Source organism: Peromyscus californicus, unplaced genomic scaffold, assembly GCF_007827085.1.
Source record: "Peromyscus californicus insignis strain IS unplaced genomic scaffold, ASM782708v3 Scaffold_10__1_contigs__length_136768540, whole genome shotgun sequence".
Taxonomy (NCBI): domain Eukaryota; kingdom Metazoa; phylum Chordata; class Mammalia; order Rodentia; family Cricetidae; genus Peromyscus; species Peromyscus californicus.
The window spans coordinates 13,940,574-14,012,662 of NW_026294391.1; the positions used below are offsets into that span (position 1 = coordinate 13,940,574).

Here is a 72,089-nt window from a genome sequence, read left to right on the forward strand (position 1 = left end):
GCCAAGTCACTTTTCCTCTCTAACCTTTAGCTTTCCGGTCTGTACAATGCAGCAAGTATTTAGAGTCCCTGCCTTTGCAAGCCATTGCTTCTGAGAAGTTTTGTTTCTTTGGGTACAGCATACCAGCATATTCCCAGTACTCCGCTGCTCTGTTGGGTCAGTTTTATCCCACTCACACTAACCTTATTCAATTAAACTGTAAGGTCTCCTGGCTCTGAGACTCTGAGTTTCCTCTTATTCCCAGAGTCTGGAACATGGTACTCATGGTGCCTGTGAAGTGCTTATGATATTAATGATTGTCTCAGCTAATACCAGTCCAAAAAAAAAGCCCCAAATGAACAGTACGAAACAACATTGTAACTTTACTGGAGATCTGCTTTCTACAAAATCAGAAAGCTGAAACACCATAAGGACATCATGATCTTGGATTAAGTTTTTCTTTATTCAGGAGAATATTTTAATAAATTGTGGTTTTATTTTCTCAGAATTTCCCTTTCTAATAGATTTTCCTAACTTCTTAGCTTCATAACATATATTATGTGATTTTTTCATTAGGTGCAAAATTGGCCCCACTGAGCTACATAAGATAATGCAGTGAAGGCTTCCCAGATACAAACGACTGAAGGACATGGTATTTACTAAATACCCTCAGCATTTAGTCAGCATAACAACTTCTGTGTAGAAGTATGCTAGTTATATTAGTTTAGTTTATAATAAGTGACATAGTAATCAGAATATGTAGTAACAAGCTCCCACATACAAAGCCAAGGCCTGACTGATTGGATGCAGGAACCACTTTTAGATGTAATCAGTTCAGGACTTATTAACACTACAAAGTTGGTTCTTGTCTTACATATCCTGAGATCCAAAGAACAATGGGATGATGGTTGTAATAGAAATTGTGGGATAGTTGGTTGCAGAGAAGCCACAGCAGAGTGGTTTTACATTGTGTAGCTCTGAGGTCCCACCAGAAACTTAGCTGAGAAACCAGTTCATGACAGTCTTCCAGGGGAGTCACTTACAGCTTTCCATTTTCTATCCTGGGATGGTCACTAGAAGTCTGAGACTCAGATTAGTTGCAGTGACAAAGATAGGTCACCTGTTGAGGCCGCCTTGAAGATACAGAAGGAATTCCAATACAAAATTTGCTTCCAATAAAAAGGCTGATGTCACATCCAGATCAACCAGGCATTTAAAGGTTCATTACTTACACAAAGAGGCCTTTTTTTGGTGGTGAGGGATGGAGTGGGGGTGGGTTGGGTGGGGGTACTCAGAAACCTTTAAAGCTGGCTGGAAATTTCTAGAGAAGGGAAGGAGACTCTTGGAGTTTGTATTGGGCTTGTGGTGTAAGACTAGAATAAGGGTTCCAGTTCCCAGCTGGCAGTTTGCATTGTGTGGAACTCTGTTGGCCATCAAAGGAAAGAGCGCTCTGTTTTTTTTTTTTTTTCTTAACTTGTAAGCATGAAGCAGAGAAGACATGGTTTAAATGCTGCCAGCAGTCAAGCATGTAAAAGATTTTATTATAATTTATCCTTGATCTTGGTAAGTAAAATATTTGAACAGTATCATGCTTCCTTAATTAAACTTGGGATTAGAGATCTGTTAGGATAGTGAAAGTTTCACCAGGTGATTTGTATGGCTGAGGGTTGCAGTTCAGAGGAAGAGTGCATTCAATTATCATCATTACAAAAATTAAAGTCTTCTTCTAGAGCTCTGTATTGTATATTCAGACAAAGGAAAAGGAATTCCTTGACTTCAGCAATGCCTGAAACTCTGAAAACAAAAAGGAGTGTCTTGATTCAGCCGTGATTTATAATTAGGACATGCACTGCATTAGCTACAGTATAAGATGTAACTGTTCTGATCCTTAGGTTAGTCTTTATTTTTCAGGGACATCCTGTTTCAGTGATGACAAGTTCTTGTGGGAGCGTGTGTGTGTGTGTGTGTGTGTGTGTGTGTGTGTGTGTGTGTGTGTGTGTTCATAATATGCCCCAACTCCTATTTTCCTTCATTCAGTTGAACCTGAAGGGGTCTCTAGGTAGACAGTGAGTTTGGGAAATAGGTGACTTCATCCAGCACAGAATCTGACAAAGAACTGAGTTTTTTGTCTTAGGCAGAAGACAGTAGACAACAAATGGCCATCAGGGACCAAGGCAGCTCTCAGTTTACCAAATGATTAAGAAACTTAAGGCACTGTGTTACATGTGCAGCAAGGGCCCTCCTTTTCTTATGACCTATCTTTCTGAGTACTTGTATAGTCTGTCGCTCATATCTGTAGGTGTTGTTTCCATGGTTTTTGCAACAGTGGATCAGAAGTATTTTTAAAAACTGCACCTGTACCAAACATGTACAAGGATTTTTTTCTTGTCATGATTCTCTAAATGGCACACATAACAACTATTTTACATGGCATTTAGAGATGATTTAAAATTAAGATGATGTATATAGATTATATGCAGATAGCATATGATTTTATATAAGGGATTTGACCATGTGAGAATTGTGATACCTCAAGGGAAGAGACAGATATCCTGGAACCAATCCACCATTGAGGGGTGAATGTATGTCCCAAGTATTTTTTTACGGGATCAGTTAAAAGGAGGGTGCCATTGACGTGATGTTAGGCCTGTGCTCCTGGAGAAAATCAGATACAATTAGGCTTTGCCTACAAAGGTTGATTAAGATAGAAAGGTTGGTGATCTACTATCTGGGTACCTCCCTTTGGAAAAAAAGAAAAAATGTGGACAAAAGGTTGTTGATGTAGGCATTCAACAGCATGCAATGACCAAATTTGTATTAACTGACAATTGGATTGATCCATTAATTAACATACTATAATATTACTCCCAGGGTTATTAATGGGTGAGACCATGGCATTAAGACTGTTATAACCAAGAAGACTCATTCATTCATTCATTCATTCATTCCAAGTTTAAGAGCTAGCTGAATTGGGCAGTTGAATGGAAAAACAGCTGAAACAATCACTTCCTTGCCTAAATAGGTCTTGTATAATGGTTTCAATCCTTAAAGGTCCTATTTTAATATAAACCAGGGTATATTAATTATATAATTGTGAAGGAAGTTACGTATGGACTCCTATTTCTTAAAGCCATTGTATAAGTGTGAAATATTTAATCTAATTTTGATTGATTGTTCAGTGAATCACAACATCAAAAGGGGGTGTTGTCACGTTTCTCACCAGCTTGTCTAGGTATGAGCAGATGAAGAAGGGAGAGAGGTGAGGCTTAAAGCAGAGATGGTTGTGGTTGCATATACCTGTTATCACAGTACTAGGGTGACTCAGGCAGGAGGATGGTGAGGCTACATAGCAATAGTCTGTCTCAAGAAATACAAACGAACGAAACAGCAGCTACACCAACAAATACCTGGGAGCAGTCAAAACTAATAAAAGAATGGTCAAATTCTTAGCCTCCCCATCAGATACCTCAATTTAATTTAATTGTACTGCTGGGGGCTTATACCACATCTGTTCTGTTTGCTTAGGTAAGACAAGAATGACTTCTATTAAGGTAACTGAATCCATGTGGATGATAGACCTTAGCTACAGAGTGGAAGGGGGAGTGTTAGTCATTTTTGCAAAGGCTGTTTTCTCCTGACCATTTAGAGTTGCTTTCTTTCCACAGCCACATAACTGATAGGCATATAGAAGCACTCTATCATTTCTGAGGCTTCTAATTTGACTAGCTCATTATGTCCATTGATGTTTGTCCTTAAAGGATCCTTTTTTTTCATGGGTGTTCCTAAGGGTCAGAAACAGAGATTGTGGATCCTGCACAATTTCATGTAGTGTTTATCTTCCAAGAGGCTGAGGCTTCATCAGAAGTGTTCATTTAACACCACTACCACATTTCTTGCTTGATTGAGGGTCAAACTCTGTAGCCCAAGATGGCCTGGAATTCTGTTTGCAGCCCAGGCTGCTCTACAGCAATCCTCCTGCCTCAGCCTCCTAAATGCTGGATTTACAGTCATGAGCCAATATGCCTGGCAAAACCACTGTTAACTGTGGTGCTGGAGCAGTATCTGAGAGCTTACATTTGATCCACAAGCAAGAGGCAGAGAGAGAGAGAGAGAGAGAGAGAGAGAGAGAGAGAGAGAGAGAGAGAGAGAGAGATGAGAGTGGGTCTGGAATGGGATTTTTGAAACCTCAAAGATGACTCCCAGTGACACGCCTCCTCCAACAAAGCCCCACTTCCTAATCCTTCCCAAACAGTTCCAACAGCTGGGGACTAATTATTCAAACACATGAGCCTATGGAGGCCATTCTCATTCAAACCACCACAGTCATTGTATATTTTCTGGCCTCACCTTGACACCTGATATGTGAAGGATACAAATAATAAGAAAGCACAGACAAGGCCCAGAAAAGCCAGCAAACATAAAATAAGCTGCTTTTAAATAGGGATGGTGCACTATTTACACACATGGACAGTGTATTAGGATTCTCTAGAGTAACAGAACTTATAGAATGAATCTCTCTCTATATAAAGGGGATTTATTGGAATGATTACAGGCTGTAATCCAGTTAATTCAACATAGGCTGGCTGTGAACAGAAAGTCCAAGAATCCAGTAGCTGCTTAGTCCACAAGGCTGGAAGTCTCAGATGGTCTTCAGTATAAGCTCGCATCCCGAAGAAGTATGCTCTAATACCAGAGAAGGAATGGATATGTTAGCAAGGGGAGAGCAAGTGGTCAACGAGCAAAAGTTTCCTTCTTCTACGTCCTTATATAGACTTCTAGCAGAAGGTGTGGCAAGGTGTATATCTACCTGCCTCAAGATCCAGATCACAGGTGTGTGTCTTCCTACTTCAAAGCTCCAGACTGGAAGTGGATTCACCTACTTCAAACTAAAAAAAAAAATCTCTCACGGGTGTGCCCTCCATTCCTAGATTGTAGTTCATTCCAGATGTAGTCATTAACATGGAGATGATACCTTTTTATGCTTTTTTTTAAAAAAAAAATAAGAGTTTCTCTGGGTAGCCCTAGCTGTCCTGGAACTCAAGTTGACAACCAAGAATAGTCATCACAGAAAAGAAAATGACTATTTTAGCCAAAGTTGTTAGCTCCCTGTGGTCTTTATCACACACACCAAAAAAGATGACACCAAGGCAAAGGGACCAGGAGATGACAACACAAGTGGTGGGGTAGTTTGTTGCTGAAAAGTCAAGTGTAGATACCAGCTCTGTGATTTTAAAACTTCACAGCTTTTTTCTCAGATGCCAAAAACTGAAAGTCTCCTTCTAAATCAGGAAAGAGATCACAAAACTCTTTGATGACAGCCTTCCAGGAGCGATTAGGGTAGGTCTCACATTATCTTATGCTTAGATCACACAGCCTTCTTCTAAGACTCTGTTTAGCTGTGATTCAGGCCTATGCCTATGTGGGAGCATACACAGGTATGGCGATACAATCAAAGAACCATTCCCCTCTGGGTAAAAATCTAAAATGCCAAGCCAGGGGCATGGCTCAGTTGGTAAAGTGCTCATGTTAGAAGCATGAGGATCTGAGCTTAATCCCCAGAACCCATGCCTGAGGTAGTGACACATACTTGTATTCACAGCGCTAGGGACACTAGGACAGGAAAATCCCTGGGGCTCACTGGCCAGCCAGTCTAGCTGAATTGAAAAGAAGTTGATGGCATGCCTGAGGATGATACCTGAGGTGTTAGTACTCCAAGCTTCACAGGTACGTACACACATGTACAGAGGTACGTACACACATGTACACAGGTTCATACACACATGTACCTGCACCAACAGGTGTAAACTATTTACAGTTTTCCATTTATAATGGGATGTGTTTCCTTTTTTATTTGACTACTCATTCTCAATGTATTTTGCTGCCTCCTTTCTCTTTTGACACTTCATTCTGTATCAAATTTAGCACATACAGTTCTTCGTTGTGCCTTTCTGTTAGCGATTTCTTCCTCACTAGATTGTGAGATCATCCAATGGAAAGACTTCGTTTCATTTTTTTTTTTCAAATAGAGTTGCCATTATACTGAATGAAATATGGTAGACTTATCTGTCAAATTAAAATTAATATTTGCATTGACACTGACATGAAAGGTCATTCTTCAAACCGAGTTATTATACGTTTATTTTTCTCTGTGTCTTGTGACATTAGTGTATCAAATGAAAATTCTATTAAGCAACTGTGAAGTATCTGACGACTAGAAATTGAACTCATTTTTCTTTGTCTAGTCTCTCAGTAACTATGGCAGTTCTCAGTGTACACTTGAATAATGCAATCATCCTTATGGCATTTGCTTTGTCTATATGTGACCTATAGTTAATATTTTTAAAATTAAATCAATGTAGCTCTAAAATCAAATTCCTTGGAAGTTGAATAATATTATTAAATAAATATAAAATTAAAATGTTAATATTTCTGTAGCTATCCCCAGGCCCAGAACCCTTTCATAGAAAATATCCCCAACTCTATGGACATTTCAAGGACTCACACACAAGTTCTACGGGTTGGCATTCCAAATCATAGGACCTCACTTAGGGATAAAATGCTCCTGATCTGGGGCTATCAATAGTCCAACTAGAACTTGTTCCTGAACAGCGAAGTACTTTGCATTTCTGCTACCTCAGTCAGGACGATGAAAGGCATGAAAGAAAAAGAAATGAGCTAATTTTGGTTTGATTTGATTAACTTTGCCTCCTTGACAGCAAAGACATTCAGCTTCTTTGGTGTGAGGGTCTAGAGGGAATCAGCCCCAGTTCTTTATATGGAAAGACACAGCTCTGTGTCATGATAACCCTGAAGAAAACCTGCTGAATTCCCAACTCCCTCTCTTCAGGCACACCTTCCACAGAGAAACTTCTCAACTGGGCACTCACACACAATGCTCATAACAAAAGAATATATATCAGAAGAGAGGTGCAGGATTCATCTCAAGGTCTTAAGGCAAAATGGTCCCTAGGAACAGAAGACTTATGACAGAATAAAATTTAGAGACTGAGCATGATTCACATGATGAAGACTATTTATTTATTTGGCTTTTAAAATATCAAATTGAGGCTTTAATTGTTTCAAAAGGCAGAAGCCTCTGTGAACACAGTACATGTACTGGGCCACATGAAGACACACTTCACACATTCAAATACCAACAGTGAGCTCTCGGACAGCTCGAATATTTCTGATAAATACACTTCGTAGTCTGGTTGTGTAAATGAAGTCCACTTTATTACTTCCCAACAGCGCTCTATCATACAGAAACCCTGATCCAATCCAAGTAAACCTCCTCATATCCTTAAAGCCACAGGCTTTCAATCCCATACTCAATTCTTTCTCAATTTACCTTCCCGTTATCTTCGCTTTTTCATACTAATTATAAACATATACTTTATACATTTCACGTTTTTGTTCATTTATTTTCTTCACAGAATGAAAGGCTGATAATTTCAATAGAGAAGAGTGTGTGCATTTCTGTTAATTATGATATTCTTATCACTTAGCTCATAAACATTATTGATAAGTGATTGTTAAGAAATAATAGGGCTGCCCGAAGAGTTGTGGACATACATTGCAGACAACACATTTGTTCTGTATGAACTCAAGAGAACATGAACAAGGGTCAAAACAAGCTAGACTCCAAAGCCCAGAATCTAGAAAGATCAGTAGGACCAATTTCTGGCAAAATTGAGATGTTATGCTGAAAAGATGTATGTAAGAAAATAGATTCAGGATTCCTTTCTAGGCCCTAAAATGGTCTCTAAGACTCGGCATTATCCAGAGGCAGAACAGAGGACTTGGGAAAGGGAAGGACACTTAGAGGTAGAACATCATTTAGACAATAAAATACATATAGATACATAACACTGAGGATATGAGATTGTGGACATTTTTCAGAAACTTCCTGAATCTTGGGTTTGACTTCTGCAATATGTATCTTGCAATAGAAAAGTACAGTGAGGTGGTGAGCTGGTGAGAGCCCCGATTCTGCTCTCTACACTGGCAAGTGTCAATGGAACCCAGTATAGGGCTGACGTCCTACCCACATTTGGTAAACAGGCACAATAAGGTGGTTTGAGACACTGCTAGTTGGTACTCCATTTCTACTACCCGCCCCTCAATTGTGATGTCAGCAAGCCCCAATATGAAGTAGAATTTCTTCCTCCTTCTGACCACTGTTAGAAGGGGGCAGTCCTAGTGTACATGAGTGCCACTCCCTTTCCCTTCTGTCAGGAGTAATCATTAACAGTGTGATTTCTACCTGTACTCAGTGGCAGTGCAGAAGAGTAAGAAAATGTGAGACATGTGTATGAATGTTTGCAGAGCTGAGCAGAAAACAACGTAAACCCAGCAACAAGGATAAAGAACATGACCGTGCAAAGCAGTGCTAGTTCATGCTCTGCCCTCTTCCCATCTTGTCTTGTATTATAAGAGGTTTCAAAAGAGTATGAAGCCGAAAAAGAATCTGAATAAGTCATGAATTGAAAAAGTCCAACCATATCAAAAGGCACAGACACATGCAATGCAGATTGAGAGAACTAACAGGATATAAACATCAAGAAATCAGCACTGACGCCCCTCTCGTAAGGTTTCAGAAAGCTAAAGTGCTGTGAGCATGCTATGCCAGAAACGTAGACAAATACGTTTGTGTCTTTCTACAATGTCCCGATTTAATGATAACAACAAATTCACAAAGTTTAGCAGTTTCAATGACAACAATTTGTCATATAATCTACCTACCTCAGTAGTGTGAACAAGGTGAAATGCAGGTTCTTTATTTCAATTTTAATTCTAATAGAAACCCTCATATTACACATCACACAGCAATATATTATATATATTTTATATATAAACATATTATATACATATATATGCCTCCATATGGGTTACAGAATGTATACAAGTTAAAGAGGCTGCCGCAGAGTTCAAGGGGTTTCAGAAGTGGGCTGAAGAAGTGTCTGCATTGATAAGATAATGAACTAGAAAGGTGCTGGGAGAGAGCAGCTGAAAGCCAGTCTCAAAGCAAAACTGCAGGCTTCAGCTTCAAGGTCAAACATGGTCTGAAGCAGGAAACTGATCAAGAGAAGAAAATGGTGGGGCAGGTTCAAACAGGTGAACAGGTAGGTGGACAGGTGGACAGGCAAGCAGTCCAGGAGGCAGTGTCAACAGCAGGGGACAAAGCCAAGAAGAAGCTCCAGGAAAAGTCAGGAAGTCCTCAGTCCTTGAGAGCATCACCAGGTATCAGATGATAGGCTGGTGTGTAGCCATAGCATTGCAGTTCTGGGTATCCATCACTTTAGGAGGTCCACATGAGGAAATTACATTTCTATGTCTTATATGTTCTTGGTCCTGAGTTCCCTGATATAACAACCATAATTCTGCACAATAAACTTTTAGGATGGCTCCCTTTATACTCTCAGGCACAAGTCATTTTTTAGTCTGTTTTGGATGGATGGTTGCCTGACCAGTGATTCAGTTTATGGGTCCACCCAGGGGCTGCAGTTATACTTCTCTAACAAAAGGGAGTCAAAAGTTACTTGTAAAATAGAGTCTCCTAGGGCAGGGCACAGCCTGAAAAACCACTGTAGAGTAACTTAGAGTAGGGCATAGCCTGATCTCAATAATGAAGATACTGAAATACTGAAATACCATACTATACACTGCATTTTTATATGTACATCTACGACGTGTTAACATTTTAGGGGTTCTGTCTGGCTATAGCTTAGTGGTGAAACCCTTGCCAAGCATGCACAAGGCCTTAGGTTCCATAACTAGCCCCACAGAATATTACTTCAAATGTATAAAGACACAGAAATGCTACCTATTCCAATTTGATCATTACATAATCCATGGATTAAATTATCATGCTGAGTCCTACAAATATGCACAATCAAAACAATAAACCCCCAAAATGATAAAGTGGAAGAACCAGTCTTACCAAATGCTGTTACTTGGTTTAGCATGCCAGAAACATATCACACATTGAATGTCTTAAGGAACAGATACTTATATTCTCACATTTTGGAGGATATGAATCAAAGATGAGGCTTCCTTCAGTCAGTTTCTGGAAAAGCCTGTCTTCCTACTTTATAGACAGTCACCTTCTTGCTGTGGCCTCTCACACCACTCCGTCTGTATGGGAATAGGAAATAATAGTGATCTCATATTGTCTTCTCATTAAGACTCTAATCCTATCATATTGAGGCCTAACCTTAGATCTCAATTCAATATTTATTACTTTCCTCTAAGTAACATTATACTGAGTCAACATTTCAACATATCAACTTCAGTACACAACACATTATTTCTTGAAATATAAATGTTACAGACAGATCAATAAAAAGAGCCATCAGAACCGATTTTAAAGTGACCACATTATGTGCTCTTTATGAGACACACATTTGATATATAATGAATAAGGTACAGAGAAACTAATAGTGTAAAAACACATACCATGAATGCATTAACCAAAAGAAACCAAGTGGCTGGGCTTGGTAAAAAGCTCATTGTAAAAATTACTAGAGGTAAGGAAGGAACAGCCCATTGATGAGGTATAATGACCCTATGCATATACGCACAAAGGACAAAACTTTAAAACACAAGAAGAAAAAACATTGATAGAACTGAAAGGAGTAATAAACAATTCAAAAACACAGTCGGGAAACTTCAGTATCATTCTCAACAACTAGAAAGACAACAGTGTTACAGAGCAAGTTAACACTATTGAAATTTATAGGATACTTCATCCAGAAAATAAGAATGCACATCACTTTTCAAAAGTTCGTGGACTATTCACCAAGATAAATTATATTCTGGGTCATAAAATTTCTACACCTTAGATAATTCAAATCGTATTATCCTCCCCTCCACAATACCTTACTGCAGTATCAGCATAAAAGCACTGAATAGGGCCAGCAGAATGGCTTGACAGGTAAAGGCCTGAATTTATCCTCGGGAACTCAAACGTTAGAAGACAACAACCAATTCCCACAAGTTGTAAATTGTTCTCAGACCTCCACTCTCATGCCAGGGCATGTGACTGTACACACACACACACACACACACACACACACACACACACACACACGCATGTGAATGCACTCCCACTGTGAATAAATTTAAATGTAATTTAAAATGTGAAGTATTGAGTTACAACTGAGAGGACTGACTACAGGACACATTTTTTTTGGTTCATAAAAAATTGTTTGTTTATTTATTTCACATCCTGCCCACAGTTTCCCCTCCTCTCCTTCCATCCCCTCCCCTATCCCTCCCCCACCACCATCCACTCCTCCTCTGTTTCTGATCAGAAAGGGGCAGGCCTCCCATGGATATCAACAAAACATGGCATATCAAGTTACAGTGAGACTAAGCACCTCCCCTTGTATTAAGGCTGGACAAGGCGACCCAGTATGAGAAATAGGGTCCCAAAAGCCAGTAAAAGAGTCAGAAACAGCCCCTACTCCCACTGTTAGGAGTACAGGACAAATTTTATTATAAACATTATCATGATACACTAAAGAGGAAGGAACAAGCAGTTATACCAGGGGAAGCCTTTTCCACTACTGCCTAGAAAAAAAAATACTGAATCTAATGAAGTCTTAGCTAAATGCAAATAAAATTCACACTAAAAGAGTAATTATCACAGTTATGACTATGCAATATATTATATTTGCCTTACGGACATAATCACAGACACACACATACACGTAAACACATGTGCACACACAAAACATACTAAAAAGAAAGAAAACCCACAATATGAACAGACAATGAAAGCATTAAAACCACTCTCCAATATGACACAAATCATGGAATTGGACAGAGAATTTAAAATAACTACAATTCCTGATTCCTGAGATCAAGGGGTTTTTTTATGCACAACTTAAAAATGGGACTAGGATCTAGTTCTCTTTTGTTCTTAATTTATTTCACATAACATGATCTGCAGTCCCATCCAAGTTACCAGAAATAACAGGCTTTCATATATTGTGCATTTAAAAGCCAATTAGTACTCCACTGTGAATATTTTCTGTATGTATTCACTGATAGATAAATGCAGATTGTTTCCATTTCTTGTCTAAAGTAGCAGAGGTTGTGGAAAGTAGGAGCGCTGAGTGGTGCTTTCTCCCCCACAACAAGATGCTATCATGGACTTTGCCTCCAGGCCCCATGGACTTTCTCTGCCTCTCTCTTGCCTGTATCTCATTCATTTACTTTTCCATGTTTATCCTAAGTACTTGTTGACACCATAAAACACGATCTGTTAGTTTTTCAATTTTCCGTTTTATGGTAATGGGTGCTGCATTAATAGGATCTAACTGATTTTAACTCTATCACATGTAGTCTGTTATGGTTGCCATTACAGTAGTGTGGTGGTTTGAATGAGAATGTCCCCATAGGCTTGGGTATTTGAATAATTGGTCCCTAGTTGGTGGTGCTATTTGGGGAGGTTTAGGCGTTCAGCCATGCTGGAGGAAGTACATCATTGGGGTGGTATTTGAGATTCTACAGCCTCATCCTACCCTTAGTTCACTCTCTCTGCATCATGCTTACCCTTGAGGCTGTGAATTATCAGCTTCCTGCTCAGGCTGCCACTTGCAGCCATGCTTCCCTGTCACACTGGGCTCTTATCAACCTGGAACCACAAACCAAAATAAACTCCATTTTATCTAAGTTGCCTAAGTCATGGAATTTTCATCTTAGCAACAGAAGAGTAAAGTAACTAATACAAAGAGTTTTCTTTCTCCTTAGTGGTATGAAGGATTTGGCTTGTAAGAGTTGCTATTAAATATTGAACATTCCCAAATAAAATTAGAGGAACTATTCAAACTAAAAGATACATAATTCTTGACAAAGAAGGCAAGAAATAAGAAAACAAGGCAAATGTGATTCCTCAAAAGACCATAAATCAACTACTGACTCCAAAAAATACTTAAATAGGTAAATGCCAGGTGAATATCTCATGTGTAAAAATGAAAATTACCTAAAAAAATCACACAAATAAGCGAATGATTTGCCCAGAACATAGAGAAGAAAATAGAAACAAAGAGGAAAAAGTTAGCAAAGTGTATGAGAAAAAGTCAGCAACATGGAAGAAAAATTCAAGAAGGAAATTGAGATTTGGTGGGGAAAATGGAACTGTTGGAAATGTCTATCTTAATACACTGAATATAAAACAGTGGGATGCATCAGTCTATCAAGTAAACTATCAAGCAGAGGAAAGAATATTGGGGATGGAGGACAAGGTCAAGGAAATAGTACATTCAAATATTAATACAGAAAACAAGTAAGTGTTTTAAGTCTAATAAAAGATGAACAGCAACAGTGAGTTCAGAAAGTAGTCTGAGATAAGTCTCTTCAATGAGCTTTATAAGAATGAAAGGGCCTTAGTGTCATAAAGATGGTTAGAAAGTTATAAGGAATGATATTATTTTATATTTACCTAATAGTACATATAATACATGTAAGTATATAGTTGCAGTGGACTTACACCACTTGGGGTGATTATGTTCCCTGGAGCCAAAGAATATCTAACACAAACCCCAGGACCAGGCATGAGAAACCTCCTTTTGTATTTTAGTCAGGGAAGTCCAAGGGATTCCCAAAACAATATAAGCCATTGCCGTTGCCCTTGGTGGCCTCCCAGAGCTGAAGTCCCTATTTCTGAAGATATCACACATTTTGGACAGAAGACTTAGATGAATGCAGCTGGACCTGACCCAAAGTCTCCTTCCTGAGGACTAGCTCTCATAGTATTTGAAGTGGCTATTTATGTTGCAAACAGAGGAAAGCATTAAATAGTCCTCAGCTGTAATGCCTATGAACCACAATAATGATCAGCATGGCAAGATAGTCCTAAAGGTCAAGTAGTGGCACTTACATCTTAGCATTAAGCAACAGTTGTATATAATTGCACTTACAGTCTGCTCAACAAGAAAGAAATAATGCTTGGTACTGTAAACCAAGCAAACCATCCAATGCTACTGAGGCCACAGATCTCAGAGGAGAACTTACCACTACAGCTTTCTCAAACCAATATAATTCCTAACTGCATTTTAAATACTTAACCTTATGCCCACACTTATATAAGTGTGGCTAGCTCTCACCTCTCAGCAAATAGAGATCACTACAAAAAATCCATAACTAGCCAAAATGCAGAGAACTGATCATGGGGTGCTCAGCCTCAATTGATACATCTGCAACACAAGCCCTGCACCTAAGATTCAGGAAACGTCACAGAAGAGGAGATACAAAAAAGTAGGAGCCAGAGGACCAGGAAGTCTGCTGTGAGATTGTGCCTTCTGGACATGACAGAGTAGCTGCACCCAGGAAATCTCAACAAGCTGCTTAAAGATGACCTGAACAATGACAATACCAGCTCACATACCAAAAAGTCTTTAAAAGGGCCTCAAGGCCATAACTGGATATTAATGGGAGAAGAGGCTTCCCTTTAAAGCTTAGAGGGGAGCTTCAGTAAGAGAGAGAACAAGAGAAAGAGGGAGGCAGGGAGGGATGTGGGGAGAGAGACAAAGACAGACAGACAGACAGACAGACAGACAGAGTGAGAATGAAGGTGCTGCCATGAGAGGGATGGTGGAGGGAGACCAGAAGACCTCTGGACCAAATCCACAAGCACTCTCCTTGAGGAGTCTCAGACCAACACCTAGAAAATAGGAAAGGCCATACTTTTTATAACCTTTTAGGAGTATTGAGAAGTTTCACATCATATGATTTAGCACAGCATACATGGCAAGGAGCATGGAGGAGACACCATAGCTTGAGAGCTTCCAAGTCACATCACAGACTCATGCTCAGAGAGAGATACAGAGAGGCATGGCCTGATTTAGGCTGAGGATCTGGCCTAAAAGTGTAGGCTAACATTCTAACAAAATGAGCAGGACCATAATAGCTAATGTCAATACAAAAATCAAAGCTCTCATCTTTATTTTCTTAATTAATTTATTTCCATTTTCTGTGCATTAGTGTTTTTCCTGCATGCATGTCTGTGTGAGGGTGTCAGATCCCCTGCAACTGGAGTTACAGGCAGTTGTGAGTTGTCATGTGGGTGCTGGGAATTGAACCGGAATCCTCTGGAAGAGCAGCCAGTGCCCTTAACGGCTGAGCCATCTCTCCAGCACCCACAGCTCTCATCTTTAAAGGGAATGGGGGCTAGTTTATTCTGGAGCCATTTTGAGTGACCTAACCATGGCCTTGGAACACAGATTTAAGTTATCCCAAAATTTCATGTTAGAATGTGGAAGCAGTTTCATGAAGTTTTATAGTATTGCCGAACAAAGAAAGTCACAAATCAAGACAAACTTAAAATACGTTGATGGGTACATCAGAGAGGCAATTATGGAGAGCTGCAGGCAGCTGGTCTATAGGCCTAAGAGGCTATCTGATTAAATTCATAGCTTATGGGTTCATAGAAGCCAGTAGTCTGCTAACTTAGTAGATCCTCAAAGGCTTTTCACTATTAGTCACAAGATGTTCATTCAGACATAGAGATGGGCAAGGAATGGCTACAGTGGAGGGCTAGAGTTAGCCCAAGACAAGGTAATGAGTGTGTGGATCTGCAGCATTCCAGTCTCTTCAGAGCACTGACATTCTAATCGGTCTCTGCAGACACAGCTTCCTTTCAGGAGGAGTTCTCTCAGTTTTCCAATTATCATAGTTTGTGCTTGCAGGGAGCTGTGTATTATTTATATAATAAAATATCATTATATAAATATGTATTATTTATATAATATTATAATGTCCATTATAGCCAGGAAGTTCATTCCTAGGATCTGAGGCAGACAAGGCCCAGAAATGAGAAGAATTAACGGTCTTCAGGAGAGCCGCCCTGTGGCTGCTGGGAAATGAACCCGGGTACTCTGGAAAAACAGCCAGTGCTTTTAACTGCTGAGCCATCTCGCCAGCCCTCGCTCTGTTTTTTTTTTTTCAGTTGATGAAATCATCTGATTTTCTTTATCCTTTGAGGAAGACACTAATTTTGTATTTTAACAATCATAGTTAAGTCTTTTATAATGCTATGTATTGTTTATATAATAGACTTAACTTTATAAACAGATTTAAATATATTTCTCCATTAAAAAAAGAGTCACGCCGGGCGGTGGTGGCGCACGCCTTTAATCCCAGCACTCGGGAGGCAGAGCCAGGCGGATCTCTGTGAGTTCGAGGCCAGCCTGGGCTACCAAGTGAGTTCCAGGAAAGGCGCAAAGCTACACAGAGAAACCCTGTCTCGAAAAACCAAAAAAAAAAAAAAAAAAAAAAGAGTCACAATCAATATTTAGTTTAGTAGAAATATTCTAAATAGGCATAACTCTCTAAACAAAATTTTTTTATAGTTTTTTTTCCCCTTTGTTTTTTGACACAAGGTTTCTCTGTGTAACGGTCCTGGCTGTCCTGGAACTCACTGTAGACCAGGCTGGCCTCGAATTTACCTGCCTGCCTCTGCCTCCTGAGTACTGGGATTAATGAATGATCAACTAAGCAAAAACCAAAGGCTTTGTGAGTGGAATAAAAGGCATTTAATAACAGGTTTTAAATATCCATTTAGTGAAAGGATAAACAAAAATGTTTTTGAGACAGGGTTTCTCTGTGTAGCTTTGCGCCTTTCCCGGAACTCACTCTGTAGCCCAGGCTGGCCTCGAACTCACAGAGATCCGCCTGCCTCGGCCTCCCAAGTGCTGGGATTAAAGGCGTGCGCCACCAGCGCCCAGCCGGTTCTGTGTTTTGTTTTAAGGTTTTTGTGAAACATTACTAAGAACAAATTAATACTTGAGAAAAAATTGTAAAGAATCAAGCATTAATTTTATCTCAAAGTATTGAATAAACTTTAATCTTTATAATCTTTATATTATTTTTAACCTAATTACAACCATATTTATTTTTTAAACTATACTTTTACAACATACTGTAATCTTAAGTACTATTATTACCACAAAATTTAGAAAACATTTTTAATGCAGTAATTTTAAGTGAAAGCTCAGAAGGCTGTAACTAAATACAGAAAACACGGTATCTTAGATATTTAACAGTTATAAATACAAGTAAAGTATATTAATAGTTTTTGTTTTGTTAGCCAAATTTAAGTTGAACATTTGTTAAAAATATCTAAGCCATTATAACAAAAGCCTCGATCTGTTTTTCTTTGGGATAAAAGCCTTTACTTTGATTAGTGTTTACAAGGCATCAAAAGTAGGACATGGCGTCCAGATTGGGGTAAAGTTTGGCATTTATGACTTATTCCTGTTCTTTAATAAAAAACATGAATCATTTTAAAATCATATAATTATGATAGAACACAATAAGGTGATCTGTAAGCTCTAAGATGTCGGTATAAACCTCAAAAGTAGGTTTTTAAAGTGACAATTAAAAAAATACTTAGGGTTTTCTCTTCTTGGCTACAACAAAGAGGCAGTAGTGGTTAAACCGGCCTCTCAAAATCTTGAAAATCTTTGTATTTTTATACGCAGTCATATATAGAGAAAAATATGTCTAAAAGCACAGATAAACGTTATCCTCTTAATCTTTGGAATAAAGAGTTTATGATCTATTCCCATAGGAAAAACAATCCTGATGTAGGAGTAATCGACTCTTAAAGTTAATTTGCATCTTCAAGGAGTAGAGACTATGTAGTAGAGTCACAATTGGGATGGATTGAGGAGATAACATCTTAGCTAGAATTTTATGGTTATGTAAAACTTATTCTTCAAAACAAATTAAAAAATTAAATTTAAAAACTCATGGTAATGGTCTTAAAGAAAAATTAGGACCAGTAGCCATCTCTATTTGTTTTACCTATGTGGGCACATTGATTAAATAAACACTTTTGGTCTTTTGTGATGATTTTGTTCCATAAAATGTAGTTTCAGTATGAGCCAAAAAGAAACTGGCCCAAGTTGATACCTTAAGTTTCCATGAGTACTTAATTATAAGCCAATTTGTTACTAAGCAAATTATGAAAAAAAAAAACCAGTTGCATGTAGACAGTTTATAAATATACGTAATTATACATTAGATAATCATTTATGAACCAAGATTTTGAATGTTATTGTTTTTATTATATTTTCTATAATAATCATTGTGAAAAGGTAACAACTTAGAGAACGTTGGTAAATATATATCTATTAATTTACATATACTCCACCTTTCATAAAATATATTACATTTAACAATTTTATATTAAGAATATTTTGAAGAAATCATATGAATTTTATGTTATCAGTTATATAATGAGATAAAAATTTATGTAAATATATATCTAGAATCTGTTCTGGGAGGAAGTGCTTATCAAAATCTAAATGTAAAACATTAAAATTTATGGCTTAATGAAATCTTATGACTCTAACAAATGTTTTATATGAACAATTAGAATTTTAAGGTTTATGAAACATTTAATACATCCAAAGATATAATTGTAATGGGTTTAAGATGTTTAGAGTACCCAAATTTTTAAAGTAGTACTTATCAGGTCTTTTTGTTTGTTTGTTTGTTTGTTTAGTTTTTTGTTTTTCAAGACAGGGTTTCTCTGTATCGCCCTGGTTGTTCTGGAACTCACTCTGTAGATCAGGCTGGTCTCAAACTCATAGAGGTTCTCCTGCCTCTGCCTCCCTAGTGCTGGGATTAGACTCGTGCCCCACCACTGCCCCTGCACGATACTGGCACATTTAAAGCAAGTTTTGTAGATGGAGAGATTATGAGGTACAGCCAAGATTGATTTAAAAAAAAGAAACCTTCACCAGTGGTTTGGAGAGGCCATAAATACCCAATGAATGAGCGGGAAGTCAGAATGGAGACCTAGAAACTGTGAAGGTGAGGTGTGAAGTGAGGAAGGATGGGGGGCTGGAGATACTGTGTGTCTTGAACCTGTAAGATCAGCACATTTAACCGTCTTTCTTCCATTTTCAGATAAACAGTTCATTGCTAACTATTTGTACCCTAGTGTCCTTTAGATAGAAGTACAGTGTTCTGAGTTTTAGAAACAATTTTAGCTAGGTTATCAGTCTTCACTATTATTGTTTAACCTGGGTCATAGTTTTTTCAAGCCATCTGAGAAGCTGCGACGCCCTCTGAGAATGTAGCCTAGGGGCAGAGTTCTGGGTTTCCGTGTAGAAGACCTTCGGTTCGATTCCCAGTGTTCGATTCCCTTCACCTCCCGATTTCCCTGCTTTTCTTAAGTTTTTGAGCTTTTTTGTTCTCAAACCCAATAAATCTTATGTATCATTAGCCAATGAACCAATATATGTCCCTCTTCCCATACATATGCAAATATGTCAACCAAAAATAAAATTAATAAAGGATGCATAAGATTACAGCAGCTAGGGCTGGAGAGATGACTCAGTGGTTAAGAGCATGGGCTGCTCTTCCCAGAGGACCTCAATTCTCAGCACCCACAAGACAACTCACAGCTGTCTGTAACTCCAGTTCCAGAGGATCTTACATGCTCACACAGACATGCATACAGGCAAAAATACCAATGCACAGAAAATAAAAATAAATAAATCATTTTTAAAATGTTACAGCAGCTATTGCTCCTATGGCTACAAATACCCAAAACTCCAGTAGTGACTGACCTGGTGATTTCTTCAATCTTCTCACCTATCTCCAGCATAGGACCTTACAGAGAACATCTACAGAATACAGACATTTATTGAGGAAGTGATATGTGTCAGGTACTGGGCCTAAGCATTACATGGCTTTGTAGAAATGATTGACGTTCCTCACGTGATCAACCCAACCAACGGTCAGTTGGGTCACAGGAGGATTTTTTAGGGGAGTTCTCAAAGAGTTGGGTCCCTTAAAAGGCAGTTTACTGTGGTTTTGAGAACTGTGGGTTCATGCTAGGAGGTCGGTTTTAACCGATTCTGAGAGTCTTGGGTCCGTGGAAGTGGATCTAGCTACATTGTAAGTCCTGACTTCAGTTAACATACGTCACAGCAGCTTCATAAGTTCGTTTAGGCAGCGTTTACCAAGCCTGATTGTGTGGCCTAAAGGCAGTGTATTAGGATACAATGCCTGGGTCCCTGGGTTCGACTCCTCCTTCCCCTTTTCATGAGTCTGCTCTCTCCCGATCTTTTGTTTCCCTCACACTATTCACTCCTCTGGCTTCCTGTATTTGGCTCTGAGCCATGGGAGAGGGATGGGAGGAAACTGAGGGGAAAAAAGCCATACTTTTAGACCTCACAAGTTTTATCTCAGGTCAACTTTTTTTTTTTTTTTTTTTTTTTTGGTTTTTCAAGACAGGGTTTCTCTGTATATCTTAGCCATCCTGGAACTCGCTTTGTAGATCAGGCTGGTCTCAAACTCATAGACGTCCTCCTGCCTCTGCCTCCCTAGTGATCAGATCAGAATCGCGCCCCACCACTGCCCCTGCACGATACTGGCACTTTTAAAACAAGTTTCGTAGATGGAGAGATTATGAGATACAGCCAAGATTGATTTAAAAAAAAAAACTTAACCAGTGTTTTGGAGAGTCCATGAATATCCAATAAATGAGCGGGAAGTCAGAATGGAGACCTAGAAACTGTGAAGGTGAGGCATGAAGTGAGGAAGGATGGGAGCTGGAGATATCGTGTGTCTTGAACCTGTAAGATCAGCACATTTAAGCCTCTTTCTTCTATTTTAGATAAACTGTTCATTGCTAACTATTTGTACCCTAGTGTCCTTTATCTAGAAGTACAGGGTTCTGAGTCTTAGGTCTGTGGAAATGGGTTTAACTAGGTTATCAGTATTGACTCCACTAGTACGCTTTAGCCTGGATCATAGTCTTTTTCTATGCCTTTTGAGAAGCCGCAAAACGCCCTGCGAATGTAGCCTAGGGGCAGAGTTCTGGGATTCCGTGTAGGAGACCTTAGGTTCGATTCCCAGTGTTCGATTCCCTTCACCGCCTGATTTCCCTGCTTTTCTTAAGTTGTTTTTGAGCTTTTTTGTTCTCAAACCCAATAAATCTTATGTATCATTAGCCAAAGAACCAATATATGTCCCTCTTCCCATACATATGCAAATATGTCAACCAAAAGTAAAATTAATAAAGGATGCATAAGATTACAGCAGCTAGGGCTGGAGAGATGACTCAGTGGTTAAGAGCACGGGCTGCTCTTCCCAGAGGACCTCAATTCTCAGCACCCACAAGACAACTCACAGCTGTCTGTAACTCCAGTTCCAGAGGATCTTACATGCTCACACAGACATGCATACAGGCAAAAATACCAATGCACAGAAAATAAAAATAAATAAATCATTTTTAAAAAATTACAGCAGCTATTGTTCCTATGGCTACAAATATCCAGTAGTGATGGACCGGGTGATTTCTTCAATCTTCTCACCTATCTCCCACACAGGACCTTACACAGAACATCTACAGAATGCAGACATTTATTGAGGAGGTGATATGTGTCAGGTACTGGACCTAAGCATTGCATGGCTTTGCAGAGATGATTGACGTTCCTCACGTGATCAGCGCAACCAACGGTCAGTTGGGTCACAAGGTAGATTTTTAGGGGAGTTCTCAAAGTGTTGGGCCCCTTTAAAGGCAGTTTACTGTGGTTTTGAGAAGTGTGGGTTCACACAAGGAGGACGGTTTAAAACGGTTGGGAGAGTCTTGGGTCCCTGGAAGTGGATCTAGCTACATTCTAAGTCCTGACTTCCGGAGTCGTTAACATACGTCACAGCAGCTTCATAAGTCCGTTTAGGCAGACTCTGCTGCGCGTAAGTGCGCGGCTGCGAGGCAGAGTACTAGTCTACTGTGCCTGAGGCCATGAGTTCACGGCCCACCTCCCCTTTCCCTTTTTCATGAGCCCAGCTATTCTGTCCGCCTGTATTTGGTTCTCTGAGCCACGTGAGAGGGATGGGAGAAAACTCAGGAGAAAAAGCCATGCTTTTAGTCCTTACAAGTTTTATGTCATGTCACCTTTTTTTGTGTTTTGTTTTTGTTTTTTGTTTGTTTGGTTTTTTTTTTTTTTTTTTTTTTTTTTGGTTTTTCAAGACAGAGTTTCTCTGTGTAGTCCTGGCTGTCCTGGAACTTGATTTGTAGAGCAGGCTGGTCTCAAACTCATAGAGGTCCTCTTGCCTCTGCTTCCTGAGTGATGGGATTAAAAGTGTGCGCCACCACCCGTCCATCAGGTCTTAATAAATGACCACAATATTTTTTTTTTTTTTTGGTTTTTCGAGACAGGGTTTCTCTGTGTAGCTTTGTGCCTTTCCTGGAACTCGCTTTGGAGACCAGGCTGGCCTCGAACTCACAGAGATCCGCCTGGCTCTGCCTCCCAAATGCTGGGATTAAAGGCGTGCGCCACCACGGCCCGGCCGACCACAATATTTAAATTTGTGATTCTGCATGTACATTTTAGTTGGTTATGCCTCAAAACTAATAATAATAATTGTAGTATATCACAAAAATGAATTAAAAAAGAACTGGAGTGATCATAGTTAATTTTTAAAAACTTTTTGACAAAAACATGAAAACAACCAAAACCATATAAACACAATTATCATAGACACATATGACACAATTACATGAAATTAGGTGAACCTAGTTGAGAAAAAAAGTGGTAGAAAGTTTATTCTTATTTTTTTTCAAGTTTAACTTTTATTGATTATTTGTGGATTTCACATCATGCATCTCAATCCTACTCATCTTCCCATCTCTTTCCATCTACCCTCTACCCTTGCTAACCCCCAGTACAAAACAAGATAACATTTTAAAGGAAAGAAAAAAAGGAAAGAAAAATTTCATTGTGGAAGCTGTAGTGTGACACAGTAAGTCACATAGTCCTTTAGTCCATATATTGTTACTTGCAAGTTTTCATTGCACTGAATCATTGGTCTGGTTTGAGATCTTTCATCAATACTGGGCCCTCACTGGGGCTCCTCTTGGATATCCTGTTGTTGTCCTGTGTCATGGAGATCATGTAACTTTGGGTCTGCAGGACCAACCTCTTCACATGCTCCAGCAGATCATAGATGGGGTGGGCCAACTCATAGTTCTGTTTCTGGATGTGGGTGGTTGCTGGGTTAATCAGCCCACCAGCTTTCCTTCATCGTCAACACCAGGGTGAACTCTCCAGTATTGCCCCAGCTTGTCCTTGGAGTCAGCTCACCCACATCTACACTACCAGGCCAGCTCTACTATGTTGCGTAGTCGAGGTATAGGGGTCACTTTCTCTAGTGCTCCAGGGCCAGCTCTCTCACTCTAGTGACCTCAGGGACTGCTCTCCCACCTATCACAGGTCTCAAGGGGTATAGGGGGCTTCTCTCTCTTGCCCACACCACCATATGGTAGATGGGGGTGGAGCTAGGTCTCTCACACTCACGTTCTCAGGGCTGGTTCACCCATGTCTCCATCAATGGGGTCAGTTCTACTGTGTTGCCCAGGCGAGGTGCAGAGACCACTCTCCCTAGTTCTGCATCTAGTGAGGGGCAAGGGCAGCTCCCTAGTTTGCTGCAGGTGGCAAGGGGGGAGGTTATCTTTCCTTCTCCCCTGCACCACATGGCAGACAAGGGGTGTAGGGCCAGCTCTCCCACTCTCATGACCTCAGGGAAGGCTCACATGTGCCCCCACCAGCAGGGTTGGCACTAGTATGGTGCCCAGGTGAGGTATAGGGCCTACTCTCCTGAGTGCTGTAGGTGTTGAGGGGCGCGCGGGGGGGGGGGGGGTGACAGATGAGAAATAGGGCTTGCTCTCCCACACTAACACCCTCAGGGTTGGCTCTCCTGTACCATCACCAGCAGGGTCAGCTCTACTGAGTTGCGCAGGTGAGGTGCAGGGCCTGCTTTCCTGAATGCTGCAGCCCATGAGATGCTGGGCCAGCTCACTGGTTCTCCTGACCTCAGGGCTGGCTCTCCCACCTGCCACAGGTGGTAAGGGGCGTGGGAGGGGAGGACATATCCCCCTTGTCCACACCACCATATGGCAGATGAGGGGCAGAGCCAGATCTCCCATGCTCAGATTCTGGGGGCCAGTTCACCTACATCCATGTCAACAGGGTCAGCTCCACTGTGCTGCCCAGGTGAGGTACAGGACCCACTCACTCCCTCCAGGGCTGCAGCTGGTGAGGGGTAGGACCAGTTCTCCCTAGTGTTGTAGCCAGTGAGGGGTGGATCCAACTCTTTGCAGCTCTTGGTCTTCAGTGGTAACAGGAGCCAAGGACATCAACACAGACCACGGCTGCAGGGGGGCCATAGGAACAGACATGACCCTTGGCTTCAACTCAGTCCTGAACAGCACCATGGCCCCGGGTAGCAAGGAGGCTACCCACCTCCGTCCGTTCCTCACTGCCCTCCCATTTTGGATCTGCCTCTCTCTACAAGACATGAATCTCTCTCTCTCTCTCTCTCTCTCTCTCTCTCTCTCTCTCTCTCTCTCTCTCTGTGTGTGTGTGTGTGTGTGTCTCTCTCTCTCTCCCCCCATACCCGACCATATATTTTCTCACCAAAATAGTCTATCAGGTGTCGGGTGAGCCTGTGTTTTCTCTCCCAGTCCCAGGGCAGAGAGCCTTGGAACGAATGTCATGTGGATCTTTGTCTCCTGCTCAGTCTTACTGGTGCTGTGCAGGTTCCTGTCTTCTGTTCTGGGCCACAATATGAAACTTCAAACAAAAGTCATTATCTAGATATCTGGACTGGTGAGATGACTCTGCTGAGAGAGCATAATGGTGCTGACAGTCTGGTGCCAGCGCTTGTGGGTGAATTTTTCCTGCCCCAAGTCTAGGGACTTGGGGCTGAGCTGTGCTGGTCCTCCAGAGTCTGCCAGGGCTAGAAAACTTATCTTTACTTCTTTAAGATGTGAGAAAAGATTAGTAACCCAAAGGTCAATTAAAAGAGCCAAATTAAAATTGGGAAGTATAAAAAGATTTCTTTAATGAGGTCACATTGGGAAGAGGGACAAAGTGATCCAGAACCTCCCCAAGTCCATCTTTAGGGCCTTGAAGTAAGATCAAATTTTAAATAGAGGGCCAAGGATATGCACATCCAAGCAGTCCTGGTAAAGGTGTGGTGATGCCCACCACTGACTCATCACCATCATCATCTAGATTTTAGTCTCATCCAGCAAGGCAGTTTGATAAGTTGCCAGAATTGTTTGAAATTCTTTCAGGGAGCCATGTTGACCTTCTAGCTGGTAACCCTTCCTTTTGCCAGCATGAGACTCCTGGGGAGACACCTATATCCTTTAAAATCCATTATTTTAAGAGTCAGATAGTCAGAAAAGTCATGCTTTACTACATATGACCCAGGGGCAGAGTATGGATGGAAAGTCATGCTTTACTACATATGACCCAGGAGCAGAGTATGGATGGGTCTAGGAAATGTCTATTTCTGGTGTCAGTGTAATTTAAATATTTAGTGCATTTTTGGTGACAAAAACAGAAGCAAAGGAACATACCCCAAATTTAACAGGATCAATAAATCAAATGACAGACAGAGAAACTTACCTTGAATACATGTCCAAGCAAAATTCCCCAGGATTGATTTGAGGGGACACAGACATAGCTTCATGCTATCATCTTTTCCAGCCTGGGGAGTTCTTCAAAGTTGTGGGAACTTCCATTCAGGCCAAACCGAGATTTTTTATTTGCTTGTTTTTAATGCTGGAATGAATTTGAAAACAGGATTGTATATTAAAGACATTTTTAAATGGAAGCATCAGAGTTAAATGGAGGAAAAAAGCTGTTCAAGGAAAACTAAGTCAGAGATAAAGAACTACAGTCAAAGAGATGAGCAGGGAGTTATTTTAGAATTTATCTTGAGTTTTGATATAAACTCTAAAAAATATCTTTAATTAATTTTAATTTTAGGATATAATTTAACTAACATTTGGTTATTTTTGAAGAGTTATTTTTATTATGAATTACCAATTTTAAGCTTTTCCTTTTTCAGATCATTTTACATTTTAATTAAAGCAGGCCACCTATTTGATTTTTAAAAATTGTATTGGCCAGGTCCTTGTTAAGCACACAAGATAAACCAGTTTGGAGGTAGAAATATTTCCCTCCATTTTTCCAAATACTTACAAGTCAGTATTTATCACACATAAAGTTAGCTAGAGTACCAGATGGTGGTTTATTTCCCAACATTTTTCCCTTTTGGAAACCTTGTTCCTCATATTTATATATCTTTTGTTTTTGAAAAACTACCTGCATATGTGTTTTGGGTCAGTTTTAGGTGCTGTTAACTCCACCGATTGAGAAAAAGATCACTACCACAGTTTAAAGTCAATTTTGAAGCAAGTCTTAATTAAATACTGGCCAGGTGGATGGTCTCTGGCCAGGTCCGTACCCAGGTTCCTGGGAAAATGGCCCAGAACACGCAGCAGCTTAAGAAGGAAAACCCATAATTCATTGCATTTCCTGTCAGGTCCAATCAGGAGCAAGCACACATCCTGATGTACCTCCAGCCTGTGACCCTCCTGCCCACAGATGGGTCAAACTAACTTGTTTAGGGGAATAAAAACATGTGACTTGTTATCTCCCATAAACAATAGTCTCCAGCACTTCAGGAACTATCTATCCTTGGGCAAGGGGCTTGTAGATCAGAGACATTTTGTTTCATGGATCTCTTTGGCATAGTAATTAAAACTTAAAATGTAACTTTGGCTTTCACAGTGCTACTTTGGGAATCAACATTCTCAGCTTTTACCCTAAAACCTTTCTGAATCTCAGAGTTATCCTGGACATTTTATGCAAACATGATGGTCCTTAAGAAACTAGGTGACCAATATTTCAAAACACATTCAAAATCAAGAGAAAGAAATGGACATCTGTATTAGTCAGGGTTCTCTAGAACACACACACACACACACACACACACACACACACACACACACACACCACACACACACACAAAGGGGGTTTATTAGAGTGGTTTACAGACTGTGGTCCAGCTAGTCCAACAATGACTATCTACCAACAGAAAGTCCAGGAATCCAGCAGTTTTTAGTCCACAAGGTTGGATGTCTCAGCTGGTCTTCACCATAAATCTGAATTCCCAAGAAGTAGACTCTAGTGCCAGTGAAGTGAGATTGGGGGCAAGCAGGCAAAGAGCAAAAGCTTTCTTCCATGTCCTTTGTCTAGGCTGCCATGAGGAGGTTTGGCCCAGATTTAGGAAAGGTCTTCAGACCTCAAATGATCCAATAACTGTAAATCCCTCATAGATGTGCCCAGTGACTTGGGTTTTTAGTTAATTCCAGGTGTAGTCAAGTTGACAACCAAGATTAGCCATCACAAAAATACTAACCCTAAACAGGCATGACAAGAGAAGAATTTACTCATGGTACATGTTATACAGTGCTTTTTCTTCCAGGAAAAAACAGATGCCATCCTGGACTTTTCCCTGATAACCATGACAACTAGAGCAGAACAAAACAGTGGTGGCCAGGTCAATTGTAATGAACTATTGATACTCCCGAGGGAGGGTCAATAGCCTGTCACCTGGAATTCTAGGTATTACTCACTCCCCTACCTGAGAGTGACTTTAGGAGATGTTACACTATGTAGAAAGTGGAATGTTAATTGAAAAGGGACTCCATGATGTAGCTCCCAAGAGGTCACCATCCAGGATGGAGTAGAGCTTTGCAGTGATTCTGTTGTTTGGGTGTAACCTATGGTAAGTAACATCTCACCCATGTTCTATTAACAAGCACAATAAACTCATTGCTGTCACTGAGTTGGATTTTGATAATATCATACTTTTGGTCTATTGTTGGTGCTGGTCAAGGATGCAGAGACATTTGTTTGTGTCTTCCCAATAAGTTAGTTATGAAAACAGATTTTACTCAAGATGTCAAAAATACAAAATAAAGACATTATGTTAAAACCTATAGTGGAAAATACTAACTCACTAAAGCAAAGACAGAAGAATAATATCAGATATTTCATCAGTAACCCCAAAAGTTAGAAAAGTATGCAACAATATAATTTAAGCTACAAAAAGTAAATCATTTCCAACCAACATTGCTATATGAGGTAAAGCTATCATTTAAAACAGAAAGAGATACAATAACATTCCCCAAACAAGCATAAACTAAAAGATTTGATGACCACCAACCCAACACTGAAGGAGACACTCAAGGGAAAATATGTTGCTCAACATAGTAAAACAGCAAACCCTTAATATTCATAGAAGAAAAAGAAAACCAACACTAATCCAACTGACCAGAAAAGGACACTCACAAAATTATAGGAATTAGGAAATATATGCAAACTTTTACCACATATGTGAATGTTCTTGACTCGCCAATGAAGAGCACCAAATTCTAACCAAGGATGAAGTATCAATGAAGAAACAGAAATACTGAGTTAGAAAACACAGTCCAATTAACTACCTGTTGTCTCCAAGGAACAGACTGCACTAGCAAAGAGACCTGCAGACTGAGAATGAAAGAAGAGAAGTCAACCTATCATGCAAATGGAAGCCCAAAACAAGCTGGTGTAGCTATTGTGATATCTGGTATCAAATAAGGGAACTATATATAAATAAAAGGGATAATTAATGCATAAAGAATACACAACAATTGTAAATACATATGCAGAAAATATTGAGGCTCCCGATGTCATAAAGCAAACACTAATGCACATAAAATGTGATAGGACCTGTTATAAGAAAAGTGGGCAATTTCAAAACCCCATTTTCGAATGATACAGAGAAGATTAGCATAGCCCCTGCTCAAGGATGACACGCAAATTCAAAACCTCATTTTCATCTTTAGATGGGTCATCCAAACTAAAAATCAATCAGGAAACTATGGAGTTAAACTATACAATACATCTATACAATAGATCAAATGGACTTACAGAGACTATTCCATCCATTAGAAACTCTTGGAACTATCTCTAAAATAGATCTCACTTGAGGACAGAAAGCATGTCTTCACAAATAAAAAAGCATAAAAATCTCTGTATTTTATCATATCAATTTCAAGGTAAGTTAAAGAAAGGACACAAATACATAGAGACCAAACAGTGAACTCTTGAATGACCTTTCAGCTCATTGAAGAAATCAGGGAGAAAAACTTAAAAATTCCTAGAACCAAAGGAAAATCAAATCTCAACTTACTACAACCTCTGAGATTCAGATAAAGCAGTTCTAAGAGGAAAGTTTGCAGATAGATCTCACATAAATAGTCTAATAATGAATCTTACAATCTTAGACAAAGGAACAAGACTGACCATAAAGCATTAGGTAGAAATTACATGAGAGATACGAAAAAGCCCTTGACAAAGTTCAACATTCCTTCATGATACAAGTCTCAAAGGAGCATACTTTCAACATACAATTGCTTTTATATGGCAAACCTATACTAAGTATTATACTAACTAGGAAGAAACTCAAAGCATTTCTCCTAAAATCATGAATGAGATGAAGAATACCACTCTTATTCAATATAATCCTCAAAATCTTCAGTAGAGAAATAAGACAGAAATAAATAAGAGACAGTAATAGGAAAGCAAGAAGTCAATTATCCCTATTTGGAGACAACATGATCCTATAATTAAGACCCTTAATGGTCAACCCAAGCTTCCTATCTGGTAAACTCTATCATCAAAAACATTGAAGAAGACGCTAGAAGATGGAAAGGATTCCCATTTCACTCCTTGTCAGAATTAATATTGTGAAATAATTAGACTACTAAAAGTCTTAGAGATTCAAATCAATCCACATCAAAATGCTAATGATATTCTCCACAGAATTCCAAAAGCAAATCTAAATTTCACAGGAAAGCACAAAAGGCCTTGAACATCCGAAGAAAACGTAAGCACAAAGAACAATGCTGGAAGTATCATAATACGTAATCTTAATACACTGGAGCCAAATGTGCAAAACCAGACACGTAGACCAGTGAAATGGAATACAGAACCAAGAAATAAACCCATACAGTTACCATCACCTAGTCTTCGACGAAGATGTTGAAAATATACACTAGCAAAAAGCCTTTACAACAGGTTGTACTAGGAAACGCAGGTATCCACATGTAAAAGAAGGAAAATAGATCCCTATCACTCTCTCTGAACAAAAACCAATTCAAACTGGATCAAAACCTTGATGTAAGATGGTGTACCCCGAATCTTAAATGGTCTTTTAATAAAAAAAAAAAGCTGGGGCCAGATATTGGGGTAATGCTGACAGATCAGAGAGACAAAGGAACAAGCCACAGCCACCAACTCCTCAGCCTGAAAAAGCCTCTAGTTCCTATCTCCTCATGCCTTACATACCTTTTTCCACCCAGCCATCACTTCCTGGGATTAAAGGCATGTGTGCTTCCCAAGCAAAGGCATGAGATCTCAAGTGCTGTGATTAAAGCCACGAGATTCCCAAGTGCTGGGATTAAAGGTGTGTGCCACCACTGCCTGGCTCTCTTTCTCTCCTAGACTGAGTCAATCTCATGGAGTTTTGAACTCAAAGAGATGCACACAGATCTCTGTCTCTGAGTGTTAGGATTTTTTTTTTCCGAGGCAGGGTTTCTCTGTGTAGTTTTGGAGCCTGTCCTGGAATTTACTCTATAGACCAGGCTGACCTGGAACTCACAGAGATCCTCCTGCCTCTGCCTTCTGAGTGTTAGGATTAAAGGTGTGCACCACCATTGCCTGGCTTCTGTTTAATCTAGTGGCTTGTTCTGTCCTCTGATCTTCCGGCAAGCTTTATTTGATACACAATATCACCACAGACTAGCACTTTTGAACCTGCTTGAGGAAAGAAAATATTGGCATAACACTTAAAATATGAGCATAAGCAAGGACTTTATAAAAGGACTATGAATAGTGTGGTAAATAACTCTCAAAATAGAAAAAAAAGAGGAGTGGATGAAATTAAAATGCTTCTGTAAAGCAGAAGTAATAATCAACAGAAGGAATATACAGCCTAGAGAATAGGAAAAAATCTTTCAAAACCATATATCTGAGAGGGGATTAATATTTAAAATCTAGAAAAGACTGAAATTTTTCTGTCTTCTCTTGGGCTCTTTTCCATCTGTTGGCTTGCCTTGTCCAATTTTGATATGATTGTTTTTGTTTTGTATTATTATATTTTATTGTGTTTTGTTAATTCTTAGAAGCCTGTTCTTTTCAAATGAGAGACAGAAAGGGAGTAGTTCCAGATAGGAAGGACCTGGGAGGAGTAGAGGGAGGGGAAATTATAATCAGGATATATTGTGTGAGAAAAGAATCTATTTTCGATAAAAGGAAAACAACAAAAACACAACAAGAATCCAGAAAACAAAACAAAAACCAACAAACAAAAACTGTATCATGGAACTTGGAACTTGGTTCAGCAGTTACGTGAACAGGGGTTCAGTTCCTAGCACTTGCCATGTTGCTGGTAACTGCCTGTAACTCCAGCTCTATGGGATTTGATGCCCTCTTCTAGCTGCTGTGGGACGTTGCATTTACTTGCACATACACACAGATAAACACATACACATAATTTTAAAATAAAATAGATTTTTAAAAAGATTTTTAGCATGGATTTGTTCTTATTTTATGTGTATGAGTGTTCTGCCTGAATGAATATATGTGCACTATATGTCTACCTAGTGCCTTCAGGGAACAGAAGAGGGTGTTGGAATCCCTGGCACTATAGTTGGATGGTTGTGATTGGTGGGAACTGAACCTGTGTCTTCAGCAAGAGTACCAAGTGCTCTTAACTGCTCAGCTATTTCTCTAGCCCCAGAAATAAAATTAGTCTTTACAATTGTTTAATAAAAATCATATAATCCTATTAATAAATATGCTAATAAATTGAATTTGTTCACAAAGGAAGGAATACAAACACTCAAAGAATACTTATAAAACATTTCAATATTCTTACCCATCAGGGAAAGTAAATTAAAACTGCATTGAGGCCAAGCCTGATGGCATACAACTTGAATCCCAGCACTGGGGAGGCAGAGGTAGGCCTGTAAGTTCAAATCTATTTTGGCACACATAGTTTTTCAGGCCAGCCAGTGCTGCACAGAGAGATTCTGTCTCACCAAACAAACAAACAAACAAACAAATAGCCATGTAGGAAAAGAGAAGCTCTATGTTCTGTTGGTGGGAACGTAAGCTGGTGCAGTCATGGTGGTAAGGAGTGTGGAGGTACCTAAAGAGAAGAGCCAAAGAAAGAATTATGATTCAGCTATACCACTACTTTGTGTATACCCAAATGACTCGAAGTCAGCACATTGCCGAGATACTTGCATATCCATGTTTATTGATTCACTATTCAGAGCAGTCAGGAAATAGAACCACTCTAGAGGTATATCAACACATGAATAAAGCAAATGTGGTGTATATATACACAATGAAAGTTTATAAAGTATAAAAAAATGAAATTATGACATTCACATGAATATGGCTGGAGATAGAGAAATCATTAATTTGCTTAAGTATCTCATATATGGATGTTACATATATGCAACATATGGTGTGTGTGTGTGTGTGTGTGTGTGTGTATGACATGAAAGTAGAAAGGGGACTGTGAGCAGAAAGGAAGGAAGAGACATAAAATGGAAGAAGGTTGGAACAAGAAAGGGCAATGGTAAGTATGTGATAGAGCATCTCCCCTTACACAGACAATGCTATTTTCCCCACTCTGACTGAGAGGAAACTCAAGGCTCAGAAAAGCAGAAAAGCAGGGCCAGGGTGACAAAGCAGGAGTCTTTATCTGACCTCCAAGTCTATTACGTTAGCCAGGACCACCCACCTCCCTAGAACTGAGGGGTCCTGGTTCCCAACCAGTGCTACTGTACCCTTGCCCACTCTCCGCAAACACCCCGGGGCACGAAGCAGGGATAAACTTAGAGCGCCCTGAGGTGCTGCTTGGAGATCTGCTCCCAGGCCTGTCCTGCTTCCTGTCCTGGCTCCCATTTCTTCCCAAAGAGGAAAAGTTCATTTAGGGAAAGGTTCCTGGGATTCAGGTCAGTGCTGAAGGGCACTGTTGCTCTTCTAGAGGATGCAGGCTCCATTCCCAGCATGCATTGCCAGCTGTAGCGCACAACCACCTGGAACTCCAGCTCCAGAGGACCTGACACCCACTTCTGGTTCCACTGGTACCTACACACACGGCATATATTCACAGACATACAAACATACACATAGATACAAACAAAATAAAAATAAAAAATAAAACAAAAAAAGTATGTGATAGGAAAGCATAAAGAGGAAATACTTTGGAGGCTAAATGGGACTAACAAAGGAGGGAGGTGAAAGAAGAGGGCAGTGGCAGAGAGGATGAATGAGTAGAAAGTATAATGACATCTGCATGAAAACGGCACACTGACTGCCGGACGGTGGTGGTGCACACCTTTAATCCCAGCACTCAGGAGGCAGAGACAGGCAGATCTCTGTGAGTTCGAGGTCAGCCTGGTCTACAGAGCCAGATCCAGGAAAGGCGCAAAACTACACAGAGAAACCCTGTCTCGAAAAACAAAACAAAACAAAAAAAAGAAAGAAAAGAAAATGGCACAATGACATATCATATGGTAATGAAAATAATAATTAAAAGTACAAATATGATCACTTTAATTAAGAAACATGATTAAGATTTCAAGTGCTCACATATGAAAAGGAGATGGTATACAAGAACAGATAGGGAATGTATATGGGGTTAGAACTCAAGTGTCTGCAAGAAAATCCCTTCCTTGGCCACTAGTCAAGTAAAACTCTTATTTCCTCTGAGGAACTAATATTGGCACTTCTCCTCCTACCCACTGAAGTTAAAATTCCAAGTGATTACAGTTTTGAGGAGGGAATGCTTTTTCTTTCTCAGCATCCCTGACTCGGGCAACAGATGCTGTACTTCCTGTGACCATGAAGGGAGGTGAAGAAGGCTTTAGACAGTCACCTACACTGAGTAAAGCCTCCCTATCCCTTTTTTATACAACACTTACATCTATGAGAATAAACAATGAGCAACGGGATGGTGACTAATTTAATGTGTCAAACTGACTGGAATATTAAGTGCCAAGATGAAGATTATTTCCAAAAGCCAGGGCGGTGTTGGCTCACGCCTTTAAACCCAGCACTCGGGAGGCAGAGCCAGGTGGATCTCTGTGAGTTCGAGGCCAGCCTGGTCTACAGAACAAGATCCAGGACAGCCAGGGCTATACAGAGAAACCTGTCTGGAAAAATTAAAAAAAAATTATTTTCAAGAGTGTCTATAAGAATATTTCTTAATAAACTTAGTACTCAAACTGACATAGAGAATACAACGGCTTGCCCTGCTCATTGTAAATAGGTACCATCCAATCAGTTCCAAGACTGAACCGAACAAAAACTGATGGGTAGTTTACTTTCTCTGCCCAACTGCTGACATCATCCATTTGCCCTTTACTGGTGCTCATGCCACAGAACACAACCAGTTTCCAAGGACTGCCAACTTACAGAGGGCAGCTGGTGGGATTCTTCCTTTCTAACAACATGAACCGATTCCTTATAATCAACTATGAATCTCCTCTGTGAGCTCTCTCTCTCTCTGGATAGTGCTAAGCAAGGGACCAAGAGTGGTTCTAGACAAACAATGCTGAGAATAAGTTTTCCGAATTAGTGCATGGGCATTCATAATCTTTTTATATCGGGAGCACAGCCTGAAGGTCCTTCTACCCCCAGATCTACAGAGAAACCAGGAATGTTAAGCACACAGGATCGTCCCCCCAAAGAAATGGATGCTAAACCTGTTCTTCCCTCTAGAATGCTTGGAATTTGAGGTGATTAAGAGTCTGGCATCTGTGCTATCTGTTGGGAGAGGTCATATCAAGCTCCTACAACCAGAACCAGAGGTGACTAGTAATCTAAATGACCCTTTCAGCCAGGGGCTCCACAAGCTCCCACAACCAGGACTGGAGACAACAATCTAAATTACCCTCACATTATCTGTATAGCCAGAGGCTCCCCCAGGTCCCCACAACCAGAACCAGAGGTAGATAATAGCCCTCTGTACTATCTGTATGACTAAGACCAGGCCAGAGCCTTCCCCAGGCCCTTAAGCTAATACGGGTAGCCAATCTCTAGAGCCCATCTTCTGGGTGAAATGACATGCATCCTGAGGTGAGTTTCTATATTATTACACTTCCTTGTGCACCGCACCAGGGATTTATTATACCAGGAAACTTTAAAAAAATTATACTGTGTTTAAATTTGTTGGGAATAAACTTCCTGGCATCAGACTCCCCAAAGTCTTGATCCAGGTTGATGAAGTCAATCTGAACCGAGTTTTCTTTCTCACCTCTTCACAGTTCACTTCCTTGTCTGCCATGACCACCTGCAGGGTCCCTCTCTTTATTAAATTTAAATCTGCTTACAACTATATACTGTAATAAAAATAGTACTCGCAGTTCATGGCATGACCTGACAGAAAAAAAAATTGTATTTTTTTTTTTTTACCTTTTGCTGCTGTGATAAAACACCATGACCAGCCGGGCGTTGGTGGTGTACACTTTTAATCCCAGCACTGGAGTGTCCGGGGGGCACGGACAGAGGCAGGCGGATCTTTGTGAGTTCGAGGTCAGTCTGGTCTACAGAGCCAGATCCAGGAAAGGTACCAAAACTACACAGAGAAACCCCGTCTCGAAAAAACAAACAAACAAAAAACAGAAAGAAAATGGCACAATGACATATCATATGGTAACGAAAATAACAATTAAAAGTACAAATATGATCACTTTAATTAAGAAACATGATTAAGATTTCAAGTGCTCACATATGAAAAGGAGATGGTATACAAGAACAGATAGGGAATGTATATGGGGTTAGAACTCAAGTGTCTGCAAGAAAATCCCTTCCTTGGCCACTAGTCAAGTAAAACTCTTATTTCCTCTGAGGAACTAATATTGGCACTTCTCCTCCTACCCACTGAAGTTAAAATTCCAAGTGATTACAGTTTTGAGGAGGGAATGCTTTTTCTTTCTCAGCATCCCTGACTCGGGCAACAGATGCTGTACTTCCTGTGACCATGAAGGGAGGTGAAGAAGGCTTTAGACAGTCACCTACACTGAGTAAAGCCTCCCTATCCCTTTTTTATACAACACTTACATCTATGAGAATAAACAATGAGCAACGGGATGGTGACTAATTTAATGTGTCAAACTGACTGGAATATTAAGTGCCAAGATGAAGATTATTTCCAAAAGCCAGGGCGGTGTTGGCTCACGCCTTTAAACCCAGCACTCGGGAGGCAGAGCCAGGTGGATCTCTGTGAGTTCGAGGCCAGCCTGGTCTACAGAGCAAGATCCAGGACAGCCAGGGCTACACAGAGAAACCTGTCTGGAAAAATTAAAAAAAATTATTTTCAAGAGTGTCTATAAGAATATTTCTTAATAAACTTAGTACTCAAACTGACATAGAGAATACAACGGCTTGCCCTGCTCATTGTAAATAGGTACCATCCAATCAGTTCCAAGACTGAACCGAACAAAAACTGATGGGTAGTTTACTTTCTCTGCCCAACTGCTGACATCATCCATCTGCCCTTTACTGGTGCTCATGCCACAGAACACAACCAGTTTCCAAGGACTGCCAACTTACAGAGGGCAGCTGGTGGGATTCTTCCTTTCTAACAACATGAACCGATTCCTTATAATCAACTATGAATCTCCTCTGTGAGCTCTCTCTCTCTCTGGATAGTGCTAAGCAAGGGACCAAGAGTGGTTCTAGACAAACAGTGCTGAGAATAAGTTTTCCGAATTAGTGCATGGGCATTCATAATCTTTTTATATCGGGAGCACAGCCTGAAGGTCCTTCTACCCCCAGATCTACAGAGAAACCAGGAATGTTAAGCACACAGGATCGTCCCCCCAAAGAAATGGATGCTAAACCTGTTCTTCCCTCTAGAATGCTTGGAATTTGAGGTGATTAAGAGTCTGGCATCTGTGCTATCTGTTGGGAGAGGTCATATCAAGCTCCTACAACCAGAACCAGAGGTGACTAGTAATCTAAATGACCCTTTCAGCCAGGGGTTCCACAAGCTCCCACAACCAGGACTGGAGACAACAATCTAAATTACCCTCACATTATCTGTATAGCCAGAGGCTCCCCCAGGTCCCCACAACCAGAACCAGAGGTAGATAATAGCCCTCTGTACTATCTGTATGACTAAGACCAGGCCAGAGCCTTCCCCAGGCCCTTAAGCTAATACGGGTAGCCAATCTCTAGAGCCCATCTTCTGGGTGAAATGACATGCATCCTGAGGTGAGTTTCTATATTATTACACTTCCTTGTGCACCGCACCAGGGATTTATTATACCAGGAAACTTTAAAAAAAATTATACTGTGTTTAAATTTGTTGGGAATAAACTTCCTGGCATCAGACTCCCCAAAGTCTTGATCCAGGTTGATGAAGTCAATCTGAACCGAGTTTTCTTTCTCACCTCTTCACAGTTCACTTCCTTGTCTGCCATGACCACCTGCAGGGTCCCCCTCCTTATTAAATTTAAATCTGCTTACAACTATATACTGTAATAAAAATAGTACTCGCAGTTCATGGCATGACCTGACCAAAAAAAAAATTGTATTTTTTTTTTTTTTTTTTTTTTGCTTTTGGTTGCTGTGATAAAACACCATGACCAGCCGGGCAGTGATGGTGCACACTTTTAATCTCAGCACTTGGGAGGCAGAGCCAGGTGGATCTTTGTGAGTTCGAGGCCAGCCTGGTCTACAGAGCGAGATCCAGGAAAGGCGCAAAGCTACACAGAGAAACCCTGTCTCGAAAAAAAGAATCATATGACCAAAAGCAACTTAATGGGAAAAGAAGAGTTTAGCTTTGGCTTATGGCCCCAGAGGAGTTCATAATGGCTGGGGAGGCATGGCAGGAGAAGACAGCTAAAATTTCACACCATCAACTGCAAACACAAAGAAGAGAGAGAAAACTACAAGTGAGGCTAGAAACTCTCAAAGTCCACGCCCAGTGATAGATTTCCTCTAGCAAGGCTATACCTCCTAAATGTACCATAAACTCTTCCAACAGTACCACCAACCAAGAACCAAGTGTTCAAATATGTGAGTCTATGTGAGACATTTCTCACTCAAACTACTACATTCTAGTTCCTGGCTCACACAGGCTCATGGCCATCTCATACTGAAAAATATATTTAGTCAACTCCAAAAGACTCCATTGTCTTTCAGAGTCTCAATATTGTTGAAAAAAACCAAGGTCTCTCCTGAGACTCTTAACTGTAACCCTCTGTAAAATAAAAATCAAATTTTATACAATGAATATAAAATGGCACAGAATACACATTCCCATTCCAAACTAAAGGAATGAGAGAAGAGTGAGGAAATACTGCACCAGAGCAAGACTGAAACCTAGTAGGGCAACTGTCCAATCCTGTAGCTCTGTATCTGCTATTTGCAACTTTAGTTCCCAATGGCTTGGAAGACTCAGTCCCTTTAGCTGTGCTGCCTGTAACATATGACTCTCTTCTGAACTGATCCCACTCCCTGTAGGAAGCTACCCTTGGTAGATATTTCATGGGTTTCACACTTTTAAATATCATGGATCTCCATCCAACCCAGGCTTCACATTCACCCCTCTATGCAATGAACTCTCAGGGTCTTGTGCCCTCTTATAGCCCTTCTCACAGTGAATTTAGCACTATCACAAGCTGCTGGGCTCAGTGTCTCTCTGATGCCACAGAGAAAGAATGTATAACCCCCTCACTTTTACATCTTTTGTGCCTCCAAAGCTCTCTAAAGGTAAGGTATAAAACATGGCCTACTATACTCCAAAAGATAAATCTCCTAAGGAGGATGTGTGGGAACGGTATCAAGAGTGTGGTATGAACAAGGCATGGTGATACCTGCCTGCAATCCCAGCACTTAGGAGCTTGAGGAAGGATTGTGAATTCAAAGCTGGACTAGGCTGCACAGCAAAGCTAGATCTTAATACCACACCACCACCACAAACAAGAGTGTGGGATAATGGTGGCAAATACACATGGCTGAATTAGATATAAATAAATTCCCAAATGGGTATACACTCACTTAGCACAAGCATTGCATTTAATGTAGACTCAGAGTAAGGAGTCTCACTGTTTACCTGCTGGAACATGGACCAAGGGTGGCCCACAGCAAGAAAACCAGGAGTGCCAGGTCTGTCTTGGCTCAATATAGAGGAAAGGATAACTTTTTCTAATACTGTGAGAAAGTGTGAGAAATGAAGAACCAAAGCACCCCCATTTCAAGCAAGCCCCTCACTCCAGCTTGAAATAGGCCCGAGTTTCAAGATTCTCAGAACTGCTGACATAGGTCCCAGGACAAAGTCAGGATGCTTGAAGAGCCATCTGGTAGCAACTGATTAACCATAGAATGCCCCAATGCCGGAGATGGTCAAAGTACAAAGTCAGGATGTTTGAAGGACTATCTGGTAACAATTGATTAACCACAGAAAACCCCAATGCCGGAGGTAGTCTATAAAGTTTGACAAACAACTGGTTAAAAATACAAAGTAAGATAACACAGAAATTCTGGAAAACCCCTAAAACTTGAGCCAATCAGAATTGTACCCGTACTAGCACCCCTAAATGATGTAACCTTGTGGTTTTTGCTTTTAAAAACTGAGCTTGCAGAGGGGCGGGCACCTCCTCCAGTCTCCGCTGTGTCGGGGTGCTCGACCGAGGTCCCTGCCGCAGCCTGAACTGCTTCAATAAACCTTGCTTTTGCATTTCGGTAAGTTCGTGTCTCTGGTGGTCTCTCTGGGGGTCTCGCGCCCAGGGCACAACAAGAAAAACCAAAATATTTGCATTAGTTACATTGGTACTGCTGAGATAGAAACATCTGAGGGAATGACATTTTGGCTTATACTTTAAGAGGTTCAGAGTCTACCATGGTAGATAAGGTATGGTGGAGTAGCTCAGTTCATGACAGAGGACACTTCACATGGTGGCAGACAAGGAAGCAGGAAGGGGTTACAACTAGAGGCTGGGCTGTAACCTTCAGAAGCCCGCCCCTAATGGCCTACTTCCAGCAATCAAGCCCCTCCCCCTAAAGGATCCATGCTCAAAATATTACTGCTTGCTGGGGAGCAACACTAAGGACACACATGATCCTCTGAGGAACATTCAAATTCCAACAGTAATAGTGACCTTGAAAGATTCTATGATCTTTTTTCTCTATAAGCCAGATATTACAATGGACATTGCAGCTGGTGAATCAGGAAATGTAAATACAATGAGAGTAATTGGGTTTCCGGATGGCAGCTTCTGGAAGCAGCACTCAGGCATGAGATATAAGGTAAGCAAGGACAATGCAATGGATATCAGAATCAAAGCAGCAATCAGAATTGTTAGATCCACACCAAGTTCAATGTTGGCCATATCACCTGGCCTTTTTAACATCACTTGATTTCAGAACCTAAGTACTACGAGTTCTGATAATTACTTGGATGAAAGATCACCTGGTAATAGCAGATGCTGCCAGCTTCCAAAGAAATACCTGTACATGACCAGGATTTGCTGACTCACCATGGGAGGCCTTACCTTTTCGGAGGAAGGGATGGGGTGGGCTGAAGGGGAAGGCTTGTGGGGGACCAGGAGGAGGGATGAGAGAGGGATCTGTGGTTGTATGTAAAATGAATAAAAAATTTCTTGATTAAAAAGAAAAGAAAAAGAAATACCTGTGCATGGATATTCATAGAGGCAATAAACACAATAGGGGAAATGGAGAAACAACCCACATGTTCACTGACTGGTAAATAGATCAACTAAATGTGACATACCCATATAACAGGATGGTACTTCAAACGAAAATGAGAGTTACAAAACCTATCACTCTCTGAACAGTGTCCAATTGTGGGTCTTTGTGTTAGTTTCTGTCTACTACAAGAGGAAGCTTGATGATGGCTGAGAGAGGCCCTGTTGTATGGTTATAGCAGAATAGCATTAGGAGTCATTGCTATGTTACCTTAGCAGAATAATGCAATTTGGTTTTCTCCTAGGTCTACCGCCTGTCTAGTCTCAGGTTTTTCGACTCCCTGAGCAGTGTCAGGTATGGGTTCCATCTCATGGAATGAGCCTTAAATCCACTCAGAGAGTGGTTGCTTATGTCCACAATGTTGGCGCCCCTATTTCACCACTATATCCTGCAGGCAGCTCACCATTGTAGATTGCAGGGTTTGTAGCTGGGCTGACGGTTGCCCTTCTCCTCTGGTAGTGTGCAGAGTACCTTCTTGTACTATGAACACTAGTCAGGAGGGGTGAAGTCTCAGTCCCAAATGAGGGGGCTTCATCAAACCCCTCCCCGCAGGGATCAGGGAACTCTCCAGAAGAGGGAGCAGAAAGAGTATAAGAGCCAAAGGGGATGGATGACACCAAAGAAACAGTGTCCTCCATACGCAAGAAGACTTATGTACATATAACTCATAGAAATTGTGGTAGCATGTACAGGTCTACGACAGATGGAGTCCCAGTGTTGAGAGAAGAAGTAGACACAGACCCCATCCCTAACCCAAAAGGTATCTCCAATTGACAACTGCTCTCAAAGGAAAAAATTGTTTTCTCCAGTGGATCCCTCTGGGTACACAAACCACATTGAAGGGCAGGCCCCATGCCCAGCAGTAGATGGCCCACACAAAATGAACTCAATAGCATTTTGGGAGGGTTTTGTCTCATAATGTTTTGTCTGGGCATTTTTCCTTTACAAGTCTTTTGCTTGCATATTATGTTTCTGATTTTGTGTTTATATGGATTTTTTTTGTATGTGTGTGTGTGTTTCCTGTCCTTTTAGAAAGTTTGTAGGTTTCTTTTGCTTGTTTGCCTGTTTGCTTTCTAAAGAGAGAGAGAAGGAAGGCATGGAGTTGGGTGGATGGAGAAGATCTGGGAGAAGTTGGGGGAAGGGAAATCAAAATCAGAAAATGTTGCATGAAAAAAATTTATCTTCAGTTTAAAAATAAATAAAATGAAATGGAAATGGACCACTGGTATGACCTATAATACAAACTTTATGCAAAATGAAAACTATGCAAAATGAAAGAAGCTAGTTACTAATGACAACATATTGAATGATTCCATTCATATAAAATAACTGAAATACAGAAATAATTAGAGCTATTAAGCAGCTAAGTAATTATTTAAGTGTTATGAGTGATTGGATGGAAGGCAGAGAACAGGTATGTATATAGGACTTCTTTTACAGATAATCTAAAAACTCTAATAATAATTATAGTGATGAAAGTAAACACTCCCTTAACGTGGTAAAAGCAACAGTATACTTTAAATGGGTGGAATGCCTATAAGTTCTTTAAAAAGGTAATTTTACCTTGTGTTCCATGAATCCATCTATAACTTAAAAGACAAAGGTAGGTTAAAGGTAAAGTGATAGAAATATTATTAACCAATGGGATAGGATGGATAGCCCAGATACAGGAATGCTGTTAAATAGCTGGGTAAGATTCTCCATGGACCATTTCCATATAGTCTCACCAATTCACACAACTAGCTATTCATACAAAAGAATGACTTCACAAGAGCTAGGAAACCCAAGGGAAATACATTGGTGCTTGGTTTAGCTCCATAACAGGAAAATACACATTGAAGAAGGCAGGCAGGAAGGAGTTGCCCATATCAATCCTTCCTTACTTGGGGAAGGAAATTAAGTCCAAGCCTTAGATTTGAAATCCAGCATCAGAACCCCAAAATTGAAATCCAGTGGCAAACAGAGCTTGTAACCTCTGCCTCCAATCTGTACCCACAGAATAAACATCTGGAACCGCATTAACCATGTAGACAAGTGTAAAACCTTAGGCAGAAGAACAGGGAATATGACTTCACCTGCTTGAGATCAGGGCACAAAACATAAACCTTTTTCTTGGAACTCAGTGCCAGGCTCAGAGTGGTGAGATCGAGTCCCGGACAAAATCCCAAAATCCCATTATATAGCAGAGCATGCAGAAGTTGCTGCTAGACCTGCATGGTATTAGAGAAAACACCATGTTCTGGCTGCTTCATTTCTGGAGCTGGAGTGAGTGAGAAACACAACCACTCTCTCCCTACTGTCTAGGTTACTATGGTCCTGAGACTAAGATATAGCCCAGTGTATTATCAGTCTTGGTCTCCAAGGAATTGTTCCCATTATTCATCCTCAAACCTCTGGCAGTATAGATCTCCTTAGGTTAGTGCCTGGAGGAAGCTCTACCCTGTCTCAGCACCAGGCAGTCCTGTACCCTGGGACACGGTTCATGCTTCAACCTGCAACCCAACTAGCTGCTATATAAGCCTCACTGTACTCTGAGTCTAGTCAAGGTCCTTCCACCTAAGAGACTATAGAGTGACTCGGTTTCCCATTAGCTCCTCACAGAGCCATAGGATCCAATCATGGGAGTTCTATCATGATGACTTGATCTATTGCTGATCACCTCTGAAAGGCCCTACTAGGATTAAGTGTCTATATGAGTTTTGAGGGTACAAGTCATATTCAACCCTTTGCAGAATAGTTAAAAATAACTGCCTCTTCATTTACCCAAACAGACTCCCAAATTCTAGCTAGGTAGCTACTGAATGCATAGCCACCTCTTTAGCGCTTCTGTTATTCTGCTTACAGTGGAAAATCTTATTCTCTCTAACAGTCTCTGATCTCTCTTTGTCTTTGTCTCCCTTTCTTAGAAACAAGAAATCTCATTAACATCACCAAATTGTATAGTAATTCTCCCATATGTGCTATTAATAGAAAGAAATCTCCCTGCATTAAAGAGGTTTTGTGAAAATTTGTCATTAAGTAGGCAATGTGTTAAGTGTAAAATGAATCTCCTATGAACGAGTTGATTTTTTAAAATGAGTTCCTACTTTACTTCACATTAAAATAGGAACTGCCAGTGTAAGGCAAGGTTAAATTTGGATCTCTCTATTCAGATAATATTGTCCAGTTTGGAATGTCAGTATACTTTCCTCATGTACACAGGCAGTATGATGTAGGGTAAGAGGAGTGGACCCTTGAGGAGTCAGTTCTATTTTTAACTACCTTATACTAATTTGAGACTTGGAGCATAACCATCTGCTTCACAGATTGTATCTGTTCATGTGTAATTTAAGAGTAATGAAATAAGACTCCAGTGAACACCCCAGGTAGTATATATGGAGGAACTGCTCTGCCCTGACACACTGACAAACTTGCATATGCACCATATAGGCAAGGTTCAGCCAATTTGCCCCAACACCATGTAGGAATGCCATGTGTCCCTCTAAAGCCATGGCAAGACAGTTTGCCATTTGAGATGCTGCTACAAGGCCTAGCCCACATACTATATTTCTGTCTTTCTAGAATGACAGCAGGGAATATGTCATTCTAGAATATTCAGCAAACTCCAGTGTAAATGGTGTAGTCCATAGTAGGTGTGTTATCAATATATATTCACTATATAATATCAGTGCAATAGAGTTGTGGAAGGGGCTACCCTTTATTGATATTTGCATATGGCAGAAGACTAGAGGATGGGGAGTGGGCTAAGAGAAGGGGGATGTGGATACATATGGTATAAATTTGATTTCTACACCAGCTTCATCACTAAAGGTCCTAGCCTCTTCTGTGGAGTGAGCTGACTCACTGAGCAGGCTGGGATCAGGCTGCCTGATTCATATCAGTTTCATTGTTAACTTCCAGTGCAACCATGGAAACATCTTTTCATCTATTTCTGTGATTCATTCTCTTTATCTGCAACTGACATAATGATGACTGTCACACCTTAGAGCATGTAAGAATTAAGTGCAACAACATGAGCAAAGCGCATATGAACTTACAGAGACTGAAGCAGCACAAAACCATCTCTTTCCCTCATCATACTACTAGTCTGTACTTCTTAAATTTTAAAAGCATTTCAAAATTATGATATCTCAGCACATTTACATAATCTTATATTATCTACTTACATTTTACAAGAAGGTTTATTTAACTGACACCAACTGGCCAATTCCATTTTCTCCGTGGTGTAATAATAGCTTAAATATCAATTCACTTTTTAATCTTAGCTGAGCTACTCAGAGTCTATTCCAGTGTTATGATTTGGACACACTCATCCCCGGGTATGTGAATGAACTAAAGGCTCTATATTCAAAGCTTGGGCCTCAGTTGGTGGCAATAAATGGTGACTGAATCATGAGGGTGCTAACTCTATTAATGGATTAATGCATTGATGAGTTCAAAGTCAAATATATGACTAGGAGGTAGGCGCTGGTTGAAGGAAGTAGCTCACTGGAGGTGTACGCCTTTGAAATACTGTCCACCAGATACTTAACCTGTCTGTTTCTACTTCCTGGACCCCAATTTGGTAAGCATCTCAGCTCCACTCTGTCCTTTACACCCTGATGCTATGCCTCAACGCGGGCCCATAGTGATGAACCCAAGTTGTAGCAGGAATCTTAGAAGGTCTTATTAATAAAATCAAACCTGGAGCAAGGTATTGGGGTGAATGCTGGAAGATCAGAGAGACAGAACAAGCCACAGCTTCCTCACCTTGCCAATTCCTCAGCTGATCATGTTTCCTCAGACTGGATGCCTCTCAGTTGAACTGTGCTGCTAGAAACCTAAAAGCTTAACCAGCCAAAAGCTTAACCAGCCAAATACTTCAAATTTCTGGTCCTCACGCCTTATATACCTTTCTGCTATCTGCCATCACTCCCTGGGATTAAAGGCTCACTTCTTGGGATTAAAGGCATGTGTAACCATGCCTGGCTGTTTCCAATGTGGCCTGGAACTCAGAGATCCAGAGGGATTTCTGCCCCTGGAATGCTAGGATAAAAGGTGTAAGTGCCACCATTTTCTAGCCTCTGTATCTAGTGGCTGTTCTGTCTCTGACCCCAGAAAAGTTTATTAGGGTGCACAATATTTTGGGGAACACAATACCGCCACACCAAGTGACCATGGACAAAAAACAAACACCCTGAAAATATTTATCATTTCCTTCAGGCCACTTGAGAGCTGTGGAAAAGTGATTAATACACCCCCCCCCCACACACACACATTTGGAACTCAGAGGGCAATCAATGATTTGACAAATGTGATATGAAGAATTTAGCCACATTCTCTCTGGATGTCACTTTACCCTGCTAATTTTCCAGCCACTTTGGTCATCTCAAATACTGTACTCCCATTCTTCAAGCCATCAAGGGCACAGACATTTCGCTAGCATTTTTAACCATTGTTTTATACCTGAAGGCTTAAGCTAACTATAAGCCATTATAAATTTCAGGTTTATTCTTCTTGAAAATGTCATTCTCCACCAATATCTAGATGCCCTTGATACTCTTGTTGTGTGACATATTTCTTGGGGAGATATGAACAAATGTCCACTCACCCCAGAGAACCAGTGAAAAACCAAAGCAAGGTTATGACTGAATTTTAACTAGCTATAGTTCACAGAACATTCAGTAAAACTGATAGTATCTAATGAAGCCAAAGAAAATCTGAGAGTAGATTCAAATTAGTAACATCAGAACCTAAGCATGGGCCATCACTAATGATCACATGGCTTAATAGAATAATTGAAAACACTATGAAGGAGTTTATGTTCACAGGTTTGAGAACTTAGATGAACAGACCAGTCACTTTCTTAAGAGACACAGTCTAGCAAAACTCATGCAAGAAAAAGCATATAATCTGAGCAGGCCTCTGCCATTAAACTGAACAAACAACTGAACCATTAAAAACAGGAAACACCAGGCTATGAGAGTTTCACTAGGAATCTTACAAAGAAAGATAAAATATCTGCTTTATACAAATCCTCCTCACATGACCTCAAGAGTCAGTCATTGTATACTGTGTGACTCACTGCATCACACTACAGCTTCCATATGAGATTTTCTTCTAAATTTTCTGTTTTATCTTGGGTGGGGTGTTGCAAGGGCAGAAGGTGGAAGCAAAGGGATGGGGATATGAGTGGGCTTGAGATGCCTGATGTCAAGGCCACAAAGAATAAATAACGAGTTAAAAATGCCAGCAAGTTATTTTGTGCATAGCAAATACCAGTTGTTTCTAAAGCATACATAGAAAGACAAAGACCTGAAATAAGAAAACACAAAAACAAAGAACAACAAACTTAAACACTTGTTATAAAGCTACACAAATCAAGAGAGTATGGCATTGTTAAAATGCATAACATCAGATAAGAATGGACTTGAACAAATATAGTTAGTGATCTTTCACACACAAAAACCAAGGTATTTAAAGAAAGCAAGCACAGGACTTTTCAAAAACATTGTGTTGGACCAATTTGACATTTACATTTTAAAAGAATCTATACACATAGCTTAAAAACTTCACAAAAATAACTGAAAATTTATCATAGACGTAAATATATAATGTAGAAATATGAAACTTCCAGGAGGTGTCATTATCATATTTCATTAGTAATGGGAAGCAATGCCATGATTTCTCTGTTAGTACCTTTAGCGCAGCTAGGATACACTGTGTGTCACTAATTACTCTAGCAGTATTTTAGAGATCTGCTCTAAAATGTTTTTGCTTTGTTTTGTTTTTTTAAGGTGGAATGACCAGACACCAATCAGAACCAGAAGTAGAGTTTAGCAGAGTCATCCACACAGGGCTGGTTTTGAGGTACCGAAGATACATATTGAAAGGCTCATGGTTGGAGACTTACACCAGCTGAAGCCAGGCAATATGTGATAGCTTTAGAGTTCCTGCTACCCAAACCTTCTGGAACACAGACGATTCTATGATGAGCCTGAGTCACCAGACATGGAACTAAAAAATCTGGTGTTTGCTCTATTCCTTGCTATGCTCAATTCTTTCCTTTTAGGATGGGAATGTTCATTCTGCGCTATCATATGTTGGGAGCATGTTTTTTGGTTTTTTTATTTTTATTTTGTAAGAGTTAAGAGTTTGTCTTGAGCCGGGCGGTGGTAGCGCACGCCTTTAATCCCAGCACTCGGGAGGCAGAGCCAGGCGGATCTCTGTGAGTTAGAGGCCAGCCTGGGCTACCAAGTGAGTTCCAGGAGAGGCGCAAAGCTACACAGAGAAACCCTGTCTCGAAAAACCAAAAAAAAAAAAAGAGTTTGTCTTGAATCTCAGGTGAGACTTGGGCTTTTTATTAATTTTTATGACTTTTTTTGTGTGCATGTGTGCATGTCCACATACATAAGGCATGTGGGTGAAGGCCAGAGAATAAATTGTGGGAGTGGGTTCTCTCCCTCCACTATGTGGGTCCTGGGGTTCAAATTCAGCTTGTCAGGCTTGGAAAAAGGTGTCTTTAAACAGGTGTCCACCAAACCATCTTATCAGCACCAGGCCTTAGACTTTTAACAAGTGTTAGAAGTATTAAAGACTATGGAGACTTTTGAAGTTCAACTGAATGCATTTTGTATCACATTATGGCCATGAGATTATAGGCACAAGGGGTGGAAGGTTATAGCTTAAAGTGTGTGTGTGTGTGTGTGTGTGTGTGTGTGTGTGTGTGTGTGTGTGTGTGTGAAGTTGACAAGGAGTTCAGTGTAATTGTTAATAATACTCATCAACTTGGAAGAACCTACAATCACAAGTCTCTAGGCATGCTTGTGACATCTTATCTAAATAAATTAGGATTGCCTCTGGCCATGCCTAAGAGGGATTATCTTGGTTAACTGAGGTAGAAAGACCTGCCTACTATGGGGACACCATTCCATGGGCTGGGGTCCTAGACTGTGTAACAAAAAGAAAGTGAGCTGATGCCAAGAATTCATCTGGCTATGTTTCCTGACTGCTGATACAATGAAATCAGCTGCCTGAAACTCCTGCTGCCATTATGCCCCAGTCATGAAGGAAAGTATCCCGGAACTACGATCCCAAATAAACTTTTCCTTAACTTGCTTTTGTCAGGGTAGTTTCCAAAAGCAATGAGATCAGTAACAAATGCAAGGTTTGAAAGGAAGGGTCAAGGCCAAGTGGCCCAATACCTGCCTTTGTATACTCCCCACAGCACTCAAGGCCACTCACAGTAACCTCTCTTAAATCATTTCTCCCATTCATTTTTCAATTTGAAACATTGTATGTTGGCATTTCCTTTTCTACCCTCTTATTGAACCACTGCTCAAAAACTCTTTTTAGTCTGGACTACCTCCACAATCCATTCCTACACATACCTTCTACTTACCCATTAACAGACAGCTGAGGAAGTAACTTAGAAAGCCTGCCTTTCTGATAACATTCACCACACTATAATGGATTTTTTTCTTAATGTGTTTATCTGTCTCTCCCACTATACTGTATGTGCTTAGAGGACAAGAGCATTATTTCTGATTTTTTTCCTCTAATTCATTGTGCAATAGGTTTTTAATAATATCTGCTCAATGTACAGTGTCAGTAAGGTATGCTTGAAGAGTAAGCGAGTGAAAGTGGGGAAATTCTCTTTTTTATTATAAAATATACCAAAGTAAAATATAGTAAGATAAAACAAAAACTATCATATTGAAGTTGTGTAGCTGGAATGTTTCCCTCCGGGTCCCACAGCCCACTTATAAAATAATCACTCAGATGCTTATATTAATTAAACCATTCAGCCATTAGCTCAGGCCTACCACTGTCTAGCTCTTACACTTAAACTCAGCCCATTTCTATTAATCTATAAGTTGCCATGTGGCTTGTGGTAGATCTATTAATCTGTAAGTTGCCATGTGGCTTGTGGCTTACAAGTATCTTAACATCTGCTTCTTCTTTTTTTTTTGGTTTTTCGAGACAGGGTTTCTCTGTGCAGCTTTGCACCTTTCCTGGAACTCGCTCTGTAGCCCAGGCTGGCCTCGAACTCACAGAGATCCGCCTGGCTCTGCCTCCCGAGTGCTGGGATTAAAGGCGTGTGCCACCACCACCCGGCAACATCTGCTTCTTATCGTGGTGGCTGGCAGTGTCTCTCTGCCTCAGCCTTCCACCTCCCAGAATTCTCCTCCTCCTTGTCCCACCTATACTATCCTTCTTGCCTGGTTACTGGCCAATTAGCATTTTATTTATCAATCAATCAGAGCAACATATATTTACAGCATACAGGACATTCCACAGCAAAGTTGAATAGGACAAACAAATAGAATGAAAAGAGCCCAGGAGAAGGTACAAGAATCAGAGCTACTCATTCACACACTCAGGAGTCCCATAAAACACTAAACTGGAAGCCATGATATATGCAGAGGACCTGGTGCAGACCCGTGCAGGCCCTGTGCATGCTGCCTCAGTCTCTGTGAGCTCATATGAGCTTTGCTCATGTTGACTCAAAGGGTCTTGTTCTCCTGGTGTCCTCCGTCCCCTCTTGCTCTTACACTCTTGAATTAAGGTGATTTTCAATCTACATATTCTTTGATTTGAGTCTGTACTACCATCTTCATAGCTTTGGGGCCATGCCTTTAATCCTAGCACTCGAGAGGCAGAGCCAGGCAGATCTCTGTGAGTTCGAGGCTAGCCTGGTCTACAGAGCAAGATCCAGGACAGGCACCAAAACTACACAGAGAAACCCTGTCTCAAAAAAACCAAAAAAAAAAAAAAAAAAAAAAGACAAGACATGACAGTAGAATGGGGGTTATTGGGAAAGAAGGCAGCAACCAATGTGAGAGGGAATGAATATGATTAAAATCTATTATATGCACATATGTCACAATAAAAGCCATATTTTGTATAATTAATACCTTCTAATAAAAATCTGGAAGAAAAAAAAACCAATACAGATGTCATTAAATGTTGAAATGACAGAATTAAGAATGTAAACCCCCAAATCAGAATTCTTGGCTACAATGAGCCTCCACACTAACAATGGATTGGTTCTCTCAGATTTTCTGTTTTTGCTGTTTTGAGGGTTTTTCTTTTTTCGTTTGTTTTTTGTTTTGCCATTCATACATACTGTGTCCCAGCCTGCAGCTTTCTTTTGGGGGGGGGGGGTGTATCTACATTTGCACTAGACTAATTAGATTCAAATTGTTCACCTTAACTGTGAGGAAACACTTGAGGAAAAGCCTCTAATTATATCAGCTTTTCTCCATTTGGCATGGAGAACATTTCCTAAATTTTAGCATATAAGAAACGTAAAAATAAGTCCAATAAAAACTTTTAAGATCATCAAACCTTCGTGAAATTAGTACAGAAATAACACATGAAATAACTCCAGTTCCTTTTGTATTAAATATTTCAAATATGTTCTTGTATTTCTTCCCTGCTATACTGAGATATAATGTATTTTTCCTTTTTCCATATACAATTATATACGTATGCAATTACTGAGAACTACAAGAGCTTGTACACCATTTCCATGGGCACTGGGAAGGATTTACATGAATGAGAATGGAAAATCTAGGTATTTGATGCCAACACAAAAGCTTGTCAGGTCTATGAAAATTTAGAAAAGTGGGGCTGGCTGCAGATACACTGCACCAACACGTTGCACCAGACAGTGTAATTTTAACAGCAAGGAAAGCACCTTGGCCTCCTTTTCAACAAGTGACTAATCTTTGCAGTTCAAAGAAGCAAAGTGCTCAAGTAAGTTTTTAGGACTTGAGCTTCCCCTCCCCTCTCCCCTCAAATCCCTTCAGGGTCAAGACTGTAAGTTTTGCTTTTATGACTAAGGAAGCCAGGAGTGGGGGGTAGGGTGGGACAGAATAAGGAAGACAACCACTGCCAAATCGCACAGTTAAGGGAGAATCTCTGCTTTCTCCCCGCCCCCACCCCCAGCTACCTGGTCTTTGGCCCCAAGAGAACACAGCCGCCTGGGTTCCATGCTGAGGTCTGGAGCCTTTCAGAAGCTGTGGAGCCTTTTGCAAAGCGCTGCCCCCCGCGCTCCCCCTCCCCCCCGGGAAGGGATGCTGCACTAAAGAGGCCAGGCGCGCGGATGAATGCGCGCGGATGAACAGCTACTTGCGCCTCCGGCAGCCGGCCTTTGCACGAGGTGTTCTTGCCAATGAGCTAGCCCCGGGCACGCAGCGCAAGCTCTGGGAGGCGCTCAGGCAGCGCCAGGCCTCATCCCCTAGGGCTCTTCCGCCAAGTTCCTGCGGAATGGCTCGCGTAGGGGGCCATAGTGCAGCGCTGCGACCAAGGCGCGGTTCAAGGTGGAGGGGCTGTGCCCCTGCAGGCTTGCCAGTGTAGGATTACAGCTGAGGATCCTGCAGAAAGAGGCAGCGCCTGCACCCGCACTTCGCAACCTCCGCCCTCCTGCTCTGCACGGCATGGAGAGCATCACCGCACACAACTGGCTTAGGCAGCAGGTGTGATGGCTCTGATTCTCTTTACTGCTCCGCGCTGCCTGGACCACAGGACATTTTCCTGAAGGTAAAGTCCACGGACAAGTGGACTCACTCTCTTGCTTATCCACTTTTAGCCTCCAGTGATTTTGCACATTTAGCATTTAAATGTTCAGTGTTATGTCTTTTGAAGTGGTTTAACCTGCAATCTCAGTTCTTTGATGCGTTTTTTTAAAAAACCATTTGTCACGTTTGCCCAGAGTTGCCTTCTAGGAAGGCAGCGTTTGCTTGTGTGCTTGCGCGCGCGTGCGTGGATTTTCAACTTCTTTACTTGAGGGAGCTGAAACCAGAAGTGGCCATTTTTACAGTATGATACAGTCAGTCTAAGTCTGTGGTTTGGAAATGCATGATAAACAAACAGCTGAGAAAACTGGGAGGGGAGAGTTTAAAGGAGTTGCAGAGATTGTGGGAAGGCTATGGATTTAGAATCAAATGATTTTGTTTATTTAAAGGTTTTATTACTGTTTAGTTTTTAAAATCATGTAAGCAATTTTGAGAAAATAAAGGATAAGTGTTTCAATTTCTGTAGAAATAATCTGTAAAAGTTTTACATAGAAAATATGTACAAATTCTAACATCATGGTCATGCTAGGTTAGAAACAGGGAAGTTGGCCTTTCAACAATGTCAAAATTCGATGGATAACAAAATTTAAAAAATATGTCAAGTTAATTGGCTTTAGTTACTAAGGACTAGTGATTTCAATCTATAGTTGTAGGCATATTTTCAGATCACACATTGTAATTCACACAATGAAATTGTGCATGTATATGTATATATATACATGGATGTGTATATGTGCTACAGAATGGCTAAGAAAAGGCTAAAGAGCAGTATTGAAGACAGGCAGAGAGCTTTATTAATAAAGGGTAAGGAAAAATGTCTTTAGGTGCCAGGTAAGAAGTTTTAGGAACAAATTGCATGATAGTGTGTTCTGGGCGCAGAATTGTCCGATTCCAGTGGCAGGCCAGTTTGAATGTCAATTAGAAATGGGCTGTATGTCAATGGCAGGAGAAACTGCACTTGATCTGGAGACTTGGATGGAGGTCCTTTGCTGTGGCAGTTTTTCTGGCTGGGGCCCATGGCTAGTGACCAGTTGATAGGTCTGTGTAAGTGCCATGGCCTTGCACGGGCGTGCTCCTTCTTAGGCAATGCAAATGGACTATATTATTTGTTGGTCTTGTGTGTTTGATAGGCTCTGGAGGCTGATGTTGCTGATATGGTTTTGCTATGTCTGTCTGTCCATGTGTTCCTGACTTGACTTGATGGGTTCACAGGTAGTTATAACTTACTTATACAAATAAGTTAATTATCAGACTGTACCTTATGATTTGTGCTGGGCAGATGAATATCATTTAATTGCATAAAGGAGATGAAGAGTCATTCTACTTTGACATTTGACCTCACAGTTGAGCAAACTATTGTTTTATAAAATAAAATTCCCCAGGGCAAGGCACGGCCTGAAAGTTAGCTTAAAATATAATGTGGAATAACTTAGCTCAGGGCACCACCTGATCTCCAACAAGTAAGGGCATTTTTAATAGATTTAAATAAATGTTCCAACATATATACAGTTAATACCTCTCATTTGTGGATTTTAACCAATATTTATAAAACAGAATCTGTTTTACTCTAATCCCATTATATTTGCACATTAATTGACTTAATGTATAGGATTACTGGGTTATAGAAAATGCATAAGTTCTGCTTAAATACATATGGCCAAATAGTTTTTGAAAGTAGAGGTACCAGCATACATTGTCAAAGTTTTAGTTCCTCTAATACCCTCTTTCATGCTCGAGGATGGTAGTCACTTTGGGTTTTCCTTATAGATGCTTACTGCTACCTCACTATGATTTTAATTTGTAGCAGAAGTTTTGAGCCAAATTTTATTTACAAGTCCATTGAATATCATATTTTGTGAAGTATCTGTTGGAATTATTGTGCTAATGTTTAACTCCATTCTTCTCGTGTTCTTTGTTTATTGTGTGTGCTTGGTCAATGCTTTTCTTAATCATTAATGATATTGTGTCCTATCTAATGTTTCAGATATTTTATTTTGTGGAATTTATTTTTGTGTATGGCTTGGGTTAGAGGCCACATTTATGCTTTCTCTATGGCTTGCTGACCAATCGGTCCCGCTCTGCTGACTTATGGTCTCCTCCCTCCCAGGCGTGGTACTGCTGGTTTTGCGGTGGGCTGATGCCCTAGATGTGTCTTGTTTGTGAATTCTGTTTTTTCCCTGTGTTCTTTGGTTTGTCTATTTCTATGGTTTTATCTGAATAAAAAAATACCTGTCTTTATTCCTGTAAAAAAAAAAACCTATTTGTATACACAAATTACAGTAAAAGTCCTTCAGATTTCTTATTCTGGGATGACTTTAGCTGATCTTGAGTTTTTGATAGACATGTATATTTTAGAATAAGTTTCCCAATTTCTGCTGACAAACAGTCTCTTGAGGTTTTTATTGTGTGTGAGTCCATTGAGCTGTATATAATTCTGGTGAGAATTTTTCTTTAAATTTTGTGATATCATTCTTCTCATCAGCAGTCATCAGGTAATGAAAGTGTGAGTGACAGACAGCCCTATATTGTTGATACACTGAATTGTGGGGGTTGGGAAAAATTTAATGGCATAGAGTACTACATAATAAAGAAAAGTTAATTCAATATCAAACACATAATGAGTTTGAGGTATTTTTGGCAGAGTTCACCTGTGTAGCATCACACAACTTCCTTTTAGCCTTGGTTCCAAACATAGCAGGCATATACTTTGCATCACATAGTGGGATCATTGGTACCTGGAAGACCTCAACTCAGACTGTTGTTTGTTATGGATTGTAGTGCTTTCACAATACACACAAAGATTTCTACTCTCACAGAAACATTACTGTTTAATTATTTTAAAAGTTAAACATTTAATATTTTTATAGTTATTTTTCAGAGTATCTCGTGTTAGCCTATCTTTGGATTTTATAAATTTGATTTTATAAATTACCTTTTGAGTTGCTGTCCTGAGTTTCATAAAAGGTACAATGAATATTTGCTTGGAATCGTGACAGAATTTCTAATGACTTTTGAAATGGCTCTAGACATACTCCTAATATTTTCTATTATTGCATATTTGTGCTACATTTTATATAAAGCAACATTCTAGGCATTGACAATCATAAAATATTGATAAACTCTGGAAACCTTTGAAGATGCTCTATATCTTGAAATATCGACTATTCAGTGAAGAATTAATTCTTTGTGCAGAAATGAATAGTGCCACCCATCCCATTAGTTTAAAGGTTTACAATCATCTTTAGTAAATGACAAAATTATATGTATACTATAGAACTATTTAAAATAGATTTCTTTATGGTTTATTATATTAGCAATTGTTTTATTTGTGTGCCTATTTCATATACCTTCATACCCAGGACTCCATAAAATTTTTGGGGGGCTGAGCAGGGGCCATAAACAGAAAAGGTTTGAAAATACTGTTCCAACCCACAGTTAACCATGCTGTGCCTCAGATTAATGGTGGTTTTCTTTAATTTCTTTTAGAATTGATATAGTAATTTCTGAGCAAGCATCTTGTGAGTTTTTATTGTTTGGTCATAGGTGCTTGATACTTTCTCAAGTTACAAGAAATGGCATTTCAAATTTTCCTTTTCATAATTTCTGATACTAGTATAGAGAAATATAATTTGGTTTTATAATATTGACTTTATAGCTAGTGAGTATGTTAAATTAATTTATTAATTGTAATATTTGATATGGGCATTCTTGACATTTTTTACAAATACTTTATTGCATTTCTTTTTTAAGTTGGGAAATCTTGTTCCAAATACCTGAAAAAATGTATGTCTTAGTCAGTCTTCTATTGCTGTGAAGAGATACCATGACCATGGCAATTCTTTTAAAGGGAAGCATTTAATTAGGGTTTGCTTAAGGTTTTAGAGGTTCATTATCAGAATGGTGGGAAGCATAGCAGCACACAGACAGACATGATGCTGGAGGAGCTGAGAGTTCTATATCCAGATCCCCAGGCAGCAGGAAGAGAGAGCCACTGGACCCAGTTTAGGCTTTTGAAAACCCAAAGCCCACATCCAGAGACACGCTTCCTCCAGCAAGGCCACACCTCCTATTCCCTGTCTAGTAGTGCCACTCCCTAACAACCAAGCACCAAGCAAGCACACACACACACACACACACACACACACACACACACACACACACACACACAAAACCACACACAATTCCACATATATGGAATAGCTTTCTCTGCTATTTTAAAATCTGTACTAAATGATGCCAGGACTTTCCTAATTTGATTTCTCACTATTTTAATATTTTACTTGGCACTGCATTTTTTTCATATGCTATATTTTTCTTTCATGTATTAGGTATTTTCTGTTTCATTCTGTTTTGGATCATTATATTCTATTCAATTTGTGACCTATTCAGTTGTCCGTATCATACTGTTCAAGTATGAGTCTCATTCCCTATTTCATTCTATTTTGCACTTACTCTCCATTTCATTGCATTCTACTTTCTATTTCAGACCCACTTGCCATTCCCCCTTATTTAACACACCAAATACCAGTCTATTTTTATATTCCAGTCCAGTTGCTCATCCATTCTGTTAAGTGTCCCATTTGCTTTTGCTAAAATTATAAATGTGCACAGGCTTATACAAGAATGTCTTCCTCTGAGAAGTAATCCACAATAAAGACACATTTGACTGGGCAATCTTCAATGAGCACACTAATGTGTGTCTCACATTGATGTGAAAAAATAGAAAGAGCATAAATATTGGTCAGTACAAGAATGTTTGAAAACATATGTTTCCTCCCCAAAAGGAGGGTGTGTTAGTTGCAAAACAGTTTTGTGGGTACTTTGTTGTTTTGAGATAGGGTCTCAGCTTGCAGCCCAGGGTGACCTTTGAATTGAAATCCTGCTCTCACCCTTCCCTAGTGATACAATCACAGGTGTGAGATACCACACCTGTCTCCTTGTCAGTATGTATTCATTGACATGAAAAATGTATTTTCTGGACCCCTCCAAACAAGTTACAAAATAGTACTTCTGCTTGAATCATTCTATTTTCCTAAAACTAGGAAATATGGATGGATGGCCATTTTATGAAGATATAATTTAACTTTCCCAGTATTTGACTGTAGGCATGAGAAAATTTAGTTGCAGCTTTTTTTGGGGTTTTTTTTGTTTTATTTTTTTCAAGACAGGGTTTCTTTGTATAACCCTGGCTGCCCTGTAACTAGCTCTGTAGCCCAGGCTGGCCTTGAACTCACAGAGATATGCCTGCCTCTGCCTCCTGAGTGCTAGGATTAAAGGCTTTCACCTGGTTGCTGATTTTGGTAGATTTGCTTTTCTGTTTGAGGATACCCAAAACAACAGCCCTTTTTTTTATAATCAAAAATGTGTGTAAGTATTAAATTTAAAAGGTCTGTGCCGACAGTAAAGTAGAAAAAAAAAAAACCTAGAAGATGAGCCCGAGTCAATTAATTCATCAGCTGAATCTTAAGCAGCCTGGCCTGTGTTTCAGGGCAAGACAGGGGGAAGTGGTGTACTGGAAAATTGTAAAGCCAGTCTGGTGTTTGGGACCTGACATTCCTTGCTGAACATTTCAAACCCAAGATAATGTGGACGTCATCATCCCCCTTGAAATCCTTAGGCCCCTCAGCAAACTTAAAACCCTAGCCAGGTCACCTGGTGGCTTAAAGGAAAGCAGTGAGTCATGCATGGCCTAGGAGATAGAGCTTATTGGTCAGTGTGTAGGAAATTGTTAAAGTGATCCCAAGACCGACTCACTCGTTTGAGGTGTTGCATATAATTCATGTAGATGTTCCCACCCCAAACATTCTCAGGCCGGGGTGGGGACCTTGTGAAATTTAGACTTTTGACTCCTGAAAGCGTGATTGGGGGAGACGGGGGCTAAGAGCACACCAGAAACCACTAGAAGCTACCCTGGCCTCCAGTGTCCTAGTAGGGGACAGGTGAAGGGCGGTTCAACCCAAGTTAAATTTGCATAACGTACAGGTAGCCAATCAGAGGCTAGAATTGAGCTAGCTCCACCCACTGGCCTCCTCTCGCAGCTCTAAGTCTACCTTGCTTCCTAACTAGCTGAGCAGAAGCCTTCTTTCTGATTGAGTGAGGCAGGAGGCAGGAAACCCTTTCTCGTGGTCAAGAAGCTGGTAAGCCCATTGATTTGGCCACCTAGTCACCCTCAGCGAAGGAGAGGCACCACTAGGGCTACGTGTCAGGGTAGCCTAGGCCACCTAGGAACACCTGGGATTCCTGCAGTAAAGAGCCTGTTGCCTCAGGGCTAGAGGTGGTGCCTCTGTGACAGACAGACGACATTCTCAGCCTCGCAGCCAAAATGTCGACTGGTAAGAATCCGGGGACACCTCGTGGACCTCGTGGGCCTGAGCCTGAGAATCGGCGCGGCAACCTCCAGGGTGGCTGTGATCCTGACAGCCCAGGGACAGAACTTCGACCTGTAAGGCCCAGGACAAGGAGCCAGGGAGGGGTGGACCAGTCCTCAGAAGCGGTCACCCCCAGCAGGAACCAGCAGCAAGGTAGTCGGGGTGAGCAGCCCAGCCGAGGAGATCTAGCTACTGGATGTTCAGGTGAGCTTCAGCTTCTGGAAGCTACAGGGTGGCCTTCTACGTCTCAGCCATCCTATTTTCTGAACTTTCACCATTTTGAACTTCCTGTACAGAGCCAGGAATTCCTAGGCCCTGCCCTCAGGAGCACCGCCACCATGTCACATCATGTGGCTACTCCGGCTCCTAGGGCCAGCAGCCAAGCTTTTCTGCCTGTCTTTGGTCGTCAACAGACTGATATAATACAGTTCAGCTTTGATAGCAGCGGCCCCTTCATTCCTGTTGGCCAGGGTTTCCATGAACAGGCCACTGTGCAGGTTCCTGATTTCTGTGCATTTTTCACCCCTAATCCCATAGGCGACATTGGAGGCAGGGTTCTCCGCTCACATGCCGCTGCATCTGGTCATCGCAGCAGTGCCTCGGAGGTTAGCCCTGAAGTTGGCCTCGCTGGCCACAGAGGCCGAAATTTACGCCGTCGAGCCACTTCACCGGACAGCGCTGCTCTGGGGAACGTTCCTGATACTACGAGCACCCCTGCAACACCACGCAGAGGCCGCGGTGCGTCCAGATCCAGCCGCGGTGCGTCCAGATCCAGCCGTGGTGCGTCCAGGTCCAGCCGCAGTGCGTCCAGGTCCAGCCGCAGCCAGCCGCAGCCAGGAGCAAACCCTTCCACCTCTGGGAATGAATTTCTGAAGAGAACCCTACCGGCAACCTCGAGCTCTCCTTCAAGGCGCCCAGTCCGTATGCGGGCCTCTTCCCCTTCCCCTCCTCGTTGGCCATATCCTTACCGTAGTCAGCATGAAAGTTCCGACTCTTCCTCCTCCTCCTCCTCATTATCTCTTGACTCATCCAGTGATTCAAGTGCCCCCTCTTCCCCATGCAAGTAGGTCACTTGACCGAAACTCCTGCTCCTGTCCATTTAGTACCATGAGCTCTATCTACCTCTGTGCCTAGCCGCGGTACTCTTTGGTGTGCCTTGATTCCTGACCTGGATAACCTGGATTCTTCCACTTTTGGAGAGTTACAGGAAAAAGCAAAGAATCCCCTTCACTCTCCATAGGAGGAAGTAGGGTATGCCCCTCACTCCCCTACTCCACCGGTGCTGTGACTGTTGTGAGTGTCCTCCCAGACTCACAAAAGGAATCAGCACCTGTCCACTGTTTCCTGTATGTGAGGTTTCTAGGATTTCTCCCGATTCACCATTATCCGGAGCAGTTTTGAAGCCCCCTGGCCCTAGCTAACCCCCACTTAATAAGACACTTCATTCTATTCCCTGCTTCCTTAGCCTGGTTTTTATTGTTGTTGGGTTTTTTTTTTTTTTTTTTTTTGCTTTTTTTGCTTTCCCCGTTGCTTTATGTAATCAAATATTTTAATAAAAGCATGAAGTTTTATTTTAAAAATTTAGTCTCTTTATTGTGGTGCAATTACTTTTAGGATTTCATACCTGGAGGATTAAGGAGTGTCATTATCATGCTTGCTGACTCTTTGGAAGGAATGAGGGATAAAATACTGACCTAGAACTGTCTGAGATGGAGCTCTGCCCCAAACGTTACTACTTAAGGCCATTTGTATAGCTTCTTAGCATAGGTGATTTGTAACTTGGAAAAGGAAAAAAAAACTATGAAGAGTCAGAAAAAGGCAGAGTGGGCATAATCTCAGGTGGGGAGGGAAAAATGGGAAGTGGGGGCTGGGAAGAAGACTGGTAAGGAGGAAAGAATAGCTGGGGTCCGGTCCAGTGCCTGAGGATAAGGGGACTCAATTTTGATAGTAGAATACTGTTTATGTGTTGGAAGTTGGTAGGGAGAGGAGAAAAAGAGGGGTGGACCTTCTGAAGGCTGAGATGAGACTTGGTCATAGATGGGCAATGTAAGGTTAATGAGATTCACGTGGCATGGTTTTATCAAATATTTGAATGTGTGTTGATGAAAAATCAATTGTGAAAAATGTTTGTATATCCGAGACGCAGACATTGGGAGAGAAATGCATGAATAGTGTGCTTCCTAAATAATTGGGATGATATGGTCTTCAGTGTTTTACATTTTTCACTTTGACCATATAACTACTGTAACAGAAATGAGCAGTTCAAAAACTTAAGCTGGAAGCATAGCAAGAGATGAGAGAGTTAAAATGTAAATGAGGCCAGGAAAATACCTCCTCTCATTTCTCTCTTTCTGGTTATAATGACCAATGTGACCACAGACCCTCGCTTAGTCCTGCCCCTTCATATTTTAAAAAGTATTTTTTTTTTTTGAAACAGGGCTTCTCCGTATAGCCTTGGCTGTCCTAGAACTTGTTCTGTAGGAACTCAGAGATCCTCTGCCTTCTGAGTGCTGGGATTAAAGGTGGAATTAAATGCGTGAGCCACTACAGCCTGGCTGAAAGTAATTCTTAAGAAGCCCTATTAATGTTTAAGATCTGACGTTTCGACAGGATAACCCACAGACAGCTGATCTGAGTTCATGGGAGCTCACCAACTGTGGACTGACTGCTAAGGAGCCTGACTGGGACAGACCTAGGCCTTTTGCATGTGTGTGACAGTTGTGTAGCTTGGTCTGTTTGTGGGGCTTCTAGCAGTGGGATAAGGACCTGTCCCTGGCGCTTGAGCTGGCTTTGGGGAACCTATTCTCCATGCTAGGTTGCATCGCCCAGCCTTGATGCAGGGGGAGGAGCTTGGTCCTGCCTCAGCTTGGTTTACTGTGCTTTGTTGACTCCCATGGGAGGCGTTACCTTTAGGAATTGAGACAGAGGAGTGGATAGGGGCAGGTATGTGGGAGGGGGATGGAACGGAAGGAGAGGAGGAAGGAGAAACTGATCGATCGGCAAGTAAAATAAATGAAAAAAATTCAAAAAAAGATCTGACATTTCACAGGAACAAGAAGTGTCCACTATGTCCTAACAACCCTGCCACTTTTGAAGAAAAGGTTTCAGATATTCCCTAAGGCTGCTTCCAGGGCTTGCAAGGTTCTAGTCTCAAGTTCCTTCCTAAGGTATTATAAATATGCACGCGCGTGCGCCACGCGTGCACACACACTTTTAGGCCCCAAAATTAGTCATGAAGATAGCTGTGGTCACAAAGGGTAGAAAAACCTTTAATATACAAGCTGAGGCTTTCTCAGGGTTAGGTGTGAGACATCTCATGGAAATTGTAAACATGGGTCAGGACACTTATTTGTACTTTTGTGCTATAGACTAAAAGGATTAGTGAATTGCCTGTGTATATAAAACTTTTGTAGCTTCAAACCAAGAGATTTAGAGACAACCATATGTGTGTGTGTGTGTGTGTGTGTGTGTGTGTGTGTGTGTGTGTGTGTGTGCATATATCTGTATGTATATCATTGGTCTTAACCACCAGCAATACCACACACACACATCAATGGCCTTGGCCATGTAATATCTCCTTATTCCCTGGATTTAGAGAAAGCAATACTTTAGGTAGTAGACTAGGTTTCTTCCTGCAATGAGACATCATTGTGGGGTCAGAGATGTCAGCCACCTTATTACAGACTCGTACTTTAGTCTATCTCCTGAGTTTTCTGTCTGCATGGGAATAGACCCACCCTAGCCAGTGTCTCACTCAAACAGCATAACAATCTGTTTAACCTCTCTGGACTACAAGCTCTTCTCCTAACTCTCAGCGCTTACCACATTCCCTCTTTTTTTAAAATGCCAAATACTAACGCAAAGCAGGTCTCCATACTGCACATGCAGTGGCAGCTTCGTGGACTTAACCTTTGGGCAGCGGTCGACACGATTGACCTCTCCTTGATTCTTTTGTCTTAGTGTTCACTCTACATTCTCCCTCACATTTCTCACTGTCCACACTGAAGGGTTTGAAGGCACCCCCAGCCCTCTCTCACATATATTTAAAGACAATATGTCTCCTATCTTTAAATACTTAAAAAATCTGGCCAATCTCAATATTGCCTGGCCACTTCCAGCATTCCCTTGCTTTCCAGTCATGTATATACAGCTGCCTAATTGACTTCTTCACTTGAAATATTTAATAGGTGCCCAAAACTTCATTAACATGGAATACCGTATAGAAGAAACATAATGCTATCCATACGTGGAAATTAAAATTTTCAGTGGTCAAATCTTAAAAAACATTGTTAGTATTAACTATTTCACTCCGTATATAAAGCATCATTTTAGCATGGACTCACTATGAAATTGTTTCTGATATATTTCATCCTTTTTTTTTTTTTTGGTTTTTCGAGACAGGGTTTCTCTGTGTAGTTTTGCACCTTTCCTGGAACTCGCTCTGTAGCCCAGGCTGGCCTCGAACTCACAGAGATCCGCCTGGCTCTGCCTCCTGAGTGCTGGGATTAAAGGCGTGCGCCACCACTGCCTGGCCCTTTTTTTTTTTACAAGCCTCTTTGAAATGCAGTTTGTGATTTTTTTTCACTTACAGCACATCTCAATTCTGACTAGCCACATTTGGAGTAATGGAGTCCACCTGTGTGGACAGGGCAGGCTGGGACCTTAGCATTTCCATAGTTTCTCATTTGTTCCTTGTTTGGTTGTGATTGTCCCATCATCAGTTTCTCTTAATTGTTAACCTTTCCTCTAGAAGTAAGTTTGGAGGTACGAATTTTGAGAATTCAGCTGTGCTATGTTATTCCAGCACCTTTAGTGTTCCTTGAACTCAAAGCCTTTCTAGATTCAGCTGTTATTGCCAATGAGCAGGCTAGTTGGTGGGTCTCTCCTTATCCATTTAGACACTCTTCCACTGCAGCTGCCCCTCAGTATCCACAGGTAATTGGATCCAGGAACCCCGTTGGCTGTAGATGCTCAAGTAACTTTAACAAATGGGACAGTAACCAATCACTGTGGCATACGCTTGTAGTCTTGGCTACTAAACAGGAAGCTAAGACGGATTGCTTGAACCCAGGATTTTGAGGTCACCTTGGGCAACAGGAGACCACAATCCTAAAAGATGGAAAGAACATACGAGATTTATATTAAACCTGTGTATGTCCCCCATACTTTAACTATTCTCTAGGTTATTTAAAATACTAAATTCAATGATAAGATGTTAACATTGTTTTGTGAATAATACATTTCTCCTCTTAAGTGTTTGCCATATGCAGTTGGTTGGATCTGTGAATGCAGAACCCACAGGCACAGAGAGCTGACAATTTATCCTTCCCGCCAACACAGATACTGATACCATACACATAATGTGATGGGTGTTGGTTTCTTCATATCCACCTGAATTTTTAGGTATTGGATGGTATCTTATAACCTAGATGTGTTGAAAATAGCTGTGTCCTGGTTAGTTTTTTTTTTTTGTCAGCTTGACACATGATAGAATCACGTGAGAAGAGGTGACACAATTGAGAAAATGCCTCCATCAGATTGGTCTTTGGCAAGCCTGGAGGGCATTTTCACGGTTAATGATTCATGTGAGAGGGCCCAGCTCACAGGCGGTGAGCAGTGGGGGGGTGGGGTGGAGGTGGACCAGCCCTCAGCAGATGATCCTGGGACGGATAAGAAAGGAGGCTGAGCAAGTCCTAAGAAGCAAGCCAGTAAGCAGCTTTGCTTCATGGATTCTGCTTCAGTTCCTGCCTCCACTTCCTTTGCTGATGGATTTGTGATGTGGAAATGTAAACTAAATAAACGCCCCCCCCCCCCAGTTGCCTGTGGTCATGGTTTTTATCACAGCAATAGAAAGCCTAACTAAGATAACGTACATTATGTTTTTGTTCTCTGTGGTTGTTTTTATGTGGGTTTGGGATGAGAGGGAAAAAATGTCGAGCCACTAACTGTCACCAGGTCTCTCATAGTCTCTCCTACCGAATGTTCTTAATCCTTGAATGATGTGCTTGATAATAACATTGTGTAGAGTCAGGTGGTTTATATTTCTAGAAAGAACACAGGGAATTCATTATCTTCACTAATCATATAAAGTAGAGAAAAGATTGAAATTTACTGAAGAGAAAGGCGGAGGAGCAGATTGGGGGAAAGGGAGGTGGGGGAGGGACTGAGAGGAGAGGAGAGGAGGGAGGGGAAAAATGTAATCGGGTTGGGGAAAAATTAATCAATCAATCAATTAATTAATTAATTAATTAAAGTATTTCAATTTAAACATGAAAATAAAAATCCACTAGATATATGTGCCACAAAATCTTTGAAACTGGAGCAATACCGAGGACATAGGTTTTTTTTTTTTTTTGTCCAGAGAAGGTGTCTTGTAGTCCAGGTTGGCTTCAAACTTGGTATGTAGCCACCACTCACCTTCAGGTGAGACTCCTGCTAGCACCTGCAGAGTACCAAGACAACAGGATGTGTCAGCACACCCTAGTTTCTTCCGTGGTGCTTCGGATCGAACACGGCCTCATGCATACTGGGCAAGCACTCTATTACCTGAGTTATGTCATTAGCCTCTGAACATGTATTCATTATGTTCTCTTTCTTTTTCCTGAGTGGCTTTACAGTTTTCAGTGCTTCAGACTAGAAACAGACGATGTGTTCCTTTATTTTTTTTCACTTATTTGTGTGTGTTGCCGGAGATTAAATCTAGAGCCTCACAAAATGCTAAGCAAGCACTCTCACTGGGCCACACTCCCAGCCCTAGAAATAACACTTTCTAATGCAGGAAGTCTTACAACTTATAATTAGTGGAGAGGCAACATTTATTTACATTTTACAGTTGTGGAAAGTGAGGAAAGGGGCAGTTCTGTGATTTTCAAAATCCCTTGGCAAAGGTAGACTAGGTCTGCACTCTTGTGTTTGGAGATTTGAATTCTGGTTCTCTCTTTGTTTCATGTCTGTTACTCATCAAGGAGGTTTATTCTTAAATACTTCGCTTTTCCTTTCGTCTACTGGTCACAGTATCAGTGAGTCCCCTGAGATTTTTGTTGTAAAGATTCAAATAGCTGTGTATATAGTGGCATACTGTGGCATATAGTGAGTGGTGGTTTCATTGCTACTATGATTATAAACATGCATTGAGTTTTTTTTACTGCAACATCTAGATTTTAAACATTTTTATTTCTCTGCCAAGCAACGACACTTTAAAATTGAATCAAATTTCTTTATAATATTTATTTTAAACTATAAAAGACTTTTCATAGGCTGTTGAGTAACATTTTGTGGTATTGGAGACTTCTGAATAAAATTGTGGAAAATAAAGTAAAATGTCTCTAAGGAGGAATGATTCTGAGATTAGTAACTTTTCTCTAGGTGTGAATTTCATCTTGGTTCATTTAATGCTTTCATTTTAATGTATTATTGTATATATATATATATTTTAAATTTTTTCATACAACATATTTTTTTAAAGATTTATTTATTTAGTATACAGCATGTATGACTGCAGGCCAGAAGAGGGCACCAGATCTCATTGTAGATGGTTGTGAGCCACCTTGTGGTTGCTGGGAATTGAACTCAGGACCTCTGGAAGAGCAGTCAGTGCTCTTAACCTCTGAGCCATCTCTCCAGCCCATTATTGTATATTTTTGACCACAAGTCACATTACACATTACAAGTAGATCTGAGCCGGGCGGTGGTGGCGCACACCTTTAATCCCAGCACTCGGGAGGCAGAGCCAGGTGGATCTCTGTGAGTTCGAGGCCAGCCTGGTCTACAGAGGGAGATCCAGGAAAGGCGCAAAGCTACACAGAGAAACCCTGTCTCGAAAAACCAAAAAAAAAAAAAAAAAAAAAAAAAAAAAGTAGATCTGACAGGTAAAAATCATGATATGCTTATATGGGGCAAGTACTATTTTAATGTTTATGCACATATAATATTTAATATGCAGAACATCCTTGCAAAGTATATATTCACAGTGAGCCCATTTTGAGGAAGAGAGAAAATATAAGAATAATATGAAAATTTTAGATTTTGTATGGTTACTAACTTCCTTTGTGAAGGAGACTGCAGGAATAGTGCTTTGCAGAAAGTACTATTTCACTAAGTGGGAGGGTTTGGGAACTTCATCTACTGTTTATTGTGAGGAATTTTGAATTTTGAATTTTTTAAAATCAGTCATATGGAATGTTAAAATAATCTAGTCCAAACACCCTTTTTATAATGAATGATCTTTTTGATTGCTTCTTTGGGAATTTCATATCATGTACTCCAATCCCACTCATTTCCAAGTCCTTCCATGTCTGCCCTCCACTCTTGTAATCCAAGGAAATTAAAAAAAGAAAGAAAGAAAGAAAAACCCTTGCCCAGCCCTCAGGTCAATGGCCTGCTTCTCTATTAACCACAGTGTTCTCTCTCCCGTCACAGCTGTATTGTCTTCAGTTCTGCCGTGTGTGAACCAGTGCGTTCCTCCATCTTTCTCGCCTCTCCATCACACACTGCTGTGTATCATGCAGGATAGCCTTTTGCACAAATAGGTTTACTTGCAAATGTTCATTGCAGTGAGTTGTTGGTCTGCTTCGAGGCCTCTGGCTTCTGGTACACCATCAATACTGGACCCTCAGTGAAACTCCTCTAGGGTATCCTGCTGGTGCCCTGAGTCAGCTCCGGTTCCACAGGCCCAGTGCCTTCACATGGTCTAGCAGGTCACAGATGGAGTAGATTTTTGGTTAGGCCAACTCAAAGCCTGAGTGGTAGCTGAGTTGGTCAGTCTTGGTCTCTACCGGGACCAACCCTTCGAGCAAGGGTCAGGGCCAGCTCTCCCGCACATATGGTGAGGGGTAAAACCAGCTCTACCACATGCAGGATTAGCTCTCCTGTTGCAGCCTCCAGTGAAGGGGGCAGTTCTTCCAGGGCTGTTGAAGGTTGGGACCATCTCTCCCTATGCCCATGCCACTGGGGCCAGTTCTGGGGAGGGGGCAGCTCTCCTGCTGAGGTAGCAGGCAAGGGGTGGGACCAGCTCTCTGGTTCCCAGGCCACCAGGGTCAGCTCTCTCATGACCCCTGGTGGTTAACATGGCCCATGGATATCAACACAGACCCCAGCTACGGTAGGATCACAGACCCAGACATGGTCCTCAGCTGCAACTCAGGCCTGGATATCCACCATGGCTTGGGTGGACAGCATAGGCCACTCAGATCACTATGGCCCTGGCAGTGGTGTGTCCCTCAAAGTCCAACCACCTTAATTCAAAGTCATATGTGAAAATAATCATAACAGGTTATAATTTATAGTAGCGGGAATATTGAAATAATATATGCATGAGCAGGTTTACAAAGTGGCAGCAATTGGGCCTGCAAGATACCTTAGCAGGTAAGGCACTTGCTCCCAAGCCTGAAGACCTGAACTTGATCCATGACATGCACATGGTGGATGGAGAGAACCAACTTCAGCAGATTGCCCCATTCACAGCTAAAGACAGCTTTTACCTCCAGGTTTTTCTGTGAGGGAAGAATCAGGAATATCTTAAAGACTTTTGTAGTCTTTCTCTGGAAGTTGCTCACCAGCCAATCATCTATAATGAATAGGACTGGCCCCTCAACGAGACTTGTCTCAGATATTCTGCTGTTGCCCCTAGTCATGGAGATCCTGTGGTTTATGATTTCTTCAACTGTCTCATGACATGCCATTGCCAAAACAGCCCTGTGGTTTTCATCTTTCCTGAACCAACACCCTACCAGGGTATCTGAGTTCTTTCTCAGAAGCATCAAGGACTGGTGTGTTGGAGCTAGTGATGTAGCTCAGTTGGTAGAGTCCTTGCCTAGCACATGAATTTCAGGGTTCTAGCCCCAGAACTAATTAACCTGGTATGACAGCATATTCCTGGAGGTGGAGACAGAGGATCAGAAGCTCATAGTTATCCTTGACTACACAGTGAATTGAAAGCTGGCTTTGATATTCCAACCAGGTAGTGTCCTCAGCTAGAGTACTTCATATTATAAAACAGTGGTGGTTCTTTTCAGGCTGTACATTGTCCCAGCAGACTCCATTTTACAAGCAGCTTTTTACTCTATTTTGAGGGAGTAGGATGACTGCAGCCTTTGGGGAGACCCAGAACCTGCACCATCTGTCAGGTACCACCTATTTAGCACAGACTGATCACTGACTCCTGAGAGTAGAAAGGGAGCCACCCTGAAAGTTTATTGGGCTGAACTGAGGCCGAAGGGGCACATGGACGTATTAAAATCCTATCAGGGAAGCTAGGCCCAGGAATTCATTGGACATGGAAGATCAAGCAAAGTATGTAATTCTCTCATATGGACCTCTTAAAGACACCTAACACTGCATGCATATGGCCCCCTAAACCAGCCTATCTACCATCTGAAACAGTGTATCAGAGACAGAGGACTTCCTGAATGTTCCTGTTGCTTCTGCTTGGCCTGGTCTGCTGCTATTGACATTGTTTACGTGACTACTTACTTGTGCTTCTAGACATGTGCCTGAGCTACCATTTCCTCCTATTACTGCCCCATTTCCTTATCCAGACCACTTCTAACTATTACCTAGCAGCTGAATTTTGCAGCTTCTCAAACTTAATTCCAGCAGCACCCTCCCAGCACTGGTCCAGTTCCTTATCTTATCAATACAGACTTTTTTCTCAGTCTGCTTCTGAAACCTCTTGAACTACTGGGTGACCTATGGTATGAAAGATAATATTAGTAATTAAGATTGGAATAAAAGAAACTAGATTGGCCTAGACCACGATTCCAAGGTAGGCAGATTATATTGAAATTGCTGTCATAGAAACTGCTAAGCTTCGTGAATTTATTGTGATTCAGTACATTCTGACATTGTGGAAAGACAAACATGTTCATGTTCATCTGTGTTTCTAGCATAGTGTGCTCATGGCACTGAGCTACTTGAAACCCTGTCTCTTAAAAACAACAACAACAAAACAAAACAACAGTGTGTTCATTATATCTTCATTTCATAATACAATTGGTTATAATCAGAAGTTTTGCTGTGTTCTGCCCAGTCCTGCAGCCACTCATTCTCAAGTAAACACATAGAGGCTTACATTAATTACAAGCTGTATGGCCATGACCTATGGCTCAGGCTTCTTGCTAGCTAGCTCTTATAACTTAACTCAGCCCATTTCTATTAGTCTATGTGTTGCCACGTGGCTGGCATCTTGTTGTCCTTGGGTGGCAGGCTGGTGTCTCTCCCACTCCACTTTTCTCCTCCCTGTATCTGTGCTTGGATTTCCCGCCTGCTTCTAAGATGCCTTGCCATAGGTCAAGCAGCTTATTTATTAGCCAGTGGGAGCAGCATATATTCACAGCATCCAGAAAGAAATACCCCAGCACTTCTCCTTTTCTGTCTAATCAGTAAGTAAGGTTTTCATTTTAATATTGTAAAATTACATGTAGCAAAACAGTTATCAAGCAAGAATTATATTTAAAATATCTAGCCTAGGGCTGGAGAGATGGCTCAGAGGTTAAGAGCACTGGCTGCTCTTCCAGAGGTCCTGAGTTCAATTCCCAGCAACCACATGATGGCTCATAGCCATCTGTATTGAGATCTGGTGCCCTCTTCTGGTGAGAAGGCATACATGCTGTGTACATAATAAATAAATCTTAAAAAATATCTAGACTATTTGTATTTAGCAAAGTTAAAGAAAATATTCTATCATCTATCTTATTTTTGTGAGTCTAAAATTACATATCTAATTTATCTTTTATCATAACTAAGGAAGACTATAATTTTAACTATCTAGTCTTCAACTCCATCAAAGACCCCCAGAAGGATATAATGTTACCTAAGTAAATAGGAAGTTCATTGTAAGCAACTTCCAAAGTTCTAGAAATGACAGAGACATCTGGCTGCCTAGACAGTCATCCAAAGTTCTTCTGCAATGCTGGAGCATCCATCTTCAGCCTACAGGCCTGGAGTCTCTGTCAGACTTTTTAGTGAAGAAGGAAATTTGAAGGATTGTCTAGCCTATTGGCAAAATTCATCAGTTGCTTCTCCCTGTGTCTTGCAGAATGTCTGCTAGTCTCCTCTGTGAAGCAGGAAACTGAAGGGCAATCTTGTACTGTTTAGGCAAAGTTTAGTGGTCACTTTCTCATGGGCCCTACATGTCCAGTCTATACAACATACTGCCAAGCAATCCAGGCAAGAGCAGTTTCTTGCCCAAATGTCCAGTTTTGCCAAGAAGAAGATAGCTCCATATGGAGTGTCTTCCATGCCCATCTTCTTCCTTGAAGTAAATCGGTGCTGACAAGAGGAGACGTGTCTCACTATATGGAAAAGTCTAAGTTTTTAAAACATTTTAAATGCCATATTCTGTAAGTCTTTGAAGATTACCTACCTAATTGAAATATATCTATGAATACCTAGTAAACTTAACTAACATGACTACAAGTTTGATTATCATAGGTGACTAATTATTAATCTGTATTTCTCAACTGTACACTACAATTTCAAATTAGCTGCACAAACACAATACCCCAAACAAGAGTAGAAATACATACAGTATAACAAGATCAACTTCAAATTTGTATCAATAAACCAAAATCCATAGCAATATAAAACATTTTAAAAACAAGTTGTTGCTCTTTAAAAGTAGATTCAATAGTCTACCCTTTCATCCTAGCATATCTATAATATTCCCTTTTTTGCTTTAGAAATAGATTGCATTAATAATCAACCCCCTTTAAATACAAGTACACATTTATAAACAATATTTTGCAACTTTGGGCATAGCTTCACTAGGCAGAGTGGAAGAGATGTCAGCCCACTGCCCAAGGAGCAACTGTTGGTACCTTTGGGACTTTGGTACTCTTATTACTCTTTCAGCCTCAGATATGGCCTTAAACATGATGTTATAGATATCTAAACACATTATTACTAGTTAATAGTTTGTTGGGTGAATAGAAGCTAGCTAGGTATATATCTTTATTGTTGTTGTTGCTATTATTATTTTGGGGTTTTTTTCAAGACAACGTTTCTTTGTGTAGCCTTGCCTTACCTGGAACTCACTTTGTAGCCCAGGCTGGCCTTGAACTCACAGAGCTCCGCCTGGCTCTGCCTCCCGAGTGCTGGAATTAAAGGTGTGTGCTACTGCGCCCAGCTTATATCACTTTATTTTGTAGGCAAGAGGTTTAAAGTAATTATCTGGCTTTTAATAATACCAAAATGTGTGTGTGTGTGTGTGTGTGTGTGTGTGTGTGTGTGTGTGAAAGAGAGAGAGAGAGAGAGAGAGAGAGAGAGAGAGAGAGAGAGAGAGAGAGAGAGAAAATTTTGGGTATCATTCCAGACCTCTCTACATTGTTTTCTGAGACAGGGACAAACACAGGGACCTGTAGCTCTCCAATTATATGTAGCTCTTCAATTATACTAGGCTGACTTCCTAGGGCAAGCACTTAACAGACTGAGCTATATCATCCCAGGCAGAAAACATCCATCCTTTAAAAAAATTAATTAATTAATTAAAATTTTAAATTAAATATATTTTGATCATATTC

General features: G+C 40.8%; 1 protein-coding gene, 1 long non-coding RNA gene and 1 other non-coding gene across 4 annotated transcripts; 2 read left to right on the top strand and 1 right to left on the bottom strand.

Annotated features, from left to right (window-relative positions):
• Positions 1 to 4,149: 4,149 nt before the first annotated feature.
• On the bottom strand, positions 4,150 to 52,169 carry LOC128119081 (uncharacterized). Of its 2 annotated transcripts, XR_008221451.1 has the most exons (4): positions 51,580 to 52,169; positions 25,422 to 25,577; positions 10,000 to 10,113; positions 4,150 to 4,662 (listed from the first exon to the last, which is right to left on the bottom strand). It is a non-coding gene; the product is annotated as an uncharacterized LOC128119081 (long non-coding RNA). The 2 variants fall into 2 exon arrangements; XR_008221445.1 differs by lacking the exon at positions 4,150 to 4,662 and having other exon boundaries at positions 6,995 to 10,113.
• On the top strand, positions 28,587 to 28,691 carry LOC128117901 (U6 spliceosomal RNA). Its single transcript, XR_008220938.1, has one exon. It is a non-coding gene; the product is annotated as a U6 spliceosomal RNA (small nuclear RNA).
• Positions 52,170 to 52,175: 6 nt separating the features above from the next.
• Ezhip (EZH inhibitory protein) lies at positions 52,176 to 59,820 on the top strand. The gene has a single exon (XM_052751599.1). The coding sequence runs from the start codon at positions 58,527 to 58,529 to the stop codon at positions 59,637 to 59,639; it is 1,113 nt and encodes a 370-aa protein (XP_052607559.1). The 5' UTR covers positions 52,176 to 58,526; the 3' UTR covers positions 59,640 to 59,820.
• Positions 59,821 to 72,089: the final 12,269 nt, after the last annotated feature.

Coding starts and splice junctions, on each gene's coding strand:
- Ezhip (XM_052751599.1), top strand. CDS start 58,527: ATGTCGACTGGTAAGAATCCGGGGACACCTCGTGGACCTCGTGGGCCT.